Here is a 72,089-nt window from a genome sequence, read left to right as displayed (position 1 = left end):
TTTTGTTGTCTGATTGCTGATGCTAGAACTTCCAACACTATGTTAAACCACAGCAGTGAGAGTGGACATCCCTGTCGTGTTCCTGATCTCAGGGAAAAAGCTCTCAGTTTTTCCCATTGAGGATGATAATTGCTGCGGGCTTCTCATAAATGGCTTTGATGATGTTTAAGTATGTTCCTCCTATTCAAACTTTCTTGAGGGTTTTTATTAAGAAGGGATGCTGCATTTTGTGAAATGCTTTTTCTGAATCAATTGACGGGATCATATGGTTCTTACCTTTTCTTTTATTAATGTGATGAATCACATTGATTGATTTGCGAATGTTGAACCAACCCTACATCCCAGGAATGAATCCCACTTGATCATGGTGAATACTTCTTTTTATATGCTGTTGAATTCAATTTGGTAGTATCTTGTTGAGAATTTTGCATCCATATTCATCAGGGATATTGGCCTGTAGTTCTCTTTTTTTACTGGGTCTCTGTCTGGTTTAGGAATCAAAGTAATGCTGGCTTCATAGAATGAGTCTGGAAGTTTTCCTTCCCTTTCTATATTTTGGAATAGCTTGAGAAGGATAGGTATTATCTCTGCTTTAAATGTCTGGTAGAAATTCCCAGGGAAGCCATCTGGTCCTGAACTCTTATTTGTTGGGAGATTTTTGATAACTGATTCAATTTCTTCACTGGTTATGGGTCTGTTCAAGTTTTGGGTCTTCAAGTTATGGGTCTATTTATTCCTGTTTGAGTTTTGGGAGTGTTTGGGTGCTTAGGAATTTGTTTATGTCTTCCAGGTTGTCCAGTTAGTTGGCATATAATTGTTCATAGTATTCCCTGATAATTGCTTGTATTTCTGAGGGACTGGTTGTCATAATTCCGTTTTCGTTCATGGTTTTATCTATTTGGGTCATCTCACTTTTCTTTTTGAGAAGCCTGGCTAGAGGTTTATCAATTTTATTTATTTTTTCAAAAAACCAACTCTTGGTTTCATTGATCTGCTCTACAGTTTTTTTTAGATTCTGTATTGTTTATTTCTGCTCTGATCTGTATTATTTCTTTTCTTCTGCTGGGTTTGGGGTGTCTTTGCTGTTCTGATTCTATATCCTTTAGGTGTGCTGTTAGATTTTGTATTTGGGATTTTTCTTGTTTCTTGAGATAGGCCTGGATTGCAATGTATTTTCCTCTCAGGACTGCCTTAGCCACATCTCAAAGCATTTAGATTGTTGTATTTTCATTTTCATTTGTTTCCATATATTTTTAAATTTATTCTCTGCTTGCCTGGTTGACCCACTCATTCTTTAGTAGGGTGTTCTTTAACCTCCATGCTTTTATAGTTTTCCAGACTTTTTTCTGTGGTTGATTTCAAGTTTCATAGCATTGTGGCCTGAAAGTGTGCATGGTATGATCTCAATTGTTTAAACTTCTTAAGGGCTGTTTTGTGACCCAGTATGTGATCTATCTTGGAGAATGTTCCATGTGCACTCTAGAAGAAAATATATTCTGTTGCTTTGGGATGCAGAGTTCTAAATACATCTGTCAAGTCCATCTGATCCAATGTATAATTCAAGGCCCTTGTTTCTTTATTGATGCCGTGTCTAGATGATCTATCTATTGTTGTAAATGGAGTATTAAAGTCCCTTGCAACTACCACATTCTTATCAATAAGGTCGCTTATATTTGTGACTAATTGTTTTATATGTTTGGGGGCTCCCATATTCGGCGCATAGACATATATAATTGTTAGCTCTTCCTGATGGATAGACCCTGTAATTATCATATAATGCCCTTCTTCATCTCTTCTTACAGCCTTTAATTTAAAGTATAGTTTGTCTGATATAAGTATGGCTACTCCAGTTTTCTTTTGACTTCCCGTAGCATGATAGATGGTTCTCCATCCCCTCACTTTCAATCTGAAGGTGTCCTCAGGTCTAAAATGAGTGTCTTGTAGACAGCAAATAGATGGGTCTTGTTTTTTTATCCATTCTTATACCCTATGTCTTTTGGTTGGAGCATTTAGTCCATTTACATTCAGTGTTATTATAGAAAGCTATGGGTTTAGAGTCATTGTGATGTCTGTATGTTTTATGCTTGTAGTGATGTCTCTGTTACATTGTCTCACAGGGTCCCCCTGAGGATCTCTTGTAAGGCTCGTTCAGTGGTGACGAATTTCTTCAGTTTTTGTTTGTTTGGGAAGACCTTTATCTCTCCTTCTATTGTGAATGACAGACTTGCTGGATAAAGGATTCTTGGCTGTATATTTGTCTGTTCATCACATTGAAGATTTCCTGCCTTTCCTTTCTGGCCTGCCAAGTTTCAGTAGATAAATCTGTCACTAATCGTATTGGTCTCCCTTTATATTAGAGCATGTTTATCCCTAGCTGCTTACAGAATTTTCTCCTTGTATTTTGCCAGTTTGACTGTAATATGTTGTGCAGAAGATCGATTCAAGTTCCCTCTGAAGGGAGTTCTCTGTGCCTCTTGGATTTCAATGTCTTTTTCCTTCCCCAGATCAGGGAAGTTCTCAGCTATGATTTGTTCAAGTACACCTTCAGCCCCTTTCTCTCTCTCTTCCTCTTCTGGAATTCCTATTTTACAGATATTGTTCCATTTCATTGAATCACTTAGTTCTCTAATTCTCCCCTCAAACTCCTGGATTTTTTTTATCTCTTTTTCTCAGCTTCTTCTTTTTCCATAATTTTATCTTCTAATTCACCTATTCTCTCCTCTGCTTCTTCAATCTGAGCTGTGGTCACCTCCATTTTATTTTGCACCTCATTATAGCATTTTTAGCTCCTCCTGACTATTTCTTATTCCCTTGATCTCTATAGCAATAGATTCTCTGCTGTCCTCTATACTTTTTTCAAGCCCAGCAATTAATTTTAGACTATTAATCTAAATTCTTGTTCTGTTATATTGCTTAAATCGTTTTTGATCAATTCAGTAGCTGTCACTACTTCCTGGAGTTTCTTTTGAGGAGAGTTCTTCCGTTTCATCATTGTGGGTAGGCCCTGGGGTGGCTCCCAACTGCAGGGCACTTCCCCTGTGCTGTCTGGAGTAACTTGTATTGGTGGGCAGGTCCACAGTCAGACCTGCTGTCTGTCCCCAGCCCACGGCTGGGGCCACAGTCAGACTGGTGTGTACCTTGTCTTCCTCTCTCCCAGGGGCAGGACTTGCTGTGGAGTGGTGTGGCCCCTCTCTGGGCTACTTGCACACTGCCAGGCTTGTGGTTCTGCTTCGATGGGATCTGGCATATTAGCTGTGGTGGATCTGCAAGGTGCATAGTGGCAGAGGGGCAGGCTTAGCTGGCTACCATCAGTGGTCCCCTGCAGGAGGGGCCCTGTGGCACCGGGAGGGAGGCAGACCCGTGGGAGGGATGGACCCACAGAAGCACAGTATTGGGTGTTTGTGCTATGCAAGCACTTTCGGTGACAGGAACTGGTTCCCTTTGGGATTTAGGCTTGGGGATGGGACATGGAAATGGTGCTTGCCAGTGACTTTATTCCCTGTTGAGCTGAGCTCTGTCTTCCAGGGCTCAACAACTCTCCCTCCAGGTGTCCTCTTGCCCTCCTGCTCTCCGAGAGTGAGCAGACCTGTTGAATTTTAACATTCTAGATGTTATGTCCCCCTGACTGTCAGAACTCACACAGCCCGGCGGCTCCGCTTTTGCAAGCCAGAGTCAGGGATTCTGCCTCGCCAGGCAGGCTGCCCCTCCACCGCCTCGGCTCCCTCCCCAGCCCTGGCTCCCTCCCACCAGTCCGTGTAGTGCACATCACCTCTCCACCCTTCCTACCCTCTTCTGTGGGCCTCCTGTCTACGCTTGGCTCCAGAGAGTTCGTGCTGCTAGTCTTCTGGCGGTTTTCTGGGTTATTTAGGCAGATGTGGGTAGAATCTAAGTGATCAGCAGGATGAGATGAGCCCAGCATCCCCCTATGCCACCATCTTCCCAGAATTCTATTCCTGCCTCTCCTACTTTTGATGCTGCCCTTTCATCTGTTGTTGTGGAGGTTCTGTTCATCTAGTTTTCAAGTTTTTTCCAGAAGAACTTACTTCCATAGGCAGTTTTTTTTTTTAATTTCCTTTTGGGACAGATGGAGAGGGGGAGGGACAGATTGAGACACAGAATCTGAAGCAGGCTCCAGGCTCTGAGCTGTGAGCACAGTTCATGGGAGAAAGTGAGTTCAGGATCTTCCTATGTTGCCATCTTGAACCCCTCCCAGTCACTAAACTCATGTCTTAAAAATTTTGGGAAATTAGTAAAACGTCAAGAAATGGAACCAAATTAGTTTCATTTCACAATTATTTTCTCTACAATATACTTGAGCACAAAGTTCAAAGTGATTAGACTTTAATGATTTTCTATTTGGCCCTATCAGATTTTAAATTAAGAGAATCTGTGACTGATGATCATGTATAAAAAAAAACACATTAACAAGGGGCACCTGCGTGGCTCAGTTGGTTAAGCATCCAACTTCAGCTCAGATCATGATCTCATGGCTTGTGAGTTTGAGCCCTGTGTTGGGCTCTGGGCTGACAGCTTGGAGCCTGGAGCCTGCTTTGGATTCTTTCTCTCTCTCTCTCTCTCTCTCTCTCTCTCTCTCTCTCTCTCTCAAATATAAATAAACAGTAAAAAAATTTTTTTGAAACATTAACAAGAAGTCTATTGGTCACTTTAGTTTTCTAAGATCTACATTAATAATAGAAATTTATATTTAGAACAGAAAAAACATATTTGCAATCCTTCATTCTAAAACAATATAAACCTGTTATTGAGCCTTAGAAAAAAAAGGAAAAATAAAGAAATATATATTAGGGATATTGTTAATTTGCATAAATTTATAAATAATTGGATTTAGCCATTGATAAAAGGGGATGTCAAGATATGGTTAATGTTTAATAATAACAAACAGAAAATGGAGATACATATGAGAACTCATTTTGTATAAATTTTACTTGCTGGATTGATGGATTAAAATGCTAACATTAAATTTATGCAAGAATGGGTTATTTAGATTACCACTGTAAATAGTGCCCATTCCAATTTGCCATGTTAAGCAATTCTATGAAATATTCTAAGCAGACAATTAATTTCTGCTAACCTCATTATTATCACCAGATAAATCTCCTTTTTTGACCATTTCACAGACTGTGATTTCACAGACTTGTTATCATTGTCTCCTATTGCAAATGAATATCTCAAAATGAATTACAGTCACTAGTGAGCTTGAACTGGCGCATACTTGCTCAGATGTGTGGATTGCTAATATTTTTAAGAACTTTGCAAGCTGATTTTTGAAGTTAGTCATTGTCAAAAACTAGACTATAAAGAGATAATTAATTACATTAAAACAGAACAAATATTCAAAAATTCCAATTATCTTACTACATTTTACCAGTTATATTCTTGAGGGTGTATACATATATATTTGTGTTGGAAATGCTATATAATGGTGAGCTACTTAACATTTCTTCTCAACTCTGCATTCAGTGACCTCTTGTTAGTATCTTGAAATAAACTATAGTGAGAATATTTATACTACTGAAATTGACAAGTGTTAGAGGTTGAAATTATGAGCGATTTTTGTTCTCAGGATAACTAATTGTTAAACATTTACCAGCATGCCACTAACCATAGGTAGAATGACTTAATGTTGTCAAGTTATGCCTACATAGCATCTCTGCATTTTAAAAGGAAATTTAGAAATGCATGCATAACTTCAAGTAGAATTGTCTGCATTGAAATTGTTTGATTAAGTATTTGCTTTTGGGGTAAATGTTTCTGTACCTCATAAATCACACTCACTATTCAGTCAGACTTTTTGTCTACTCAAAATGTTGTCTCATAACTCATGGGTCTTCTCATCTTTTCTTTTTTGTAATGTACTCAAGTCACAGGAAAAATCCATTAATTAATGCCTGTGCATTTACATCTTTGAGTTGTGAAACATATAATTTGAGCTCTATCTTAGAAAATGCAAGCATATCATTAGAAATATGTTTATCCTTTTAAGTATATACTCATTAATTAAAGAAAAATATAAAGCAGAACACTTAAATATAGAAGTATTTAGTTTATTGGGGTTCTGGGTAAAATGAATTTATTATCTGTGAGATAGTAAGACGGATTAAGGACACTTGGGTGGCTCAGTTGGTTGAGAGTTCAACTCAGTCAGGTAATGATCTCACAGTTTGTGAGTTTGAGCCCCAGATCGGTCTCTGTACTGACAGCTCAGAGCCTGCAGCCTGCTTTGGATTCTGTCTCCCTCTATCTGCCCCTTCCCAACTTGTGCTCTCTCTCTCTCTCTCTAAAAAAAATAATAATAAACATAAAAAATAATTGAAAAAAAGACAAATATACATAGGCTCTTCTTGTAATTGAATTAATCTAAAATTTTAAACATTATTTTTCTCAAGACCATAATTTTGATAAAAAATTATGGTAATTGAGAAACATTGCAAAGCAAAATGATATAAGATATGGAAACAGTTTATAAATTATACTTACTAATTACTACACATTAGAATAGAATTTAAGATAAACTTATTTCTCGATTTATTATTGCTAAACTTTTTCTATTTTTAAACCAAATATCCTTGTTTCAACAATATTACAAAACTCTTTGTGACTTCATTTTGTTTTTCAAACTGCCTGCACTGGTTTATAATTAAAAAGTAAAGTTCAATCCTGGAAATTGCAAAACTTAAATGTAAAACAACATTTTAGACCTAAGAAAACTCCATCCAACAGTTTTTAAATTTTTTTTTAATTCCAATTAACATACAGTGTAATATTAGTATCAGGTGTACAATATAGTGATTCAACACTTTCATAGAGCACCCGGTGGTCATCACAAGTGCCCTCCTTAATCCCCATTACCTGTTTAACCCATCCCTCCCACCCCCGACTTTCCCTCTGGTAACCATCAGTCTGTTCTATAACATTAAAAGTCTATTTCTTGATTTGCCATTCTCTCTCTCTCTCTCTCTCTCTTTTTTTACCACATGCTCATTTATTTTATTTTATTTTTTTAAATTCCACATATGAGTGAAGTCATATGGCATTTGTTTTTCTCTGGCTGACTTAGTTTGCTTAGAAGTTTGCCTTCTACTCCATCCCTGTTGTTGCAAATGGCAAGATTTAATTCTTTTTATGGCTGAGTAATATCCCATTGTGTGTGTGTGTGTGTGTGTGTGTGTGTGTGTGTGTATACACATACCTCCTCTTCTTTATCCATTCATCAGTCAATGGACACTTGGGCTATTTCTGTAATTTGGCTATTGTTGATAATGCTGCTTTAGACATCAGGGTGCCTATATCCCTTCATTTTTTTTTTTTTATTTATTTAGTAGATTTATTTTATTTTATTTTATTTATTTTTTTTATTTATATATGAAATTTATTGTCAAATTGGTTTCCATACAACACCCAGTGCTCATCCCAAAAGGTGCCCTCCTCAATACCCATCACCCATCCTCTCCTCCCTCCCACCCCCCATCAACCCTCAGTTTGCTTTCAGTTCTCAACAGTCTCTTATGCTTTGGCTCTCTCCCACTCTAACCTCTTTTTTTTTTTTTTTCCTTCCCCTCAAATCAGTATTTTTGTATCCTTTGTGTAAATACTTAGTAGTGTGATTCTGGATCTTAGGGTAGTTCTATTTTTAACATTTTGAGGACCTTTTATACTGTTTTCCAGAGTGGCTATACCAGATTGCATTCCCACCAACAGTATAAGAGGGTTCCCCTTTCTCTGCATCCTTGCCAACATCTGTTGTTTCCTGTATTGTTGATTTTAGCCATTCTGACAGATGTGAGGTGATATCTTATTATAATTTTGAAATGTTTTTCCCTGATTATCAGTGATGTTGAGCATCTTTTCATGTATCTTTTGGCCATCTGCATGTGTTCCTGAAGAAATGTCCATTCATGTCTTCTGCCCATTTTTTCATTGGATTATTCATTCTGGGGGGATTGAGTTTTGTAAACTCTTTATCAGATATGTCATTTTAAAATATTTTCTCCCATTTTGTAGGTTGCCTTTTAGTTTTGTTGATTGTTTTTCTTCACTATGCGGAAGCCTTTTATTTTGATGAAGTCCTAATAGATTATTTTTGCTTTTGTTTCCCCTGCCTCAGGAGGCATACCTAGAAAGAAATTGCTAAGACCAATGTCAAAGAAGTTTCTGCCTGTTTTCTCCTCTAGGATTTTGATGGTTTCCTGTCTTAAATTTAAGTCTTTCATCCACTCTGAGTTTATTTTTTATGTTTGGTGTAAGAAAGTGGTCCAGTTTCATTCTTCTGCATGTTGCTGTCCAGTTTTCCTAACACCATTTGTTGAAGAAACTGTCTTTTTCCCACTGGATATTCTTTCCTGCTTTGTCAAAGATCAGTGAAACAGAATACAAAACCCATACATTGAACCCACCCAACATTATGAACTAAAATTTGGTTTTCATTGTATTTTTTTATATTGTAATGTATCTCTTCCTTTTTTGCAGAAAAATTTGGTAGGCAGACTCTTCAGATGAAAATTGTCTGCTGGAAATTCCAAAATGTAAACATGAAGCAAATTTTTGGATCTGATGAGGACTTAATTCTCTTTATTATTCATGCTTATTTGTAGTTATTTCTTCTCTTCCTCCTCCTCTTCTTTCTCCTTTTATTTAATCACATCCTTTTCCTCAACTGGCCCACTGTTATATACGTAACAGGTACTCTGCAAATACTTCTTGAAAGGTTTTACGTTTCAGAACATGTGAAATCCCCTCTTCTTGAATGTGAGCTGGACATTTCAACATGCTTCTAATGAATATAATATGGTAAAAGTGGTGGGAATGTTTTTTCCCCTCTGAAATTAGATCATATAAAGACTGGCTTCCTCCTACATTAGTCACTCTATTCATCTCTTAAGTTGCTTCTACTGGAAGAAGTCAGGTGCTTTATCTTGCAACAGCCCTTTGGAGAGGTCCATGTGTGTATACTCATAGGCAGATATCATGACCTATAAGTGAATATTTCCCATGAATTCTTGAGATGACTGCTGTCCTGGATAACTAGTTAATTGAAGCCTGATGAAAGATTATGAGCCAGAGAGCCCAGCTAAGGTAGTCCCAGATCCCTAAACCCACAGAAACCGTGATATAACAGATATTTATGTTTTTTAAGCTGCTTCCTTTAAGAATAATTTGATATGTAGCATTAGATAACTAATTCACAGAGGCTTCCTCTTTATCAAACCTGTTTCCTTGTTTCATAACAATGAAGGGTCAGTATGTGTAATGTACAACACTTCTAAATCTGGCTTAAAATCTTTCATTCTATCTCTTAAACCCATTTGCCATCTGGATGTCAACATCCAGACTTACAGTGGAAACCACCTGTCGAAGAGTTCAAAGCTTTCTTTAACCTGGGTTTTTGAATGGCTTGAATAAGCAGGGCACCTCAAAGGTGTTCATTTGACTATTTGGGAAAAAATGAACATATTATGTTATGTGTGGTAGCCAATAGGATTTTAGAGTAAATTTGAAAATGGTCTTTTCTGGTTTACCTGGAAATTACCATCTAAGGAAAGGAGTTCCCACCCCAGCAGGAGTAGCTACCTTAAAATCAATTTTCCACAGGAAAAGTGGTTTATCTTCTCACCAAAGGAATGGCTGTTCATAATTGCAGCTTGATCCCATGTTCTGTTTCCAAATATGCCCTGATTCCATCGGGAGGAGATACAGAAGCTCCTTATTTGGAACCCTTACAAAACATGCCCTTTATACTCTTCATTTGCCAGCTCCTGATTTGTATCCTTTATAATAAAAATATGGTCATTAATATAGTGCTTTCCTGAGTTTGGTATCTTTCTATCAGATTGTTGAAACTGAGGAGATGGAAACACCCCGAGTTGTTTAGAAGAGCAGGTGACCTGGGGACTCTCAAATCTTTAGCTGACATTCTAAGTGAGGGCAGTCTTTTGGGGGATTATGCCTTTAACTTGTGGGTTCCACTTAACTCCAGGTAGTTAGTGTCAGAATTGCTTGGAAGTTTTACAGCTTCAATATGTTAATAAACTTAAGGCTAGAATATTGAAACATGGAAATAAAAGTAGAAGTATAAAGTGTAATATAGATAAGTTTTCAGAAATAAGTTTCTGACCAAATAAGAAAATAAGCTTTAATTGGGATATTGTTTTCAAAAAATGAAGACAGTTTTTTTTTAAAAACATTTATTGAGACCATTTTTAAGAATGTAAGATGCATCAAATCTTTTCACCATTATTATTGATTTTTTTTTTTTTTTTTTTTTTTTTTTTTTAGGTTTCAGCTACTAGGTTAATTTGGATAAGAAGTACCAGATAGTTTTTCTCCTTTCCCAAATCAGTTTGGTCCTTTCTCAAACTAATATTTTAATTTATTTGTTAAAATAAATTCTAATGTACCTCAGGGGCTATAGGCAAAAAAGCATTTGGTGAATGCTAACATCTGTTTAAGGTCACACCTCTGTTTTCTTAGAGCTTCTGCATGGTTTCCTCAGAATTTCCCAAAGCCTCAGCTGTTCATTATCATCCTCTTTCTTTCAGATAACGGATGCAGATTATATTTATTCTTGAAAATAAAATGAGTTACACACATAAGATTTATTTTTTTTTCTCCTTTATATGTGGTCAGAAGGAAAGATCCTCAAGGGTCATAGGGAAACTGGAGTCGTTTCTGTAGTCTGTGTCCTAGGGAAACAAAAACAAAGCCAGGAAGACTACATGATCTTTAGGGATATTTCTATGTATAAAGTATAGTCTCTAAAATGTCTCCTTTGAATCTCTTTCTATAATTTACATACTTGAAAGAAAATATTGCATATTTTAATGTGAAAGACAATGGGAAAAGATGAAAGTTGTTCAAGGCATAAAAGAAAGTTATATATTTACAAATGTGTGATTAAATCAGAGAACACTGTAAAAGATGTTAAATATCAAATAATTGAACATTTAAAAGAAGGCTGCTAGTATTTTCTTCTCCTATTCTTTTATCCTATACCACCTCAAAATTTATGAAACAATAAATTAAACATGAAGACTCCTTCTATTTTTTTTCTAGATGACTTTTTTTCTCCTCCTCCACCCCAGCATTAGTGAATGTCTATATAATCCAATGTAAAAGAAATCAATAATTTCAGTTTGCTCATTTTTAAAGTGGAGTAAGTTTTACAAACTAATCAAGGAAGTAAATCATCAAGGAATAAATATTTAACAACCATTCATTCCATTCATTACAATAAAAATTTAAAGTATAAGATAATAGCCTTACAATTTCTATATCACCAAATTGATTCCTTATATGCAATGTCTAGCTTGTTTTAAGGGTGCTATGAATAAAACATTGAAAAAGTCTTACCACATCAATATTAATTTATTTTTTTCATTGATTAGTTGTCCCTATTTAGTCCTGGAACCAAATTAACATGTGCAGGGTAAAATACTTTACATTAAAAAAAATCTAAATTATTTTTTTAAAGTACAGTAGGAATTGCTTTCATAACTTTGAGGAAAATTTTTATTTTTTCATAGTCATAATTAATAATAGCTTTTATTTCTAATATCCCAATGAATATTTAAAGTATCAAATATGCCACAGTGATTCTATTGAATTCATTCTATTCAATTTTAATCTACTTCCCTAATTCCGTGCATAATCATATGGTAGGATAAAATAAACTTTTTATAGTCACTAATATTTTACCATCCTCAGAATGAAAAATATTTCCATAAGCAACACAGTTTAAGGTATCATTGGCTGGGGTGCCTGGCTGGTTCAGTTGGTTAAGTGTCTTACTTTAGCTCAGGTCATGATCTCACAGTTCATGGGTTCGAACCCCATGTTGGGTTCTGGCAACTCAGAGCCTGAAACCTGCTTCGATTCTGTGTCTCCCTCTCTCTCTGCCCCTCCCCTGCTTGTGCTCTGCATCTCTCACTCTCAAAAATAAGTAAACATTAAAAAAAAATTTTTAAAAATTAAAAATAAAAGATTACCATTGGCTGTACTGTTCTCTATTGACATAAGAATTTCCAATATATATGTTACATGTATATAGAACCTCCCTCTCAATATTGGTGTCTTCTATTCCTCTCTTTTTCTGAGAAGAAAGAGGAAGATTGTTAAAAGATTTATTTTGGCTAAAACGATTTTTCTTTTCCAGAGATTTTCATTTGACTCCCAATTTTCTTTGTATAAAAATACCACACAATTTTAACTCTCCTCAGTCACTCTATCACTAGATCAGAAAATAGACATACATTGTGTACCCATCGCAACCTTGACAACCTTTTCTTGACCCTAGTTGAAAGTTGGACTATATAGCTCAGGAGAATCAGGGAGAAATTCTATAACTAAATTTATTATTATGTTCTGTGTTGGAGAGGAGATTTCATTCTGAGTACCCTAGTTGCATAATCTTTCACTATGTATTTATGTAAATCTGGAATACAAGATGAAACTTCTTAGAATACTTTTATGACTATCTTAAGACAAAATTTCAAGTATACCAAATATTTACTTCTTTCAGTGGATCCTGAATATATGAACTCACTTAATTCTAAAAAGTGTGTAAGAGGCTATATATAACTCCAGTCTTTGATTCAAGGTTAGGCTTCTGTTAATAGGGGTGGAATAATTTTAGTGATACCAGTTAAAAGAATATCAAGTGAGCGGCCCATTTATTTTAGTCCAGGAACTCTGTGCACAATTAAGCAACATAAAAGATTCTTTCTGACATAATCCTTCTGATTAACCAACACTACCTCTTTTGCAGTCTACTGCTTCTAGCATTATAGTACAAGTATGTGATCTTTTTTGTCCCAGGGCATATTTTCTTACTAAAATCTGGGAACAAATTTCAATTACACCATCTCCAACAGGATAATAAACCCTATCATCATTAACTTCTATATATAGAAGCTAGTGTTCTCCTTAGGAATATGTTCCTCAAGACTGATGAGCTCTGAGCTCTCTCCACAAACATAGCTTGGGCACAGGTGACAGTATCCCCCAAATCTTTGCTTTCTTTAATTTTCTCACTTTAGTCTGTAAGACCACGTTCCAGGTGACTAATCAAGTAAATAATGGAGCAACTGAAACCAGTCTTGTGTTTCATGTAGTCCACTGAATCTAGTTGGTTCGAAAAGGCCCTCATTTTTAAAAATTAACCTCGGGATAAAATTATAATAGTCTCTCTTTTTTTCTAGCATCCATAAAGTTTAGGTACACAGAACTTTCTTAAAGTTTGGTTTTCTTTTTTTTTTAGCTTCCTCTGTTCATACCTCTCCAGAAACAGGCATATATCAGATTGTAAGGAGGATCCTAGAAGCAGTGAGGAGTAGAGCATGAGGAGAATCAACTTTACACTGCAAAGAAGCTTCCTTAGGTGAGAGAATTATGAATTATTAAAGCCAGGAAATCTTCATCTTTCAAGGGAAGCACTGCTGCTGCTTTTTGCAAAATAAGCTCAGTGGAGATGGAAGCTGGGGAATTTAAAGACTCTGAGGAACCCAAATTCTCTTACGTAGTAAATGCTTGGAACTGTATGCTTCCTAATCAATACAATAAATCAATTTCACAGATGCAAATGGGTGAGATCATCAACTCACTTAATATTCTGAATTCAGAAGGATCACATGAATGAGTTTTTTTTATTTAGCTATCAAGGTCTTCTGGGGGTCATAAAACTCATATTCTACTTTGCAAGTTGAACTAATAATTTAGTTATTTGCATTTGTGATTAATCCAACTAATGTCATTAAAGCCAACTATACTATCTTTAGTTACTAAACTCATCATGTATTCATATTGTTTTAACTGCATAATTTAGTAAATTCTAAAATTTCCTTTCTTTTAAACACTTCTTCATTGTAATTGACTAAAGATTTTTTTGGTTTGATTTGGTTTGGTTTTTCATGTTTTATTTCCAGCCCTTCCAAAAGTTGGGAGATATCTGGAGCGGTTTCTGCTTTTCTGATAATTGTAAATATGGTAGATTTGTCTGGTTCATCATTTTAATATGACCCTCTCCCAATATTTCAATGTATAATATACTTCTGAGATGGCTTAGAATGATATAATTTTACATGTTATTACCTGTAAGAAATCGGTGGCTGTGTTACATGGCTTCTATAAGATTTGTACAAACACAAGGTCTTTAAAAACATTTGTCCCTCCAGTATCCTAACCTTATTTGGCTCAAAACACAGGCATACCTTAAGGCTTAATTATGTTATTTTTGTTATGTTCAACTCATTTTAAAAAGGACAACATGTAGAGGTATCTTTCATCACTTTATTCAGAAATATTTTTGATTTGCCGTTTTGAAAATAAAAGTGATGTATAAATTTTAAAAAAGTGATAAAGTTCTAGGATATTTTCATGTTTATGTGTTTTGAGAAGTAATGCTTATTATCCAAATTTTTTTTTTGTTTTAAGCAACAGTACAGCTGATTAATCAAGCATCATTAATGAAATATTTTTAGAAATGAACAATAAAATTTATTCTAAAACAGACATATATCTATTACTCAACTTGACAACTGACTGATATTCCCCTCACAGATTAACATAGTTTACTTAAATTTGACACATTATTTCTATTTTATATGAGAGAATTTAGTTATCTTATCCACCAATATTTACTCTCAACCTTTTTCTAAACACTGCACTTTATTCTGGATATAATACAAGATATTTCTTTAGAATTTGTAATTAAGTTCCTGTCCATTTATCATCATTAAACTGAAAGTTTCTAGTTGGCAGACATTAAATGGGCAGAATAAAACATCTTAGATTTTGAATGTGACTTGCAATTGAACCAAACATTGTTAATGTGAAGCCATATTGCTAGCAATTTAAAATCAATGTACAATATTATCCCAGAAAACTTATTATGCTTGGAGAGTATATTTTTCAAAATAAGATTTAGTTAACATGTTCCCAAAAGAAAATTTGTCAGTGCTTGCAAATAGTTTAAAGAGGTACTGCTTTTTTTTTTACTTCAAGTTTATGACTTTTTTGTTATTAAAATCTATAAGAGATCTTTCTCTGATTTCACTCATATGTGGGATTTAAGAAACAAAACAGATGAACATAAGGGAAGGAAGGGAATAGAGAAGAGAGGGGAAACAAACCACAAGAGACTCTTAACAACAGAGAACAAACTGAGGGACAGTAGAGGGAGGTGGGTGGGGGAATGGGCTAGATGGATGATGGGTATTAAGGAGGGCACTTGTGATGAGCACTGGGTGTTGTGTGTCAGTGATGAATCGCTAAATTCTATTCCTGAAACCAATATTTCACTGTATGTTAACTAAAATTCAAAAATATTAAAAGATATCTACAAGAGATAAGTAAATTACCAGTGGGATTGATGTGAAATTTGTTTACTTATTTTTAAAGTATATTTATTTAGCTAGAGAGAGAGAGAGCGAAAGGGAGGAGCAGAGAGAGTAGGAGACAGAAAATCCCAAGCAGACTCCTCACTGTCAGCACAGAGCCTGATGTGGGGCTCCATCTCATGAACCTGGAGATACTGAGCAGGGCTGAGATCAAGAATCAGCCGCTTAACTGACTGAGAAATGTGAAATTGAGATAAGCTAACCCATTATTAAACAAGAATTACAAAACTGAAATAGACCCAATTCCTAATCTTATAATAAGTAATGTGTTGCAACAACAACAACAAAAAAGCAAACAAGCAAATAAGCAAAACTACAAGTTGACTTCCAAATCATTCTGGTACCGTGTTCAAAGAGGATATTTGTATCTCTTTTGTTTTCATTGCTTCCATATCCTTCAATTTTAAACATATAGGATAGAAATCACTTAAGAATGTGAATATTATTATCATCAAGGAAATAGATGAAATAACTTCAGATATTTAAGGAACTTCTTTTTTTTTCCAGGGATGAACTAGAGAAATTTTACCTTAATCATTATAAAATACAAGCTCAGATTGATTAAACAATTGTACTTCCCACTTTAAAAACACACATGAGGGGTGCCTGGGTGGCTCAGTCAGTTGAGCATCTGCCTTTGGCTCAGGTCATGATCTCGCGGTCTGTGAGTTGAAGCCCCGCGTTGGGCTCCGTGCTGAAAGCTCAGAGCCTGGAGCTTGCTTTGGATTCTGTGTCTCCCTCTCTCTCTGCCCCTCCCCCACTCATACTCTGTCTCTCTGTCAAAAATAAATAAACATTAAAAAAATTAAAAACACACACGAATACAATATTATCATAAGTATGAATTCTTAAATAGTTCTGGATAGGTACAATTTACAGTATGTTTACAAATTGGGTATAGACTTTTTCTTGTCCATCAACTTGGCAAGCTCTCACCCAAGCAATTTTCACTCTACTCCACTGTGAGACAGAGTATACTAACAAGTCATATAATGATTTCCTGACAGAATCTCTTTATGTTCATTCATACCTGTGTTTGTAAGGCATGGCATGATGGTCACATTGAAGGACACAGACATAGTCATAGATTATAAATCTGCTGGTGCCATTGAGATACTTTTGCACATTTGGATATATTTTCCTTTCTATTTGTAATCTATTAGCATCACTGAAAACCATAACTGAATGGAATGATATTTTATTAAATGTTTGTTTTAAATCAATTCTCAAATACAATGTACAAAACACAAAATTACCTTAGAAGAAATACAGGAGGTTTTCATGCAAATATCAATTATTATATTGTTATATACAGATATCCTTCCACTTATAATGTGGTTACATCCAGATAAACTCATCATAAGTTGAGAATGTTGTGGAGCACCAGGTTCTCAGTTAAGTGTCTGACTCTTGATTTGAACTCAGGTCATGATCTCATCCTGGGGCTCTGTGCTGACAGCATTGAACCTTCTTGGGATTCTCTCCCTCTCTCTGTCCCTCCCGCACTTGCATGAGCACATGCATGCTCTCTCTCTCTCTCTCTCAAAATAAATAAATAAATAAAAATTTAAAAATAAGTTGAGAATGCCATTAGTCAAAAATTCTTTTAAGGTGCCTGGGAGGCTCAGTTGGTTGTGTCCAACTCTTGATTTCAGCTCAGGTCATGATCTCACGGTACACAGGTTTGAACCCCAGGCTCAGTGCTGACAGTGTGAAGCCTGCTTGGGATTCTTTCCCTCGCTGTCTCTTTGCCCCTCCCCTGCTAGCTCTCTTGCTCTCTCTCTCTTTCTCTCTCCCTATTTCACAAATAAATAAAAACATGAAAAGAATTTAATGCATTTAATACCCTAACTTATCAAACATCATAGCTTAGCCTAGCCTACTTTAAATGTGCTCAGAGCGCATACATGGCACATACTTGGGCAAAATTTTCTAACATAAAAGACTAATTTATAATGAAGTGTTGAATATCTTATGTAATTTACTGAATATTGTTCTGAAAGTGAAAAAAATGGAATGGTTGTGTGGGTACAGAATTATCATAAGCATAGCAGTTGATCACCCTCATTATCATGTGGCTGACTGGGAGCTGCATCTTGCTGCCATTGCTCCACATCATGAGAGTGTTCTACTACCTATCACTAGCTTGAGAAAAGATCAAAATTCAAAATTTGAAGTACAGTTTCTACTAAATGCTTATCACTTTCACACCATCGTAAAGTAAATAAAAATAAAATCAGTCAAATGATTGTAAATTGACAACATCTGCATTTCCTTAAAGTTTCATAGTCTTGGAGTATTTTAAAACCATTGTAGGCAGATCCTAATTTATGAATATTCAGTTAAAATCTGTGATTCATAAGTAACAATTCTGTGAGTAATGATTTCACAGGTAACACTGCATTTACTCTTAGAAACTAGGTTGAAGGTGTCAGAAGGTGCGGGGCTATCTCAAAAACATACTGCTTTTTAATGCTTTAATGAGCATGACATACGTTATACCCCTAAGAGCATTTTCATTAAAATTTTTCTCAATTTAACAATGTCCATTATTTTTCATATTGATTTTAATAAATAAATGTTAAAGCCAAAAATACTTTGAGTTGAATCTCAGAATGCTACTGTATGTTGCAGTATGTATGTAGATTCTCTCTTAGAGACTTAATGAACTTTTGTGTGAGTTTGCAGGTTTGGTCTGTCTGTATCTATGGAGTAGCATTTTAATGTTCTTGTTTGTATTTCTACAGTGTTATTAGGTGACTGATATAGAACAGGACCTGAGAAAATGTGTAGTTGTTGTTGTTTATAAATGAAATAATGAAAAAAATATTAGTGAATTATTTAATCAAGTTTATATTAGGTGGTTTATCCCCAAATTTATGCAGATGGCTTCACAATCTACACTTTAGTTTTCATCTTGTATTTTAATATGTTCTTTAAACATAAGATATTTAGTAATGTGCTATTACCCACAAAGTACCTCTCTCTCCCTTCTTTTGGTGACTAATAGTACCATTGTACATTAGTACAACATACATTAGTATATTGACTAGTCTTTCTGGTTAAATATTTTATATATCAAAGACTTTGTTTCTCTGTAATCACCACATTGAAGTAGTAACCAAATTAAGCTTCATTATACATGAACATGTCTCTTGCACACTTTGTCAGTTTCCATTCTGGCTGCTGCCTTTGTTAATTATCCACTGAAATATTTAAGTCATCTTATATCCACCCTTGACCATTACCACAAAAAATACATATTTTCTCATAGTTCTGGTTAGACTTTTTGACTTTTAAACATTTTGTCATTCTTTCTTATAACATTATTTCCATTTTTCAGGGGAGGAGGGAGAGGGCTACATCAAGCATATTTTATTCCTTTGTGTAAAGGAGAAGGAAGAAATGAAAGAGGAAGAAAAAAAGAAAAGGAGGAGGAGGAAGGGGAGGAGGAGGAAGCACTGTTCTTTGGGTATATTAGATAAGTGTCCTTCTTTGGGCAGAGCTGATTATAGAAAGGCCTCTTCCTCAGGACTGATGCAGCCCCACACTTGTTTGAGAAGCTACCCTCATCCAAGTGACCCTTTGCAGGGTACAACCTTGCAACCACACGGTGGTTGTGGTTAACATGGCTCCATTCCACCTCCACTGACATTCTCCACTGACATTTAGCTTTTTAAATATATTTTCTCATGCATGGGAATAGCATGATCTCCAACCTTCTGGGCTATCATTTTACTACACTTCCTTCCTTCCTTGCAAGATTTGTGATGCTTTGATTAACATTATATACAGTTTCTCATTCAACATTCTACATGTCTGTTTCCATTTTTCCTGTTGTTAGTGTATTTTTCTTCCCTTACCCTATGTTTGATCAATTTTAGTCACGCTCTACCTTCAAATTTCTTTTTTACTTTCAAACACATACATTTCAAATATTATATAGACACTTCCCCAACTTGCTTTGACAAATTCTAAGGTAGTCCTGGTACCTCTAACTTGGTTGGACAACTTTCCAATTGTCTTCGGTAGGAACTGGATGGGACATGATGGGTAGCATGTAATATTATCAAGCTGAAAGGACTTGTTCTTCACTCCCTGAGTTAAGTCTCTGGGACACACCTCACAAAGTCCATACATGTTTTTAATTGCATTGTGTAAAAACTTTATCAAGCGATGTTTTTAATGCTATCACTTTTACTGCTTTTATTACGACACTTTATAGATGATTCATGAGCTATCTGAAGAACTGGCCTTTAAACAATGATTTGTTATTTTCTGTAGAAGTGAGTTTATTATTGATTCATGACTTCCCAGGAGAAAGATGATGGAAAATTGATCTGTTCTCATTACAATACAATTCTGAATATCACCAAGCAGCCTCTTTATAGTTTAGAACTTTATAAAATCACATACTTCATTTATGCTTGGGGAGAAGAGGAGGACGTCCAAACGGTTGGTAGAGAGAGATTTTGAAAGTTTCGATTGAGTTTGGTCAATATAAATTATCATTTTTTTTTACTTTTCTTTAAATGTGCTGGATTACTTCAAATGATAATGTCATCCATTGACATAGCAGTTTTTAGCAATTTACATTGATTTTTTATAATAGAATATGCACACTTAATACACAAATTTTTATAGACTTTATCCATTTTCTGATGAGTTCAATATAATTCATCTCATTTTATTGTGCTATGAAACAATATGTGGTATAATTATCATTATTATACTTACATGGAGACTGAAGTTTATACTGTTTAGAGTTGAACACTCTATATCCAATGCAGAAGAGTCATAAATTAAACATAAGATCTTTTACTTCATCTTGCTCTCTACTAGGTGTATTACTTCAAGAATTTAGTTTACACTTGCTTATAAACAATATACAAAAGTTAAAACATTTTTCTTGGGTTACCACAAAAGTATCTGCAAAATAGAAGTGTTTTTTTTTCTAATATCCATTACCATTAAAGCCAGGAGATACAAATCAATCTTCTTCATAATATTTAACATAACTTATTATATAATCATTCATTCATTCAAGAAAGTAGATATCTATTATTTTCCAAGATTGTACTAAGCATTACTAATAATGTTTACTAATTTGAAAAAAAAAGATAAATAAAACCCTTAAGTGTTTATCATATTAAACAACCTGATTTTTTTTTTTTTTTTGATGTGGGTTAGGTCTATGGATTTCAGAAGATGCTTCAATTACAGATTTCTTTTAAAAACTGAAGTAGCACAGATTTTGACAAAGAGGAAATATCTCATTCAAATGATACATAGAATGTATCATTTAGAAACAATAGGAGAACTGTTTTAAGATGGTGTGCAGGATAATGCCCACTTTTCCATCATAGACATTTATATCAGGATGTTTTCAATTAAACTTACAAAAGAAAATTACTTATAATTACATCAATAATGACACTGGAAATTATAATACATATAAGAAGTCCCAGTATATGATAAGCCTATGGTTAGTTAATTCAGTGGCTTAGTGATGTCATTAAATACTCAGCTTATCACTTTTACTTCTTTGTCAACTTTATTAGATAAATTTATCTTCATGTTAGAAAACCTCTACATCTTAGACATCACATCAAAAACTAACGAGGGGACAAAAGATTATCAGCCCTGTATGTCTTTCCCAGAAAAAAAAAAATCATTGCCCTGAAGACTCTTAACAGATTCTCTTCATTTATTAATGTGCCTTTGTTTCAATAACAAACTCAGTTTCTGGTAAGTTAATATTTCTACTGTGATTGAGTTAAATCCATTTGTACCCACCCTATGGGGGTTGGAGCTGAGGCCAGCCTCCCTAAAGTATATGGTCCTGGTAAAGAAGGTAGACACTTTAATAAAGTTAACTTTATGTTCAAAAGAAAGAAAAAAATTTTAAAGGGTGTTTTGTGGCCCATTCGTAAGTTTTCTATAAAGCTATTTACAGACTGTGCTAATATTCACCACAATAAGGAATGCAGGTTGTTGGACAAGTCTAAAGGTGAGGATGATAACTTAAGATTTGAGAGGGTAGATATGAAACTTTCTAATAGTTTACAAGGGAAAATAAAATGGACCTAGGAAGTGGGATGACCTAACTGTGGGATTTTAGATGAAGCTATAATTATGGATTATGTCACTCAAGGAGAGTATGAAAGAACCTGAGAAGAAGATTGAAAGTAGTGGTTTAGGAATATGAACACTTGTATAAAAAAAAAAGTCATGGAAGAATTCTGGAAAGCACTGAAAGAGTAGAAATGGAATCAACCTTGGAATTGTTTTTAGTTTATAAGAATTTGGAGAATTTGATGAAGAAGCACTTTAGTAATATGCTACCATTAATTTTTTAATACTTACCTGGGAAATTATAAACCAGTATACTATATTTTACTATTCAAAGTGAACTAAGTAGAATAATAAAATGGACAAACTTGTTTTCTCTTATTATAAATGATGATATTAAATGCTAGTTTCTTACCACAGTGAGAAGACAATTTGAGTTTCATTTATACTATTTTTATTCTATACATATTGTCTCTTCTATTTACTTATATTTGCTTCACTTTTGGAATGTTTTATATTAACAGTCCATAAATTATAATCTTGACTCTTCCTTCTTCCATGTAGAGAAAAAAGAAATGTTGTCATTAACCCTTAAATTACACATTGTTAAATTATTTAATAATATGGAGTATCATTATAGAAGATATAGGAAAATATCTAGAAATTAGTTGAAAAGGCAAAATAATCTAAAAAACTAACTCATTTATGCAAATTTACGTATACACTACCAGTCTTCAAAGAGATTGTCATTGATATTGGTCATGTCCTAGATGTATCGATTCAATGGCCATAGACTTGCCTGGTTAGCAGGGAAGTAGTACAATTCGCATGAGTTTATGTTGTTAAACCATTATTTCTTTTATCTTTATGTTTATGTGGGACATGTATAGAGTATAGGTTCAGATATATTTTAAATAAAAATATTTACATTAAATCAATTTGAATCTTTATGTGAATATATTTCTGTTAGCTGGAATTCATGGTTAGACATGACTTTTTTTCTCCCACGTTTTCCTTGCTTTTGAAATTTTATCATATTTGACCAACTGTACCACCATCATTAAGCTCTTTTCCAATTTAGGGGTGTTGATGTTTACTACATACTCAGTTATTTAACTATACAAATTGTGAGGACCATGTGTACCAATATTTGCAAAAAGACATTTTGATGGCAAGTCTATCCATCAAAAGTGATTGAAAGGAATTTTCATATATAATATTGACAAAAAATTTCCCATTTGTATTTATTTTGAAAAATGAATCTATTACGGTCAGCAACTTATTACTATTGCCCCATTGCAAGAAAGATGGGTACAGTCCAACTGCTATCTGATTAATAGGAGAATTCAAAGCTACTATATAGACATGAAGTTAAAATGGAAAACCATGATAAGAACCTAGCTTGTATAATCCTAAAATCAGTGGTTATTGGTTATATTCCAATGAAGACAACAGTATATAAAAGAAACTATTTTGGACAAATTATTGTATAACTACCACACAATTCTAGTATAGATGTAACAAAAATGGACTCATTACAAGTGGACTTCAATATCCGTAATATTATTAAGGCAAATAACTTGGAAACTTTCTTAGCCCAGAGCATTTACATATTACATATTGTACATCATATATTGTACATATTACATATTGTACATATATTGTACATATTACATATTGTAAATTACATATTGTACATTACAATTACATTGTACATATTACATTACAATATGTACATATTACAATTACAATGTACATATTACATATTGTACATTACATATTGTACAATTACATATTACATATTGTACATATATTGTACATATTACATATTGTACACATATTGTACACATATTGTACATATTACATATTGTACACATATTGTACATATATGTACATATTACATATTATACATATTACATATTACATATTACATATTACATATAACTGGAAATACTTAAATACATCAGAAACTTGTTTCTGCACTTAATTTAGGCCAGTAGTCTCTCATCAGCACCACATGTGTTGGCTTATCTGTTTGTTTATCAATGAATAATATAGAGATCCCGATTAATAACATCTTACCAGAGCCTTAAATTTTTTGTGAAACTCCAGCATTTCCCCCACTCTTTCTAGTTTCTTTGTCTCCACATTCATCCCACCCAATTTAGTATCCCTGCGTTTTTTGTTTTTTCTTCTACTTAGTCTACTATCTGGATACCAACAGCAGAGAAGATTCTGAAAAAAAATATTGTCTTTCCATTCCTTTTTTTTAATACTTATTCTTCTGATTTTGAAGCTTAAAATGTGTTAGGAGCAAACCTGGAACAGTTTTACACACTCCCCTAGCCCAACACACTTCTCTCAATTATACTGAGGAGAATGCAATTTCTCTCAGAAGACTTGGAAGGATTTTCCAGACTCATTCTTCTTTTAGGATACCAGTATCCAAGGAAATATACTTCTTCTAATCTTGAGTTGCTGAGGATAGGTAAAAATTGGTATACGATGTTACAATTTGCATCTCTGGTAATTCCAGGAATATGACCAGCCCTTTTTTCCTCAGTGTTGTTTTCTTTTCCCTTGCTGTGAAAATTAGCACAAATATTACTTACTAAAACAAGTGGGAGATTCTCCCTAGTTTCCTAGGTTTAAAACAATGCTTTGATATACGTAGCTAAAATATTAGCTTGATAATCAATTTTGACCTGCTGGAAATTAAGTAATAGTTCCAACTGCCAAACTGAGAAAGAGGTTGTATTGTATTGTATTGTATTGTATTGTATTGTATTGTATTGTATTGTGTTTTAGTTCATTTATTTTGAGAGAGACGGCAAGTGTGGGGGAGGGGCAGAGAGAAAGGGGGAGAGAGAGAGAGAGAGAGAGAGAGAGAGAGAGAGAGAGAGAGAGAGAGAGAGAGAGAATCCCAAGCAGGATCCATGCTGCCAGTGCAGAGCCAGATGTGGGGCTTGAAGTCACCAAAATGTGAGATCATGACCTGAGCCAAAACCAGGAGTCAATGCTCAATCAACTGAGCCACCCAGGTACCCCAAGAGATTGTATTTTAGAGACCTCTGTAAAGAAGCAAAGAAAGGTTACCACCATTCAATAGGATTTCTGAGTTCTGTCATACGAAAACCATTCCCTTCTTGGATCTGGGGTTTCGTTAATTTAGCTCTCATTTGGTGAACTCTCATAATAGTCTATTTTTATTATATTATAATGTTTTTAATTTCTGTTAGGTTGTGGCTAAATCAATCACTACTTACTACAGAACCTGGATTATCAATCACTGTTGACTATGTATCATTCATATCTGGAATTGGTCATTTCTAATTCTTGAAGCCATTGTTCTACCAATCCTGGAAGAAAAGAGTAGTTCATCTAATATGCAAATAGCATATTTTTCCTCAGTATACTGGTATTATGAATCCAGTGTATGTATTGTAGCCACTATTTTCTTTAACATTTGGTGACTTGGATTTTAAAGCAATCTTTCTTGGGATGTGTAAATCTACTTCCCAAGGATAACATTAAGTGTTAGGCCCTGTAGAATCTCACTCATATATGGCCACACTGCACTCTTTGAAAAGGTCTTCCAATAGCATATGCATTGTATGTTCTGAGTGGATAAAAGTCATTTTCTTAGGACCCTGGCATAATATCTAAAAATAATTTCTTTAGCTTCTGGTAAAATGATATCTCCAAGATTACCAAACTTTGAATCCCACAGGAACACACATTGCATCCTTGGGAAACGAAGTAAAGCAGTATGTTTCTCATAATCTATGCAAATCTGGCATACAGCTATCAGCTCTTTGAGAAACACATAATTAAATGATTGCTCGTTCTTGAATATTTGAGAGTGCTATTGAGGTAGATTCTATATAAATCATGAACTTGAGAATTGGAACTAAAAGTAATAAAAATAAAAAAATCATGCAGGACATTTTTACATGATCTTGAATAATGTTGCCCTACACATAGGGCACTAGCCCAAGATATACTGAGTGTATTCTAGAATTGAGAGTATTCTAGAAAGGTTCATATAAGGGGAATTGATTACTGTAACAGGATCTCAGTTAAGGAAGAAAATCTATCTTCTGTGGCCCAGTTCCAATGGTGCTTTGCTTCTGTGAAATGCAAGTACCCAAAGAAGCTGCTATATCACCTATGAGTGATCCCAGCATCAGCCACAGCTGCTCTTACAATGACCACAGACAATAAATCACACTGGCCTTGAGGGAAAAGAACACTGATGTCTAATGTGCAACTTTATTCCATGTGTGGAAAGATACTTTCATTTTAGTTTCCCACAATCTAGGAGTGATCATCAATCTAGTTGTTTAACAGACTACATGAAGTTTCCTAGGAAAGGAAAGAAGCAATCAGAAAACTATTTCTGGAAGTAGTTTTCTTCTGAGCCTACATAGTAGGAACTTTTCACTACTACTCTCTTTTCTTCATAACACAGTTCTGCCAACCACAGAGGATGAAATGACTTCCTGTCATTTTCTATGAATGGATATATTCTGCTGATTCTACCTGGGCAATATCTCTTTCAAATGTCCCCAAATATTTTTACATAATGGCCACCTCAAAACTTTATATTTTTTAATTCTTCCTACAGTCTTCTCCTACCTAAAGTACATCTTCAATACTGAACCTAGAACCATCTTTCTAAAGAAGGTTTTTATCATCCACCTGTTCAAAACCTTCAGTGGCTCTTTATGCATTTGAAGTTATAGCTCTTAATATACCACCAAAGTGTCCAAGTTTAATATCAACTGTCTGCCCTTTATTTAAACTATGTTTCAACTCAACAAAAATTATTACTGTTTAAAATATGTAAAAGATGATTTCTTGCCTTAATAACTGATCATCTTTTGTTACCTTAAGCATGAATAACTTCCCTATGATTTTAATTTATTCATTAAAATATTAGTGCTAGATTACCACTTGGGAACTCAGACTATAATATAGTCATTCTCTCTTTTTCTGCTTAGCAAAATATCTTTCACTCACTAAATATTTGCTAATTTCATGAATAACAGTTATTTCATTAAAGTAATACATTACATCACCAACATAGTTTTTAAATTAAATTTCAAGAAAATAGTTTTAATGATTCAAATGCTTTAAAATTATCAGTAAGAAAGTGTTGTTAGATTTCATACTCTTAATTATTAGCAAAAGAAAAACAAAATAAAACAAATTAATGTCAAAATTCAAATTTAAAACAAATTTTAATATAAAAAAACAAACACAAAATACAAAATGGAACTTACATGCAACTTTTTTGACTAAAATATATATGCAGATGTTAAAATGAGGGATTACAATAAGTTCTTCCACGTTATAGGCTAGTACTACTTCTGCCATTGATAACTACATTAAGAGGCTTTCTTACTTATGAAGAATGGACACAAGATATAGAAAACTAGAACACAAAAATTTTTCCCTTGTCAACACCATGGTGTTTGTAATAAGAATGAAACATGTTAGATTCACAAAAAGAATGTCATGTGCTAGGTTTTTACCTGTATAGTCCATACCTGTTGGCTAGAGTGGGGTTAGAAACTTCCCACAACTTTGGCTTGACACTGAGGAATCAAGAACGGTGTTGAATTTTCTAGGCTTGTATAAGAAAAGCTTTGGGCCATCAAGACATTTGTAGGGAGCACTCCAAAAGTGGTACAAGGTGGAGATAATGAATTATTATTGGGAAGTAGCTAAATAGGTGAATTTAAGGAATTTTCTAGGATAATCATGGCTTTATAAACTTATATAAAGTTTCCTTTGCAATAAAAGACATGGAGTTATTTAGATTTCATGAGGCCTGGGAGAACGTATGGGATTGGGAAAATAAGACATCTGCATTTGCAATATTGAGTTTGGAGGCATATGACCAGAACTCTATGTTATAAATAAGCCACCCAAAGAGCCAGAGAATATTAGATATACCTCAACAGTGACCAGTGTCTGGAACTGAGTGCCATGCTAACTCCTTAGAAGTTGAGAGAAGATCTAGAGGTCTTGTATGGGATCTGTAGAATCAGTCTTCCTCTGCATCATATGGTTGTATAAGCCAGTTTGAATTAGAAGGGAAAGGGAGAGTGGCAGACCTGAAAGATTGATTATTTGCCTCTCTATATATATTTTGTCTCCAAAATACTGAACTAACCAAAGAAACTGGTAAAATTAAGTTAGTCTAACAAAACTAGACTAGATTTAATTAACCCCTCGGTGTGCCCCTCCATAAACAAGAGACATCATTAATCGAAGGAAACAAAAGTATTTGTACATCTCTATCAGCTTATAACATCATTAAAATAATGCTTTTCATTAAGGTAAGGCTAGACAATCCTCACCAGCCCAACTTCCCTAAACTAGTTACGACTTCATAGTTGTGGTACACTGCATAATATCCCTCAAATATATCCAGGTCATAACCCTCAAAACCCTGTGATTATATTGTCTTATATGGCAAAAAAAAAAAAAAAAAAAAAAAAAAGCCTTTATAAAAGTGATTAAGTTAAGGTCCTTAAGATGGAAAAATTATCCTGCATTATCCCATTGGGCCTGATGTAATCACAATGATCCTTATAAGAGAGAGCAGGAGGTCAAATGTTGGGAAGAGTGTGGGGAGAGTGAAAAGATATAAACTGCTATCTTGGATGTTAGAGGGAGGCAGGCTTTAGAAGCTGGAAAAGACAAGAAATAGGTTTGTTTTTGTTTTTGTTTTGTTTTGTTTTTCTTCTAGAGGCTCCAAAAAGAATGCAGCTCTGAGAGCACATTTAGGCTTCTGATCTCTAAAACATGAAATAATACATTTGCATTGTTTTAGGTCACTGAGTTTGTGGTGATTTGTTATAGCAGCAATCCAAAATGAACACAATGGGTCTAGAAATAGTTTTCAATGTTTTCAGAAAAGAGTTTGGTATCTGGTTCCCATTTCAGCCACACAAAAGAGCACAGGTGGGGAAAAGTCATAATTCTTCAGCAACAAGCAGAACCATATTTTTATAGCATAACTATACAGATCAGTTTCTGTGCCAAGCAGTATCATTTTTTAACAACTATTGGGAGAAATAGTAATGGAACAGGGATAAAATACAAGAAAGCTAGATAAATGTATAAACAGCAATGAACCATTGGGATGCAAAGTAAAATGCTCACAAATTTTAAACAATTCCAGCACATTAAATAGATTAAGGATATTTCATATGGTCATATTTCAAAATAACTATATTTGACCACAAACAGTGATGTTGGTTATCTATAAATTATCATAAGACTTCAAAAATATTTATTTATTTTTGACAGAGAGAGAGAGAGAGGAGAGAGAGAGAGAGAGAGAGTATGTGAACAGGGGAGGAGCAGAGACAGAGAGGGAAAGAGAACTTAATCAGGTTCCATGCCCAGCGCAAAGCCCATTGAGGAACTCAATCTCATGACTATGTGATCATGACCTGAGCTGAAATCAAGAATCAAATGCTTAACTCACTGAGCCACTCAGGTCCCCACCCCCACCAAAATATTTCTTAACACATTGCCAATGATTTTAGCTATTTCCATATCCATCAATGTCAAAGCACATTAACTTCAGAGAAAGATAAGGCTGCAGATTATTTTAAATAGGAAAAAAACCTATTTTTAGTAAAATAAGAATTTGGATTTTGTGGAGCAAACAGATAAATTATTTGCCACAAAAATAAAAGTAAACAAAAAGCAAGAATGTGTCATTAAAGGGAGATTATGCTATTGTAATGTGTTCAGCTGTTGGATTTGTATTTCAGATGTTGCCATGCAGACTTTGGAATCATACTGGGTGAACATCTATTATTATGAATTTTTGATTAAAACTGAATTTGACTCTCTCTTATGAAAAGCAGAAAAAGATGTATTGCTAATTGGGGTAGCATGCTTTAAGTCACTCCATGGGTAGGATTACATGGATACAACTGGCTTCTACTTTGGACTCTGGATGTATAGGAATAGCGAATTGTACCTGACATGCAGTCTTATAAGAGTAAACGGCTGGGGTAGATTTTGGGTTGAATTCAACCACTTATGAGTACCAGCTGATCTCATTATAAAGTGCCTGTCACTGTGTTCCCAACAGTAAGCCTTCTGTCAGATTTAAAGCAAATTATTGAAAATTGTTCTATTAAGGGAGATACTGGCATTATAGTTTGGCAGGTGTTATTTGTCACCCACTGCAGGATATGGTTCAAGTCTTATTTTGCTGTTGTGAATTATGTTTACTGGAAAGAGTATAACCCATGGAGTATCACAAAATAGGTTTAATCCCAGCAGTATATGAATATTTTACTGGTCTACTGGATGAATAATCACTTTCACTCATGAGAGTATATACCAAAGAAGTGTGTGTGTGTGTTTAAAACTCAAATATTCACTTTTTGCGTCTATTCAATAAAACATAAATCTGTTCAGTGTTGTGAGGACATTATAACCTTGTGATCAGAAAAAATAAGGAACTATAGTGGAAATATCCACAGTGCTTCAACAGTCTAACCCTTGTAAGAATCCTTGAAATGGTTAGTTATCTCCATTTTATAGAAGAGAAATATAGTTGGGTGATTGTCTAGCCATCTAAGTAAGTGTGAAATCAGGATCTTCAGCATGTTTTTCCCCTTTATTAGAAGACTTAAAATGATAAATCAAAAGACAGAGTGTTATGGGATTAATTGTAGAGGAAATCACTCTGCAATAGAAAGCAGAAGTAAACCTTAAAGGTGAACAAGAAAAGGCTTCTCACGAATGATTACATTTCAGCCTCACCATAAAGAAGGGATAGAATTCTGTTGGTGCCTCTCAACTTCTGGATATTTAACATCATCACCATTGCCATTGCATACTGCGAGAATCATTCACTATGTTTTTTATTTCCTTAAATTCTTCTTTCAGTCAATGAATTTTTGTTAATCATCTATTCTTATTATCTACACATTTCCTTCTGGCTTTATTGGTATTCTTTCAAAAATATTTACTTCAAGATTGTTTTCAGAAAGGATCTCCTCAGGTCTTACAAGTGAAGTTTTCTTGGACAGAGCATTATATTTTAGTGGTATATTTAGCAAAATACATATTTTTGATGTTTGATACATTTATTTGAAAGAGTAAAATTAAAATATTACTGACAAAACTACTGATGGTAAGGACATGGGGAAACTACAAATATACATACACCTACCAGGCAACCCAGGCATTGTGCCCCTAAGTGTTTATTCAAATTAAACAAAAACATGCCCAAGCATTTTATATTAGTGTATATAAAAACTGAATTTACAAAAACCCTAACTTGAAAACAAATCAAATGTCAACAAATGAATGGAAAACTTGTTCTATGCATTTGATGGTGCACTACTTGGCAATAAAATGAGTGAATTATTGATGCAGAAAATAATATGTAAGGATTTTGAAATAACTATGCTAAATATAAGAACCTAGACAAAAGAATATATAAAATTAATTTAATTGAATAAAATTCAGTTGTGAAAGAAACCAGATCAGTGACTGCCTGAGAATCGGAGGTGGAACAGGGGTGATTATAATGGGGCACAAAGAAAGTTTTGGAGCCAATAGAAATGTATGTTGTCTTCATCATGGTGATGGTTCCAGGATGTATTAATGTGTCAAAAATGACTAAACTGTACACTTTAAATATGCAATTTATTGTACTGCATTTATACCTCATAAAGTTGTAGTTCTTTTATTTTATTTTTCAAATTTTGATTTGAATTCTAGTTAATTAACAAAGTGTAATATTGATTTCAGAAGAATTTAGTGATTCATCATTAATTACCATTCATTATAGCATCCAGTGCTCAACACAGAAAGTGCCCTCCTTAATATGCATCACCCATTTTAACCCATCTCCAGCCCACCTCCCCTCCGTCAACCCTCAGTTTGTTCTCTACAGTTAAGTGTTTCTTACGATTTGCTTCCCTCTTTTTTTACCCTTCCCTCATGTTTGTCTCTTTTGTTTCTTAAATTCCACATGTGTGAAAACATAAGATATTTGTCTTTCTATGGCTTATTTCACTTAGCATAATACACACTGGCTCCATCCATGTCATTGCAAATGGCAAGATTTCATTCTTTATATGGCTGAGTGTTCTTTGTTTTTAAGATTGCTTTGGCTATTTATGGTACCTTGTGGTCCCATATAAATTTTAGGATTGTTTGTCCTAGCTCTGTGAAAATGCTAGGGATTGCATTAAATATGTATATTGCTTTGGGTAGTATAATCATTTTAACAATATTTTTATATTATGGTTTTGGGTACAATTGTAAATGGAATCAATTCTTTGATTTCTCTATTTCTTCATTATTGGTGTACAGAAATACAACAGATTTCTGTACATTGATTTTACATGCTGTAACTTGCCTGAATTCATGTATCCGTTCTAGTAAATTTTTGTGGAATCTTTCAGGTTTTCTACATAGAGTATCATGCTGTCTGCAAATAGTGAAAGATTGACTTCTTCCTTGCCGATTTAGATGCCTTTTATTTCTTTTCGTTGTCTGCTTGCTGGGGCTAATACTTCCAGTACTATATAACTAATAATGGTGAGGGTAGATATCCCTGTCTTGTTCCTGACTGTAGAGGAAAAGCTGTCAGTTTTTCCCTATTGAGGATGATACTAGCCTTTGAATATGGCTAGTTATTATGTTATTAAGGTATGTTCCATTTTTATCCCCACTTTATTGAGTGTTTTTACCAAGAATGATGCTATATTTTGTCAAATGCTTTTTCTGCATCTATCAAGGAGATCATATGATTCTTATATTTTATTTTATTAATGTGGTGTAACACGATTGATTTGTGAATATTGAACCACCCCTGCAGATCACTTGTTCCTATTGAAGAATTTTTTTTAATGTACAGTTGGATTCAATTTGTAGCATTTTGTTGAGGAGTTTTGCATCCATGTTCATCAGGGATATTGGTCTGTAATTTTCCTTTTTGGTGGGGTCTTTTGTTTTGGAATCAAGGTAATGCTGGTCTTGTAGAATGAGATTGGAAATTTTCCTTCCATTTCTATTTTTTGGAACAGTTTGAGAAAGAATAGGTATTAACTTTTCTTTTTTTTTTTAATGTTTTATTTATTTTTGAGAGAGAGACAGAGACAGAGACAGAGTACAAGCGGGAAAGGGGCAGAGAGAGAGGGAGAAACATAATCAGAAGCAGGCTCCAGGCTCTGAGCTGTCAGCACAGAGCCCGACGCGGGGCTCAAACTCACAAACTACGAGATCATGACCTGAGCTGAAGTCAGATGCTTAACCCACTGAGCCACCCAGGTGCCCCTAACTTTTCTTTAAATATCTGGTAGAATTCTTCTGGGAAGACATCCAGCCCAGGATCCTTATTTGTTGGGAGAGTTTTGGTTACTGGATTCAATTTCTTCACTGGTTATGGGTCTGTTCAAATTTTCTGTTTTGTCCTGTTTGAGTTTTGGTAGTTTCTATGTTTCTAAGAACTTATTTATTCCTTCCAGATTGCCCAACTGGTTGGCATATAATTTTTTGTAATATTCTCTTATAATTACTTGTATTTCTATAGTATTGGTTGTGATACGTCCTTTCATTTGTGATTCTATCTATTTGAGTCCTTTCTCTTTTCTTTTTTACAAGTCTGGCTAGGGGTTTATCAATTTTGTTAATTCTTTCAAAGAACCAGCTCTAGTTTCACTGATCTTTTCTGTTCTTTTTGTTTGATTCCACATCATTTATTTCTGCTCTAATCTTTTTTATTTACCTTCTTCTGATGCCTTTAGGTTTTATATCCTTTTCCTTTTCCAGCTCCTTTAGATATAAGGTTCAGTGGTGTATTTGAGATCCTTCTTGCTTCTTGAGACAGGTCTGTATTGCTGCTTTATACTTCCCTCTGATGACTGCCTGGGGTGCATCCCAAAGGTTCTGGACTGTCGTGTTTTCATTTTCATTTACTTCCATGTATTTTTTTTTATTTCTACTTTAATTTTCTGGTTAAGCCATTCATTCTTTAGTAGGATGTCCTTTGACTTCCTTGTGTTTGTGGTCTTTGCAAATTTTTTCTTGTGCTTGACTTCAAGTTTCATAGTGTTGTGGTCTGAAAATATGCATGCTATGATATCAGTCTTTTTGTACTTGCTGAGGTCTGATTTGTGATCCAGTATGTGATCTATTCTGGAGAATGTTCCAGGTGCACTTGAAAAGAATGTGTATTTGCTGCTTTAGGGTGAAATGTTCTGAATATGTCTGTTAAGTCCATCTGGTCCAGTGTGTCATTCAGAGCCATTGTTTCCTTGTTGATTTTTTGCTTAGGTGATCTGTCCATTGTTGTACGTGGGGTCTTAAAGTCCCCTACTATTATTGTATTTTTATTGGTGAGTTTCTTTACGTTTGTTTTTAATTGATTTATATAATTGGTGGCTACCAACTTGGGGGCAAGAATGTTTACAATTGTTAGATCTTCTTGATGGATAGAATGCTTAATTATGAAATAATGCCCTTCTTCATCTCTTATTACAGTCTTTGGTTTAAAATCTAGTTTGTCTAATGTAAGTATGGCTTATCCATCTTCCTTTTGACATCTACTAGCATGATGGTTGTCCATCCCTTCCCTTTTGATCTGAAAGTGTCTTTAGGTTATTTTATACATATATATATTTTTAGGTGAGCATGGACATTTATTTTTTCCCATGTAAATGTATAATGTTTATACAACGTTTATTGTAAAAGCTATCTCATTCATACAATTAAGTACTTTGATTCTTTGTACAAAAATCAATCAAATATATATTTGGCTGATAAGTGAAATATACAATATTGACAAAAATAAAAATTAAACTATTAATTTCTCCAATCTGAACATTCATCTCCTAGTGACTCAATGTCTTGATGGTTGTAATTCAAAGCTATGCAACTTGCCTGCCTACAACTTGGCTGTGGCAGTTGCCAATACATTGCAAGATGTGAGGGTATGACAAGAATATTGGAGCTTTTGAGGGAAGTGGAATTAAGGAAATATAGCAGGCATAATGGGTCTAAAATGGTATTTATAGTAAACTTCTTCTTAAAGAGAACGTTATATAATGCTTCAGATATTCTGGACAAAAAATAATCTATATGTTCAAAGAAACCACTTTAGATAAATTTTTTGTTGTATTTTAAAACTGTACTCAGTTATACATTTAATTCATTTAAATAAAATTATTTAAGTTTACCTTTAGAGCAGGTTAAAAAAAAGAAAGAAAAAAAGAGGAAATTCTGTTTTGCTTCTTTGATCATGCAACTTTCATACTAAAAGGACAGAAATTCTCAACCGTTACTTATCTGGAAAGTATAGGAAAATTGTATCTAGCAACTACTTTCTATCATCTGAGTAGTCTTGTATTCAAAGGAAAAGTGAATAATATGAAAATAATTTGTTGGCAGGTAGATCCCATAGAGATATTGTGAGCTTAGGGACCAACCAGCCAACATTTATATGATTTCCAATGTATTCATTTATTCTTCTGTAAATTGGAACACTCAGCATAATCTTTCTAATTTTCTCAGCTATACAGTACAAATCATAATACCTGTTGCTGCAACAATTTGAAAATAAAAGACAATGTATAAAGTGCTTGGCACACTTTGTACATAATAGGTGCTCATTAAATGGTAATTCATATTAAGCATGATTACCAATCCTGTTCTATGATCTGATCTGTTCTATGATTACATTTAAATATTCATAGAATGGAAATTGATTGTTTTAAGAAATATCAAAGTTTAAATAGAAAATATATTTTCTGGTTAACTTTGGGTTTTCTTTTTGTGTGATAATATTCAGGATGCATTTAATACCTTTGTAAGACAGCAAATATAATATAGACTGTTAGAGTAAACTTCTTTCTATGGAGAATTTAATATTAGTTTCTTGCATTTAGAAGGGCTACAGTGAACTGTAATTCTCTAATTGAGTCTTTTGCTAAATTATTGGCAAATTCAATAATTTACATATCAGAGTACTGTGAAAACCATATAACATTAAACAATATAAGCAGTTATTAAGATTTATTAATACTTCTCAGCTGTGATTCTAATTTAAATAAAAACACATATATGAAGTTTTGTTTTAATGGAACATACCATGCTTTAATTAATCAAGCAAACCCTGGATGAGAATGTTTCATTGCTTTTTATTTGCCCTTTAATTTTCAACTAGATCAATAGAGTCAGATGCAACTGCTATAGGTATTAAAACTGCAAAGTCTAGGGGAAATGGAGGTTAAATTGTAAACAAAATATTTCACTTGCATTGATCTCACAGTCATGCTGGCAGGTTTTTTTTTTTTTTAATTTTAATTTATCAGCATCAGTGAATAAATTGCATCAAAATGACAAAATAGATGGAGGTGATTATTTTTCTTTGAAAGGTACTTTCTGTTAATCTTGAAAGTGTTCTCCAATTTAAAAAAAAATAAGTGAACTGAAGTTAATTTTTAATTAGTATTATAGCCATTTGGGGTAATTATCCAAGATTAATCAGGTTATATGAGTGACGGGTTATTTCACTGCCTAGGTAACTTGAAATCCATAGAATCCATTTCATATTTTGAAGCACTGTAGATATAAGATTAATAGCAACTCAAGTGTACTGAATTCAGTAAGACTATAGATTTAATCATTCTTTATAATAGCAACCCATCTGCTGAACAAAATATGAACAAAATAAGCCCTTGAATAAAATTATGAATAAATTTAATAAGCTACTGCTAATATTTGATTACATTTATATTATATAAATAAATACAATATAGGCAAGTATCTAGACTAAAATTACTTAATTCTAAACATCCATATTTTGGAAGTATGTTATTTGTTTTCGATTTTCACATAAATATTTTAAAACTTCAACTTCTTTTTGTATGAGTATTCCAAAAAGTTCTTTAGTGATTTTTCTAGTGTGAAAGGTAATGTCTGATATAAAACATACATTCAAGAGGGGCACCTGGGTGGCGCAGTCAGTTAAGCGTCCGACTTCAGCCAGGACACGATCCACGTCTGTGAGTTCGAGCCCCGCGTCAGGCTCTGGGCTGATGGCTCGGAGCCTGGAGCCTGTTTCTGATTCTGTGTCTCCCTCTCTCTCTGCCCCTCCCCCGTTCATGCTCTGTCTCTCTCTGTCCCAAAAAATAAATAAACGTTGAAAAAAAAAATTTAAAACATACATTCAAGAAAAGGAAAAATAAGTCACCTTACATGTTAATATACATCTTTTATTTTTTACGTTGGCAGGGATGTAAGAACACATTCAAATTGTCACCATAGGAATATAGAAATCTGTACAAAAAGTTTAAATTTAAGCTTAATAACTTAAAAAGCAATTGAAAAATAACAATTGACATAGTGATATAGATGAAAATGATATTACTTTGTAGTATAACTTTAGTTTAAAAATATGATAGATATCTTCTGATCTCTCAATCTTTCTTTAAAAAATTTTTTAATGTTTATTTATTATTGATAGAGACAGCAGGTGAACAGGGGAGGGGCAGAGAGAGAGGGAGACCTAGAATCTGAAGCAGGCTCCAGGCTCTGAACTGTCACCACAGAGCCCGACACGGGGCTCAAACTCGTGCACCATGAGATCATGACCTGAGCTGAAGTCAGACGCTTAATCTACTGATCCACCTAGGCACCCCACTCGTTCTTTTTTTTTAATCACTCTACAATGTAGGGCATATCAATTAATACTTTATAGAGTAAAAATGTAAATTATACCTGTAATGTTACAAAATAGTGATTTGGCCTTAATATTAAAAATGTCCTTCCATGGGAATAAAATCACACAAATTTATTATAAAATATATTTAAAAACGTTGAAAACATTAGAAGTCACACACTAATGTGTATGTGCATGTATACATATGGGTAAAAATGCCTACATTTTGGAAAAAATAAATTTCCTAGATACACCTCAGAGAGCTAGTTTTACTCTGAAATAGTAACATCAGTGAGCTTTTGACTATTTTACAGTACCAAAGATGGACATGTTTAGATATCATTCAGACATGTACAACATAGAGAAAGTTAAATAATCAATTTCAAATATTGTGTTAACAGCATCGTCAGCCCCTACCTTTTATCTCAATTATTGTCATTACAAAATAAAGCAAATTACTGTCCATGAAACATAATTTGATTTCTATACTTGAAACTTAATTTCATTACCAGAGGACTAATTCCTTTTTAAAACATTTAAAAATAAATATTTTATATTTTTGAAATGGGTTTATTTACCATCTGGTTTAGATTGTCCAACGCTCAAGTTCCTTTTTCACCCAATTAAATGTCTTCTCTTAATCAGAATCATCAAATGTTATGAGTCAACCCTGATGCAATTTATTGGGATCACTGACTCAGTATGTATGTTTTATGTTTAGATGCTTATTAAAAATGTTTGCTAGAATTAAGAATCTAAAAAGAGGATCATAACTACTGTTAATCATATTTCAGTTATAACAAAGTCATTCTGAGGTAAAAACTCTCTGTAACACAGGTAAAACAACAGTAAAAGTACTAGAAACCTGAATGATTGGCATATGTCACTTGTAGAAAAATGTGTGAGATATAATTTTTCTGACAGATTTTCCCTTTGGGATCATTTTTTTCCTGAGAAAATTAAAACTTAGAGCAGTTACTAGATTAAAATCAAGAAAATATATTCCCATTAACTTTTGAGGTTATGTACTCTTTTTTAACATTGAAATAAAATTATTTGAGGCCTAAAAAAGTAATAGTTCCAAAATATCAATTAGATTTTAAATAAAATTAAATAAATATTTAAATGTTTAAAAATATCATCTTGCAAAGGGGCGCCTGGGTGGCTCAGTCAGTTAAGCATATGACTTTGGCTCAGGTCATGATCTCACAGTCCATGAGTTCCAGTCCCATGTTGGGCTCTGTGCTGACAGCTCAGAGCCTGAAGCCTGCTTCAAATTCTGTGTCTCCCTCTCTCTCTGCTCCTCTCCCACTCATACTCTTGTGTCTCTCTCTCAAAAATAAATAAACATTAAAAAATATATCATCTTGCACATAAAAAATTTTTATTATATTCTCAAAAATATGGAATTTAGATTTATAGTCATATTATTTTTCAAATTAGATGTTAAAATATTTTTAAATATTGCATCAAATATTTAAACTTAATATGTGATATAGATACATTCACTTAAACATTCCAGGAAGGATGTTTCAAGAATGCGTAGGGCAATAGTAAAATAGAAGATGGCAGCCTAGGAGGACGCTGGGCTCACCTCGTCCTGCTGATCACTTACATTTCACCTACATCTGCCTAAATAACCCAGAAAACCGCCAGAAGACTAGCAGAGCCAAGTACTCTGGAGCACTTGCAGAGAAGACTCTGGAGCCAAGAGTAGACAAGAGGCCCAGGGAAGAGGGTAGAAAGGGCGGAGAGGCGGTGTGCGCTACACGGATTGGCGGGAGGGAGCCGTGGCAGTGGAGGGCAGCCCTCCAGGGAAGGCAGAGACCCTGAAGTCTGGCTTGCAAAAGCGGAGGGGCCAGACTGCATGAGTTCTGACAGCCAGCAGGACTTAACATCTGGAATGTTATAAGTCAACAGCTCCCCTCAGAGAGCTGGAGGGCAAGAGGACACCTGGAGGGAGAAGTGTTGAGCCCTGGAAGACAGAGCTCAGCTCAGCAGGGAACAAAGGGGCTGGCCAGCACCATCTCCCTCTCCCATCCCCCAGCAGAAACCCCAAAAGGGAACCAATTCACCAAACCTGCTTGTAGTAGACAAATACCCAATGCTGTGCTTCTGTGGATGCATCCCTCCAACTGGCCTGCCTCCCTCCCAGTGCTGCAGGGCCCCTCCTGCAGGGAACCACCAATGGCTAATGGAGCTGAGCCTGCACCTCCTGCCCCTGTGCACTTTGCGGATCCACCCTGGGTAATATGCCACATACCATAGAAGCAGCACCACAAGCCTGGAAGTGTGCAAGTAGCCCAGACAGGGGCCACACCAATCCACAGTGAGTCACGACTCTGGGAGAGGGGAACATAAGGTACACAAAGTCTGACTATGGCCCCAGAGGTGGGCTGGGAACAGACAGCAGGTCTGGCTGTGGCCCCACCCACCAACACAAGTTACTCCAGACAGCACAGGGGAAGTGCCCTGCAGTTCTGCGACCCCCAGTGACTTTCCAAAATGACGAAATGGAAGAATTCTCCTCAAAAGAAACTCCAGGAAGTAGTGACAGCTAATGAATTGATCAAAAACGATTTAAGCAATATAATGGAACAAGAATTTAGAATAATAGTCATAAAATTAATTGCTGGGCTTGAAAGAAGTATAGACAACAGCAGAGAATCTATTGCTATAGAGATCAAGGGACTAAGAAATAGTCAGGAGGAGCTAAAAAATGCTATAAATGAGGTGCAAAATAAAATGGAGGTGACCAGAGTTCAGATTGAAGATGCAGAGGAGAGAATAGGTGAATTAGAAGATAAAATTATGGAAAAAGAGGAAGCTGGGGCGCATGGGTGGCTTGGTCGGTTAAGCGTCCGACTTCGGCTCAGGTCATGATCTCACAGTCCGTGAGTTTGAGCCCCGCGTCGGGCTCTGTGCTGACAGCTCAGAGCCTGGAGCCTGTTTCAGATTCTGTATCTCCCTCTCTCTCTGCTCCTCCCCTGTTCATGCTCTGTCTCTCTCTATCTCAAAAAATAAATAAATAAATGTTAAAAAAAAATTAAAAAAAAAAAGAAAAAGAGGAAGCTGAGAAAAAAGATAAAAAAATCCAGGAGTATGAGAGGAGAATTAGAGAACTAAGTGATGCAATCAAATGGAACAATATCCATATAACAGGAATTCCAGAAGAGGAAGAGAGAGAGAAAGGGGCTGAAGGTGCACTTGAACGAATCATAGCTGAGATCTGGGAAAGGAAAAAGGCATTGAAATCCAAGAGGCATAGAGAACTCCCTTCAGACATAACTTGAATTGATCTTCGGCACCACATATCATAGTCAAACTGGCAAAATACAAGGATAAAGAGAAAATTCTGAAAGCTAGGGATAAACATGCCCTAACATATAAAGGGAGACCGATAAGTCTAGTGACAGATTTATCTACTGAAACTTGGCAGGCCAGAAAGGAATGATAGGAAATCTTCAATGTGATGAACAGAAAAAATATGCAGCCAAGAATCTTTTATCCAGCAAGTCTGTCATTCAGAATAGAAGGAGAGATAAAGGTCTTCCCAAACAAACTAAAACTGAAGGAATTCATCACCACTAAACCAGCCCTACAAGAGATCCTAAGAGGGATCCTGTGAGATAAAGTACCAGAGACATCACTGCAAGCATGAAACCAACAGACATCACAATGACTCTAAACCCATAGCTTTCTATAATAACACTGAATGTAAATGGAATAAATGCTCCAACCAAAAGACATAGGGTATCAGAATGGATAAAAAAAACAAGACCCATCTATTTGCTGTCTACAAGAGACTCATTTTAGACCTGAGGACACTTTCCAATCGAAAGTGAGGGATAGAGAACTATCTATCATGCTCCTGGAAGTCAAAACAAAGTTGGAGTAGCCATACTTATATCAGGCAAACTAGACTTTAAATTAAAGCCTGTAACAAGAGATGAAGAAGGCCATTATATAATAATTACAGGGTCTATTCATCAGAAAGAGCTAACAATTATAAATGTCTATGTGTTGAATATGGGAGCCCCCAAATATACAAAACAATTACAAACATAAGCAACTTTATTGATAAGAATATGGTAGTTGCACGGACTTTAATACTCCATTTACAGTAATGGATAGATAATCTAGACACAGGAACAATGAAGAGACAAGGTCCCTGAATGATACAGTGGATCAGATGGACTTGACAGATACATTTAGAACTCTGCATCCCAAAGCAACAGAATATATTTTCTTCTAGAGTGCACATGGAACATTCTCCAAGATAGATCACATACTGGGTCACAAAACAGCCCTTCATAACTATAAAAGAATTGAGATCATACCATGCACACCCTCAGACCACAATGCTATGAAGCTTGAAATCAACCACAGGAAAAAGTCTGGAAAACCACCAAAAGCAGGGAGGTTAAAGAATACCCTACTAAAGAATGAATGGATCAACCAGGCAAGTAGAGAAGAAATTAAAAAACATACGGAAACAAATGAAAATGAAAATACAAGCATCCAAATGCTTTGGAATGCAGCCAAGGCATTCCTGAGAGGAAAATACATTGCAATCCAGGCCTATCTCCAGAAACAAGAAAAATCCCAAATACAAAATCTGACAGCACACCTAAAGGAAATAAAAGCAGAACAGCAAAGGCACCCAAACCCAGCAGAAGAAGATAAATAATAAAGATCAGAGCAGAAATAAACAATATAGAATCTAAAAAAAACTGTACAGCAGATCAACGAAACCCAGAGTTAGATTTTTGAAAAAATAAACAAAATTGATAAACCTCTAGCCAGGCTTCTCAAAAAGAAAAAGGAGATGACCCAAATAGATAAAATCATGAATGAAAACAGAATTATGACAACTAATCCCTCAGAAATACAAGCAATTATCAGGGAATACTATGAAAAATTATATGCCAACAAACTGGACAACCTGGAAGAAATGGACAAATTCCTAAACACCCCACACACTCCCAAAACTCAAACAGGAAGAGTAGAAAAATTAAACAGATCCATAACCTGCAAAGAAATTGAATCACTTATCAAAAATCTCCCAACTAATAAGAGTCCAGGACCAGATGACTTCCCTGGGGAATTCTCCAAGACATTTAAAGCAGAGATAATACCTATCCTTCTGAATCTGTTCCAAAAAATAGAAAGGGAAGAAAAACTTCCAGACTCATTCTGTGAAGCCAGAATTACTTTGATTCCTAAACCAGACAGAGACCCAGAAAAAAAGAACTACAGGCCAATATCGCTGATGAATATGGATGCAAAAATTCTCAACAGAATACTAGCAAATTGAACTCAACAGCATATAAAAATAATTATTCACCATGGTAAAGTGGGATTCATTCCTGGGATGCAGGGCTGGTTCAACATTCGCAAATCAATCAATGCGATTCATCACACTAATAAAAGATAAGAAACATATGATCCTGTCAATCGATGCAGAAAAAGCTTTGATAAAATTCAGCATCCTTTCTTAATAAAAACCCTCAAGAAAGTCAGGATAGAAGGAACATACTTAAACATCATAAAAGCCATTTATGAAAAGCCTGCAGCAATTATCATCCTCAATGGGAAAAACTGAGAGCTTTTTCCCTGAGATCAGGAACACAACAGGGATGTCCACTCTCACTGCTGTGGTTTAACATAGTGTTGGGAGTTCTAGCATCAGCAATCAGACAACAAAAGGAAATCAAAGGCATCAAAATTGGCAAAGATGAAGTCAAGCTTTCACTTTTTGCAGATAACATTATATTATATATGGAAAACTTGATAGACTCCACCAAAAGTCTGCTAGAACTGATACATGAATTCAGCAAAGTCGCAGGATACAAAATCAATGTATAGAAATCAGTTGCATTCTTAAACACTAATAATGAAGCAACAGAAAGACAAATAAAGAAACTGATCCCATTCACAATTGCACCAAGAAGCATAAAATACCTAGGGATAAATCTAACCAAAGATGTAAAAGCTCTGTATGCTGAAAGCTATAGAAAGCTTATGAAGGAAATTGAAGAAGATATAAAGAAATGGAAAAACATTCCCTGCTCATGGATTGGAAGAATAAATATTGTTAAAATGTCAATACTACCCAAAGCTATCTACACTGTCAATGCAATCCCAATCAAAATTGCACCAACATTCTTCTCAAAGCTAGAACAAGCAATCCTAAAATTTGTATGGAACCACAAATGGTCCCGAAAAGCCAAAGTAATTTCGAAGAAGACCAAAGCAGGAAGCGTCACAACCCCAGACTTTAGCCTCTACTACAAAGCTGTCATCATCAAGACAGCATGGTATTGGCACAAAAACAGACACAGAGACCAATGGAATAGAATAGGAACCCCAGAACTAGACCCACAAACATATGGCCAACTAATCTTTGACAAAGCAGGAAAGAATATCCAATGGAAAAAAGATAGTCTGTTTAACAAATGGAGCTGGGATAACTGGACACCAAAATGCAGAAGAATGGAATTAGACCACTTTCCTAAACCATTCATAAAAATAAACTCAAAATAGATAAAGGACCTGAATGTGAATCAGGAAACCATCAAAACATAGAGGAGAAAGCAGGAAAAGACCTCTCTGACCTCATCCATAGCAATTTCTTACTTGACACATCCCCAAAGGCAAGGGAATTAGAAGCAAAAATGAACTATTGGGACCTCATGAAGGTTAAAAGCTTCTGCTCTGCAAAGGAAAGAATCAAAAAAACTAAAAGGCAACCAATAGAATGGGAAAGGATATTTGCAAATGACATATCAGACAAAGGGCTAGTATCCAAAATCTATAAAAAACTCACCAAACTCCACACCCGAAAAACAAATAATCCAGTGAAGAAATGGGCAGAAGACATGAATAGACACTTCTCTAAAGATGACATCCAGGTGGCCAACAGCACATGAAAAGATGCTCAATGTCGCTCCTCATCAGGGAAATACAAATCAAAACCACACTCAGATATCACCTCACGCCAGTCAGAGTGGCCAAAATGAACAAATCAGGAGACTATAGATGCTGGAGAGGATGTGGAAAAACGGGAACCCTCTTGCAGTGTTGGTGGGAATGCAAAATGGTGCAGCCGCTCTGTAAAATAGTGTGGAGGTTCCTCAAAAAATTAAAAATAGATCTACCCTATGACCCAGCAAGAGCACTGCTAGGAATTTCCCCAAGGGATACAGGAGCGCTGATGATTAGGGGCACTTGTACCCCAATATTTATAGCAGCACTTTCAACATACCCAAATTATGGAAAGAGCCTAAATGTCTATCAACTGATGAATGGATAAAGAAATTTTGGTTTATATATACAATGGAATACTACTTGGCATTGAGAAAGAATGAACTATGGCCTTTTGTAGCAACGTGGATGGAATTGAAGAGTGTTATGCTAAGTGATATTAGTCATACAGAGAAAGACAGATATTATATGTTTTTACTCTTATGTGGATCCTGAGAAACTTACCAGAAGACCATGGGGGAGGGGAAGGAAAAAAAAAAGAAAAGGAAGGTTAGAGAGGGAGGGAGCCAAAACATAAGAGACTCTTAGAAACTGAGAACAATTGAGGGTTGATGGGGAGGTGGGAGGGACTGGAGGGTGGGTGATAGGTGTTGTAGAGGGCACCTGTTGGGATGAGCACTGGGTGTTGAATGGAAACCAATTTGACAATAAATTTCATGTTTTTTTTTTTTTTTAAATAATACTTAGGGCACACATTATAATTACAACACCTGTCAAGTTCTGGGGTGGGGTATACTTTGTTTATTATCAGAAAATTAATGTTCAAATTTACTTGGGTCATAATACAGAGAGGAAAATTAATCCTAGAAGCAATCATTTAATTTATATTTTTCAAGTTCCTAAAATTGTTATTTACACTACACGAATGCAGTTATCTTGATAAATAACTTGTTTTGATTAAAAATTAAATCTTTTATTGTATTTGCCAATCAGTATCTAAAATGTAAATCCTCCAAATTTTGTTTTCTAAATTTATTCTTATTAGTTTTGAGATGTATTTTTATAAGATCATCAAATGTGAATAATTTTGAAAAGTCATCTAATCAAAGGATTTAATATTTTGGTAATAGTTAAGAAATTTGGACTAACTACTAATGAAAACAGCAAGAAAGCCTATAGAGAGAATAAAAGGAACGATGGATAAATGATAGGAAGGAGGAAAGAATGGAAGGAAGGATGGACAGATGGAAGGAAGGAAGGAAGGAAGGAAGGTAGAAAGGAAGGAAATTTGAGACCTACTAATGTAGCAAACATTTGCAGGACCAAATTTTAAGAGACAGAACAAATAGAGTTGTGAATCCTGCATTTAGAATCTTTCTTTTCCTGGGGTAGTCTGCTAATTCAAAAAGATTAGCTGAGTGACAGAAACCAAGCACTAGCAATATTTTTCAAAACTTCCTAAAGTGAAGAGGAAAAAAAAAATCTGGAGTCTAGAGCCAATATGGAATGGCTTTCTCAGTAAAACTCCAAGTTTTAGATTAGGACCCTAAACGCTTGTGTTGAGCACTATTTGTTATACGTAAGTGATGAATCAATGAATTCTATTCCTGAAACCAATATTACAATATATGTTAACTAACTAAAATTAAATCGAAACAAAACAAAACAGCAAACAAAGAAAGATGGCCCAAATGGCATACTAGGACCAAGGATGAAATGAAACAACATGGGTCATGCCAGAAATAAAACATATAAATCTTTGAAATTGTACTAAGATGATCTGGGACGGTTATTATACCTAGATGTTGACAGAACCATCATAAGTTTTCTGTAGAGGAAGAAAATACCATCCTATATCTCAAAGTGTTTATATATATATATATATATATATGTATATGTATACATATATATGTATTAAATATACATTAAATATACATTAAATATTTCAAACAGTTAAAGGAAAATGACATTGAACATCACTTTTTAAAATAACTACAACTTGGGAGTTAAAATGGCAGAGTAGGGTCTTATGCTTGCCTCGTCCCTCAAACATGGCTAGATAATTATCAAACCATTTTGAACACCGAGGAAATCGATCTGAGGACTGAGAACAAACTGCACAACTAGAGGGAGAAAAGAGGCCACATCATGGAAGGTAGGAGGTGCGGTGATGTCATTTCAGGGAGAAAAGAATCTCAGGTGCTGCAAAGGGGAGGGAGCCCTGATCATGGCCAGAGAACAGAGAGGAGAGATAGAAAGAGAGTGCTATGGGGAGAGAGAGAAAGCAGCATTCAGGAAATTGCAGGAGAAAAACATTTCCCTAAAACCGTTTATTGGGAAAACCAGAATGGCTGATTATCTCAAGTTTTTATAAGCAGCAGAACAGAAAGTCTGAAGTTTTAGAAGTCGGTACCATAACCAGGGTGGAGTCTGGCAGGCATAGTGGTGCTCCTGAGGAGAAAGAGAGCAGAGGCACCAGAGGAGACACCATGATCTGAGGATCACCTGGGTGGCACTGGGAGAGACACTTCCCCATCTTGGAATACATTTGGAAGAGGTGGCACTGCTCCAGGGGACAAAAGAGCCTGTAGTCACCATTGAATTGTGTTAATTAGCATTCCAGCACAGACACCTGCTGAGGGCAGCTAACCAAGACTAGGGCATTTTGCTAACCTTTACCATAAAATCCAAGCCTCTACTTGGTTGTACTACTGCTTTTCTGGGACAAACCAGTACCAGCCACAGCACGGCAAGACACTCCCTCAGAGGATCACTGCAGGTCCATGAAGTACTAGGTCCCTAATATTTGAAGTTTTGAATGAAGCCATGCACCTGAGATAAAACACAGGAGCACTGCACCACCGCCACAGGTGCAGAGGGCTCAGACTCAGACAGGGTGAAGGCAGGCATCTGATGGAAGCCTGGGACACAAGAGGGGAGATCATTCCCTCTTCCTTGAGGGCTTCCTGAACAACAGCAGGTGAAAACTCCTCCCTTCAAGGAAGAGACTGGGCCAAAACCATTTTTCGCCCCTTCCATCAGCACCAATGTACTTCAGTGAGCAGCACAACACACACAATGTAAGCCTGAGCTTACACTGTGTGATGCCCCCTTCACTCTGCAGGTGCCTTTTTAAATAGGGCAAGTGTGACTGACAGCCAGAGCAGCATCAGGATCCTGTCCTAAAGACCAGCACAACACCCCACCCCTGTATGCACCAGGTCTGCTGACCACAGAATGCTTTCTTGGAAAAGCACCAGGCATAGGCTTTCCTAACACACAAAAGACAGAGACCTAGACAAAATGCCCAGATGGAGGAATTCATCCTAAAATAAAGAACAAAAAGAGGTCATGGCCAAGGAGCCAATCAAAATAAATAGAAGTAATGTGCCTGAACCAGAATTTATTTATTTTTTTAATATGAAATTTATTGTCACATTGGTTTCCATACAACACCCAGTGCTCATCCCAACAGGTGCCCTCCTCAATGCCCATCACTCACTTTACCCTCCCTCCCACCCCCATCAACCCTCAGTTTATTCTCAGTTTTTAAGGGTCTCTTATGGTTTGCCTCCTTCACTCTCTGTAACTTTTCTTTTCCCCTCCCCCTCCCCCATGGTCTTCTGTTAAGTTTTTCAGGACCCACATAAGAGTGAAAACATATGGTATCTGTCTTTCTCTGTATAACTTATTTCACTTAGCATAACCTTCTCCAATTCCATCCACGTTGCTACAAAAGGCCACATTTCATTCTTTCTCATCACCAAATATTATTCCATTGAATATATAAACCACAAATTCTTTGTCCATTCATCAGTTGATGGACATTTAGGCTCCTTCCATAATTTGGCTATTGTTGAAAGTGCTGCTATAAACATTGGGGTACAAATGCCCCTATGCATCAGCACTCCTTTATCCCTTGGGGAAATTCCTAGCAGTGCTATTGCTGGGTCATAGGGTAGATCTACTTTTAATTTTTTGAGGAACCTCCACATTGTTTTGCAGAGCAGCTGCACCAGAATTTAAAACAGCAATCATAAGGATACTAGCTGGATGATGCAGAGGAAATGAATAAATGATACAGAAGATAAAATTATGGAAAATAATGAAGCTGAAAAGAAGTGGGAAAGAAAAATATTGGATCACAAATGTAGACTTAGGGAACTCAGCAACTCCATGAAGTATAACAACATTTGTGTCATAGGAGTTCCAGAAGAAGAAGAGATGGAAAAAGGGGCACAAGGTTTATTTGAACAAATGTTATCTGAAAACTGCCCTAATCTGGGGAAAGAAACAGACATCCAAATCCAAGAGCCACAGAGAACTCCCATAAAACTCAAAAAAAGCTGGCCAACACCAAGACATATCATAGTAAACTTTGCAAAGTACAGAGATAACAAAAGAATCCTGAAAGCTGCAAGGGAAAATAAATTCCTAACGTACAAAGTGAGATAAATGAGGTCAGCAGCAGATCTTTTCAAAGAATCCTGGCAGCACAGGAGGGAGTAACATGATATATTTAACGCAGTGAAAAGGAAAAATATGCAGCCAAGAGTACTTTAACCAGTAAAGCTGTTGTTAGGAATAGGAGAGTTTAAGAGTTCCCCAGACAAACTAAAACTAAAGGAGTTCATGACCACTAAACCAACCCTGCAAGGAATACCAAAGGGGACTCTTTGTGTGGGAAAGAAAGACAAAAAACAAGAAAGAATAGAAAGAAACAGTTATTCTCCAAAAACAATGAATTCACAGGTAATACAATGACACTAAATTCATATCTATCAGTAATCATTCTGAATGTCAGTGGACCTAATACTCCAATCAGAAGACACAGGGTATCAGAATGGATGAAAAAGCAAAGAACAAAAAACAAACAAACAAAAAACAAAAACAAAAACCAAGATCTGCATGCTACTTACAAGAGATTCAATTTAGACCTAAAGATAACCCCAGATTGAAAGTGAGAGGATGAAGAACCATCATGCTAATGGATGTCAAAAGGAAGATGGAGTAGTCATACTTAATATCAGATAAACTAGATTTTAAACCAAAGACTGTACCAGAGATTAAAAAAGGTATTATATCAAAATTAAGGGGTCCATTCACTAGGGAAAAAAAATCTGACAATTGAAAACATTCTAGCCCCCAACTTGATCAATTATATAAATCAATTAAAAAAATATAAAGAAACCCACCAATAAAAATACAATAATAGTAGGGGACTTTAACACCCCACTTACGACAATGGACAGATCACCTAAGCAGAAAATCAATAAGGAACCAATGGCTCTGAATGACACATTGGACCAGATGGACTTAACAGACATATTCAGAACATTTTACCCTAAAGCAGCAAACACACATTCTTTTCAAGTGCACCTGGAACATTCTCCAGAATAGATCACATACTGGATCACAAATCAGACCTCAACAAGTACAAAAAAGACTGATATCACACTATGCATATTTTCAGACCACAACACTATGAAACTTGAAGTCAAGCACAAGAAAAAATTTGCAAAGACCACAAACACAAGGAGGTCAAAGGACATCCTACTAAAAAGAATGAATGGGTTAACCAGAAAATTAAAGTAGAAATAAAAAAAAAATACATGGAAGCAAATGAAAATGAAAACACAGCAGTCCAGAACATTTGGGATGCACCCCAGGCAGTCATCAAAGGGAAGTATATAGCAACAATGCAGGCCTATCTCAAGAAGCAAGAAAATTCCCAAATACACAACCTAACCTTACATCTAAAGGAACAGCAAATAAAGTCTAAAGCCATCAGAAGAAGGTAAATAATAAAGATTAGAGCAGAAATAAATGGTATGGAAATAAACAAAAAGAATAGAAACGATCAGCAAAACTAAGAGCTGGTTCTTTGAAAGAATTAACAAAATTGATAAACACCTATACAGACTTATCAAAAAGGAAAGGGAAGGACCCAAATAGATAAAATCATGAATAAAAGAGGAGAGATCACAACCAACATCACAGAAATACACACAATTATAATAAAATACTGTGATAAATTTTATTCCAAAAAATTGGGGAATCTGGAATGAGTGGATAAGTTCCTAGAAACTTGCAAACTACCAAAACTGAAACAGAACAAAACAGAAAATATGAACAGCAAAGAAATTGAATTAGTACTCAAAACTAACAGTAGTGCTGGGCCAGATGGCTTTCCAGTTGAATTCTATCAGACGTTTAAGAATAATTAATACCTAATTCTCTCAAACTGTGCCAAAATATAGAAATGGAAGGAAACTTCCCAAGCTCATTGTACAAGGCCAGCATCACCTTGATTCCCGAAAGCAGACAAAGATCTGACTTAAAAGAATTACAGGCCGATATCTTGGATGAACATGGATGCAAAAAATTTCGAGAAGATATTAGAAAATTGAATCCAACAGTGCATAAAAAGAATTATTTGCCACAATCAAGTGGGATTTATACCTGGTTTGCAGGGGTGGCTCAAGATTCAGAAATCAGGAGAGGGAAGATGGTGGCATAGGAGGACGCTGGGCTCACCACGCATCCTGCTGATCACTTAGATTCCACCTACACCTGCCTAAATAACCCAGAAAACCACCAGAGGATTAGCAGAACGGAGTCGCTGGAGCCAAGCGCAGACTAGAGGCCCACAGAAGAGGGTAGGAAGGGCGGCGAGGCGGTACACGCTCCACGGACTGGCGGGAGGGAGCCGGGGCAGAGGGGCGGCTCGCCGGCCAAGCAGAGCCCCCAAGTCTGGCTTGCAAAAAGCGGAGGGGCCTGACGGACTGTGTTCTGACAGTAAGCCCGACTTAGCGTCTGGGAGGTCATAAGTTAACAGCTCTGCTCAGAAAGCGGGAAGGCTGGAGGACAAAGGGAAGGAGAGCTGCTGAGCCCCCTAACGACAGAGCTCAGTTTGGTGGGGAACAAAGGCACTCACCAGCGCCATCTCCTCCGCCCACCCCCAAGCCAAAATCCCAAAGAGAACCAGTTCCTGCCAGGGAACTTGCTCGCTCTGCAAACACCCAAGTCTGCGCTTCTGCGGAGCCAAACCTCCGGCAGCAGATCTGACTCCATCCTGCTGCCACAGGGCCCCTCCTGAAGTGGATCACCTAAGGAGAAGCAAGCTAAGCCTGCCCCCCCTGCCCCTGTGCACCTTGCCTACCCACCCCAGCTAAGACGCCAGATCTCCAGCATCACAAGCCTGGCAGTGTGCAAGTAGCCCAGATGGGCCACCCCACCCCACAGTGAATCCTGCCCCTAGGAGAGGGGAAGAGAAGGCACCCACCAGTCTGACTGTGGCCCCAGCGGTGGGCTGGGGGCAGACATCAGGTCTGACTGCGGCTCCGCCCACCAACTCCAGTTATACACCACAGCACAGGGGAAGTGCCCTGCAGGTCCTCACCACGCCAGGGACTATCCAAAATGACCAAGCGGAAGAATTCCCCTCAGAAGAATCTCCAGGAAATAACAACAGCTAATGAGCTGATCAAAAAGGATTTAAATAATATAACAGAAAGTGAATTTAGAATAATAGTCATAAAATTAATCGCTGGGCTTGAAAACAGTATAGCTGACAGCAGAGAATCTCTTGCTGCAGAGATCAAGGGACTAAGGAACAGTCACGAGGAGCTGAAAAACGCTTTAAACGAAATGCATAACAAAATGGAAACCACCACGGCTCGGATTGAAGAGGCAGAGGAGAGAATAGGTGAACTAGCAGATAAAGTTATGGAAAAAGAGGAAGCTGAGAAAAAGAGAGAGAAAAAAATCCAGGAATATGAGGGGAAAATTAGAGAACTAAGTGATACACTAAAAAGAAATAATATACGCATAATTGGTATCCCAGAGGAGGAAGAGAGAGGGAAAGGTGCTGAAGGGGTACTTGAAGAAATAATAGCTGAGAACTTCCCTGAAGTGGGGAAGGAAAAAGGCATTGAAATCCAAGAGGCACAGAGAACTCCCTTCAGACGTAACTTGAATCGATCTTCTGCACGACATATCATAGTGAAACTGGCAAAATACAAGGATAAAGAGAAAATTCTGAAAGCAGCAAGGGGTAAACGTGCCCTCACATATAAAGGGAGACCTATAAGACGCGTGACTGATCTCTCTTTTGAAACTTGGCAGGCCAGAAAGAATTGGCACGAGATTTTCAGTGTGCTAGACAGAAAAAATATGCAGCCGAGAATCCTTTATCCAGCAAGTCTGTCATTTAGAATAGAAGGAGAGATAAAGGTCTTCCCAAACAAACAAAAACTGAAGGAATTTGTCACCACTCAACCAGCCCTACAAGAGATCCTAAGGGGGACCCTGTGAGACAAAGTACCAGAGACATCACTACAAGCATAAAACATACAGACATCACAATGACTCTAAACCCATATCTTTCTATAATAACACTGAATGTAAATGGATTAAATGCGCCAACCAAAAGACATAGGGTATCAGAATGGATAAAAAAACAAGACCCATCTATTTGCTGTCTACAAGAGACTCATTTTAGACCTGAGGACACCTTTAGTTTGAGAGTGAGGGGATGGAGAACTATTTATCATGCTACTGGAAGCCAAAAGAAAGCTGGAGTAGCCATACTTATATCAGACAAACTAGACTTTAAATTAAAGGCTGTAACAAGAGATGAAGAAGGACATTATATAATAGTGACAGGGTCTATCCATCAGGAAGAGCTAACAATTATAAATGGCTATGTGCCGAATACCGGAGCGCCCAAATATATAAAACAATTACTCATAAACACAAGCAACCTTATTGATAAGAATGTGGTCATTGCAGGGGACTTTAACACCCCACTTACAGAAATGGATAGATCATCTAGACACACGGTCAATAAAGAAACAAGGGCCCTGAATGAGACATTGGATCAGATGGACTTGACAGATATATTTAGAACTCTGCATCCCAAAGCAACAGAGTACACTTTCTTCTCGAGTGCACATGGAACATTCTCCAAGATAGATCATATACTGGGTCACAAAACAGCCCTTCATAAGTTTACAAGAATTGAAATCATACCATGCATCCTTTCAGACCACAATGCTATGAAGCTTGAAATCAACCACAGAAAAAAGTCTGGAAAACCTCCCAAAGCATGGAGGTTAAAGAACACCCTACTAACGAATGAGTGGGTCAACCAGGCAATTCGAGAAGAAATTAAAAAATATATGGAAACAAACGAAAATGAAAATACAACAATCCAAACGCTTTGGGACGCAGTGAAGGCAGTCCTGAGAGGAAAATACATTGCAATCCAGGCCTATCTCAAGAAACAAGAAAAATCCCAAATACAAAATCTAACAGCACACCTAAAGGAAATAGAAGCAGAACAGCAAAGGCAGCCTAAACCCAGCAGAAGAAGAGAAATAATAAAGATCAGAGCAGAAATAAACAATATAGAATCTAAAAAAACTGTAGAGCAGATCAACAAAACCAAGAGTTGGTTTTTTGAAAAAATAAACAAAATTGACAAACCTCTAGCCAGGCTTCTCAAAAAGAAAAGGGAGATGACCCAAATAGATAAAATCATGAATGAAAATGGAATTATTACAAACAAACCCTCAGAGATACAAACAATTATCAGGGAATACTATGAAAAATTATATGCCAACAAATTGGACAACCTGGAAGAAATGGACAAATTCCTGAACACCCACACTCTTCCAAAACTCAATCAGGAGGAAATAGAAAGCTTGAACAGACCCATCACCAGCGAAGAAATTGAATCGGTTATCAAAAATCTCCCAACAAATAAGAGTCTAGGACCAGATGGCTTCCCAGGGGAGTTCTACCAGACGTTTAAAGCAGAGATAATACCTATCCTTCTCAAGATATTCCAAGAAATAGAAAGGGAAGGAAAACTTCCAGACTCATTCTATGAAGCCAGTATTACTTTGATTCCTAAACCAGACAGAGACCCAGTAAAAAAAGAGAACTACAGGCCAATATCCCTGATGAATATGGATGCCAAAATTCTCAATAAGATACTAGCAAATCGAATTCAACGGCATATAGAAGGAATTATTCACCATGATCAAGTGGGATTCATTCCTGGGATGCAGGGCTGGTTCAACATTCGCAAATCAATCAACGTGATACATCACATGAACAAAAAAAAAAGAGAAAAACCATATGATCCTGTCAATCGATGCAGAAAAGGCCTTTGACAAAATTCAGCACCCTTTCTTAATAAAACCCTTGAGAAAGTCGGGATAGAAGGAACATACTTAAAGATCATAAAAGCCATTTATGAAAAGCCCACAGCTAACATCATCCTCAATGGGGAAAAACTGAGAGCTTTTTCCCTGAGATCAGGAACACGACAGGGATGCCCACTCTCACCGCTGTTGTTTAACATAGTGCTGGAAGTTCTAGCATCAGCAATCAGACAACAAAAGGAAATCAAAGGCATCAAAATTGGCAAAAATGAAGTCAAGCTTTCGCTTTTTGCAGATGACATGATATTATACATGGAAAATATGATAGACTCCACCAAAAGTCTGCTAGAACTGATACATGAATTCAGCAAAGTTGCAGGATACAAAATCAATGTACAGAAATCAGTTGCATTCTTATACACTAACAATGAAGCAACAGAAAGACAAATAAAGAATCTGATCCCATTCACAATTGCACCAAGAAGCATAAAATACCTAGGAATAAATCTAACCAAAGATGTAAAGGATCTGTATGCTGAAAACTATCGAAAGCTTATGAAGGTAATTGAAGAAGATTTAAAGAAATGGAAAGACATTCCCTGCTCATGGATTGGAAGAATAAATATTGTCAAAATGTCAATACTACCCAAAGCTATCTACACATTCAATGCAATCCCAATCAAAATTGCACCAGCATTCTTCTCGAAACTAGAACCAGCAATCCTCAAATTCATATGGAACCACAAAAGGCCCCGAATAGCCAAAGGAATTTTGAAGAAGAAGACCAAAGCAGGAGGCATCACAATCCCAGACTTTAGCCTCTACTGCAAAGCTGTCATCATCAAGACAGCATGGTATTGGCACAAACACAGACACATAGACCAATGGAATAGAATAGAAACCCCAGAACTAGACCCATAAACGTATGGCCAACTCATCTTTGACAAAGCAGGAAAGAGCATCCAATGGAAAAAAGACAGTCTCTTTAACAAAAGGTGCTGGGAGAACTGGACAGCAACATGCAGAAGGTTGAAACTAGACCACTTTCTCACACCATTCACAAAAATAAACTCCAAATGGATCAAGGACCTGAATGTGAGACAGGAAACCATCAAAACCTTAGAGGAGAAAGCAGGAAAAGACCTCTCTGACCTCAGCCGTAGCAATCTCTTACTCGACACGTCCCCAAAGGCAAGGGAATTAAAAGCAAAAGTGAATTACTGGGACCTTATGAAGATAAAAAGCTTCTGCACAGCAAAGGAAACAACCAACAAAACTAAAAGGCAACCTACGGAATGGGAAAAGATATTTGCAAATGACATATCGGACAAAGGGCTAGTATCCAAAATCTATAAAGAGCTCACCAAACTCCACACCCGAAAAGCAAATAACCCAGTGAAGAAATGGGCAGAAAACATGAATAGACACTTCTCTAAAGAAGACATCCGGATGGCCAACAGGCACATGAAAAGATGTTCAGCGTCGCTCCTTATCAGGGAAATACAAATCAAAACCACACTCAGGTATCACCTCACGCCAGTCAGAGTGGCCAAAATGAACAAATCAGGAGACTATAGATGCTGGAGAGGATGTGGAGAAACGGGAACCCTCTTGCACTGTTGGTGGGAATGCAAATTGTTGCAGCCGCTCTGGAAAGCAGTGTGGAGGTTCCTCAGAAAATTAAAAATAGACCTACCCTATGACCCAGAAATAGCACTGCTAGGAATTTATCCAAGGGATACAGGAGTACTGATGCATGGGGGCACTTGTACCCCAATGTTCATAGCAGCACTCTCAACAATAGCCAAATTATGGAAAGAGCCTAAATGTCCATCAACTGATGAATGGATAAAGAAATTGTGGTTTAGGGGCGCCTGGGTGGCGCAGTCGGTTAAGCGTCCGACTTCAGCCAGGTCACGATCTCAAGGTCCGTGATTTCGAGCCCTGCGTCAGGCTCTGGGCTGATGGCTCGGAGCCTGGAGCCTGTTTCCGATTCTGTGTCTCCCTCTCTCTCTGCCCCTCCCCCGTTCATGCTCTGTCTCTCTCTGTCCCAAAAATAAATAAACGTTGAAAAAAAATTAAAAAAAATGGCTTAATTAAAAAAAAAAAGAAATTGTGGTTTATATACACAATGGATACTACGTGGCAATGAGAAAAAATGAAATATGGCCTTTTGTAGCAACGTGGATGGAACTGGAGAGTGTGATGCTAAGTGAAATAAGCCATACAGAGAAAGACAGATACCATATGGTTTCACTCTATGTGGATCCTGAGAAACTTAACAGGAACCCATGAGGGAGGGGAAGGAAAAAAAAAAAAAAGAGGCTAGAGTGGGAGGGAGCCAAAGCATAAGAGACTGTTGAGAACTGAGAACAAACTAAGGGTTGATGGGGGTGGGAGGGAGGAGAGGGTGGGTGATGGGTATTGAGGAGGGCACCTTTTGGGATGAGCACTGGGTGTTGTATGGAAACCAATTTGACAATAAATTTCATATATAAAAAAAAAAGATTCAGAAATCAGTCAACGTCATATACCACTTTAATAAAAGAAAGAATAGGAAACACATGATCCTGTCAATAGATGCAGAAAAATAATTTGACACAATACAGTATCCATTCTTGGTAAAAACCCTCATCATAGTAGGGACAGATGGAACATAACTCAACATCATAAAGGCCATACATAGAAAGACCCACAGCTAGTATCATCCTCAATGGGGGAAAACTTAGAGGCTTTCCTCTACAGTCAGGGTAAGATGCGGATGCCCCCCCCCCACCATTATTATTCAATATAGTAATGAAAGTGTTAGCCTTGGCAAGCAGACAACAACAAGAAATAAAAGGCAATCCAAATCATCAAGGAAGAAGTCAAACTTTCAATATTTGCAGTATGGCATGATACTCTATCTAGAAAATCTGAAAGACTCCAACAAAGTATTGCTGGAAATAATACATGAATTCAGCAAAGTTGCAGGTTATAAAATGTATTTGTGGAATTCTGTTGCATTTCTATTGATCAATAACAAAGCAACAGAAAAAGATATCAGGGCATCGATCCCATTTGCAATTGTACCATTAACAATAAGATACCTATTAGTAAACCTAACTAAAGAGGAAAAAGATCTATACTTTGAAAACTATAGAACACTCATGAAAGAAATTGAAGAGGACACAAAGAAATAGAAAAGCATTCCATGCTCATGGATTGAAAGAAAAAAATCATTGTTAAATGTCTATACTGTACAAAGCAATCTACCCATTTAATGCAATCCCTATAAAAATACCACCAGCATTTTTCACAGAGCTAGAACAAACAATCCTAAAATTTGTATGGAACCACAAAAGACCCTAAATAGCCAAAGTAATCTTGAAAAAGAAAAGCAAAATTGGAGGCATCTTGCTTCTAGAATTCAAAATATACTACAAAGCTGTAGTCATGAAGACAGTATGGTACTGGCACAAAAACTGACACATAGATCAATGGAACAGAATAGAAACCCCAGAAATAGACCACAACGATATGGTCAACTCATCTTCAACAAAGCAGGAAAGAATACCCAATGGAAAAAAAGGCAGTCTTTTCAACAAATGATGTTGGGAAAACTGGATGGTGACATGAAGAAGAATGAAACTGGACCACTTTCTTTCAACAGACACAAAACTACATGCAAAATGGATGACAGACCTAAATATGAGAGAGGAAATTATCAAAATCCTAGAGATGAACACAGACAGCAACCTTTTGACCTCAGCCACAGCAACTTCTTATTAGACACATTGCCAAAAGCAAGGGAAACAAAAGCAATCATTTCTTTTCAAAATGGTAGAAAGAATAAATATAATCTACAACTATTTACGGTGGGAGTATAAAATGTTGCAATCATTTTGGACAACAGTTTGGCTAAATAATTTCCAAAAAAATCAAATATTAACTTTATACAATATAGAAATTCCACTTGTGATATTTACAAACAAAACCCCCAACTATTTCTGATAAATGACTATTAATTGAATCTCATTGTATCTGTATTTGTGGAGGCAAAACAAATAACAAAAAACAAACTGGAAACAAATAGGTAAGTAGAGTCATCAAGTAATCCAGCAATTCCAATTCTAGATATGTACCCAAAAGAAGTAAAAACACACGTCTACAAAATAAACTTATACATAAATGTTTGTAAGAGTGTTATTCATAAAAGTTAAAAAGTGGATAGAATCCTAAAGTCCATCAACTGATGAAAGGATAAATAAAATATATTTATACACTTGACAATGAAAATAAATAAAGTACTGATATGCGCTACAACATGGATGAACCTTAGAAATCTCATACTAAATGAAAGAAGCCAATCACACATGAAAAGATGCTCAACATCATTCACCATCGGGGAAATACAAATCAAAACCACAATAAGACATCATCTCACGTGTGACAGAATGGCTAAATTTAACCACACAGGAAACAACAGGTGTTGGCGAAGATGTAGAGAAAGGCGAGCGCTCTTACACTGTTGGTGGGGAAACAAACTGGTGCAGCCACTCTGGAAAACAGTATGGAGGTTTCTCAAAAAGTTAAAAATAGAAGTAACCTATGACCCAGAAATTGTACTACTAGATATTGACCCAAAAGGATACAAAAACGCTTTGAAGGGACACATTCACCCAGGTGTTTATAGCAGCATTGTCAACAGTAGCCAAACCATGGAAAGAGCATAAATGTCCATTGACTGATGAATAGATAAAGAAGTGGTATTGGTGGTGGTGGTGTGTGTGTTTATACATATATTCTATTCTTTACTGTATTCTATAATATTCTATTCTATATATATAGAATATATTATAAACATTTCATTCTTTTTGATGGCTGAGTAATAGAATAGAATAGCCATCAAAAAGAATGAAATCTTGCCATTTGCAATGATGTGGATGGAGCTTGAGTGTATTATGCTAAGCAAAATAAGTCAGTCAGAGAAAGACAAACACCATATGATTTCACTCACATGTGGAATTTCAGAAACAAAACACATAGGGGAAAGTAAAAAAGAAAAAAAGAGAGGAAGACACGCCATAAAGAGCCTCTTAACTATATAGAACAAACTGAGGGTTGGGTAGGAGATAGACTAAATGGGTGATAGACATTTAAGAGGGCACTTTTAAAAAAATTTAATGTTTATTTATTTTTGAAAGAGAAAGACAGAGATGGAGCGTGAGCAGGGGAAAGGCAGAGAGAGAGGGATACACAGAATCTGAAGTAGGCTCCAGGCTCTGAGCTGTTATCACAGAGCCCAATGTGGGGCTCAAACTCACGAACCATGAGATGGGAGGGCACTTATGATGAGCACTAGGTGTTATATGTGAGTGCTGAATCACTATTTTTTACTCCTGAAACCAATATTAAACTATATATTAACCAGCTATTTAAAAAAAACCTGAAACATTAAAAAAGAAACAAAAGACTACATACTGTGTGGCTCTATTTATATAAAATGTGAATAATGGGCAAATTTATAAAGATAGGAAATAGATTGGCAGTTGCTGAAGATGGGCTAGTTTGAAAGGGGGATGGAGGTGATTGCTTAAAAATGAGGGATTTCTTTTTGGGCTAATTAAATATTTTAAGGGGTGCCTGGGTGGCTCAGTTGGTTAAGCATCCCATTCTTGACTTTAGCTCAGGTCATGATCTCACAGTCCAGAGCTTGAGCCCTGCTTAGAGCTCCAAGCTGGACGTGGAGCCTGCTGAAAATTCTCTCTTCCCACCTCTGCCCCTTCCCTGCTCATTGTGAATGTGTGCATGCACATGCTCATCCTCTCTCTCTCTCAAAAAAAATAAAATAATAAAGTAAAATAAAATAAAATAATAAAATAAAATGTGGTGACATAGTTCTGTGAATATACTAAAAGTCATTGAAACAGGTGGATTTTATGGTATGTAAAGTATCTCTCAATGAAACTGTTAAAAAACCTGAAAATGACTGAATTATCTATCAACTGTTAAGTGGATGAACAAATTTTGGTTTATATATATTTGGTTTAATGTAAATTATTGTTCAGAAATAAAAGAAACTTTTGCTGATATACACAGTGTTATAGATACATTTGCAAAAGAAGCCCGACATAAAATATTTCATACTGTATGACTTTATTTATTTTAAATTCTACAAAAGTCAAAACTACAGAGGGGAAAAACAAATCAGTGGTCAGGGTCTGGGTGGTGATGTGATAGCACAGTGGCAGGGGAATAATTAAGGGGTTGATGGAAATGTTATATAGCTTGAATGTGGTGATGTTCACACATCTATAATATTTTTTAACACTTATCTAATTGTATACTTAAAAAATGGTGGATTTTACTTTGTTTAAATTAAGCCTGAAAAAGCCTGATTTTAAAATACCATTTAAATAATAATAAGATAAATAGCCACATATTCATTTTCGTACTCAGTATCAATGTTTAATTTTGTGCTGTCTTTAATAAGGTTCCTACTCTGCTAAGGCTTCTAAAGCCTTCCTTAGCTAGGAGGACTGCTAACAATTGGACAAGTTTTTTTTGTGTGTGTGAGAGGCTCTTGATAAATCCTAACATGCAAACATTAGAATTGACAGGAAAGATTAGAGATTAGCATGTTGGAGAATACATGTGACTTATTTCCATTTCCTATTTGGACAAATCTGTTATTTAAGATTTTTAATTTAATTTCTCCTTTAGTTACAGGTTGTTGATGATTACCTTCTCTTGAAGGTCAATTTGTAGGCCTGTTTGTGACCGAGATTCAGCACCTAATTACCAGTCTTTCAAATCATTCACACATTATCTTTCCTCCCTCTGACCTCTTATAAAACATTGACAATTTTCATACCAATGGAAGGAAGTACATCAAACTGAGTTAAGAATAAAACAAGCAGATACCTCTGATCTTTGGCTCAATTCACCTAAGCAAAGGCAGTAAATTCATGCTTCATCTTTTGCATGTCAGTGAGGCAGTAATGTGGGAGAATTAAGCATTTTAATCAAATATCAGAGACATAAAAAGAATCTGTAGATTTGAGTTGAGAAAATATGGTATCAGTGTTATGTTACAGAAGAACCAGTGAGATTCAGAGGTAAAGGGTCTTCTTTAGTCATTAGGCAAGAAAGTACTGAAATCAAACTTTGGGCCAAGATCTATCTTCTAATCCATTCTTATTTTTAATTTATCACATTGCCAAATATTTACTTAAAAATAAAATATATCCTTGGGGCGCCTGGGTGGCTCAGTCGGTTAAGCGTCCGACTTCAGCTCAGGTCACGATCTCACGGTCTGTGAGTTCAAGCCCCGCATCGGGCTCTGTGCTGATGGCTCAGAGCCTGGAGCCTGTTTCCAATTCTGTGTCTCCCTCTCTCTCTGCCCCTCCCCCGTTCATGCTCTGTCTCTCTCTGTCTCAAAAATAAATAAACGTTAAAAAAAAAATTAAAAAAATAAAATATATCCTTAATGAGATAGTACACTCCACTTTTTTCATAAATAACCTTTTTGTCCTCTACACACTATTTTGAAAACCTGTAAATAACTAAGTCAAGCCTAAAGTAAAAATTGTTAAGGTACAAAATTTTATTGTTCTATTTGATACAAGTCAATTGCTAAAAGAAAATATATATCCAAGGATATACTTATAATAGTCAGAAATGATATTCTTTCCTATATCTTTGTGCATTACTGTACATGGTATATTTTTACTTTCCCTTGAACTATAAAATATGAGCACCAGCAAGAAGCAATATTCCTTAGAATATGAATCTGTTATTTAATCTACGCTGTCATAAAATATGTTTATTCTTCATTTTCTCTATCTTTAAAGGAAATGGTTATACTTACTTCTTAACAGATGTAAAAGGATACTAAGGCATAATATTGGAAAACTATTCTTAGCAAAATTGAAAGTGCTAGAGAAAAACACAGAAATACTGACAGAGAACATGGCTGCTCTTCATGAAGGCTGTACATTCTCTCTTGACTTCAAATGTTGTTTGTGAATTGAAACTGACACATTTACTTATATAAAAAGGAGACTGAGCAAGGCATAAGGCATTTGGCATTTCAGTATCTGCTTTCTGATAACACTTTCTTATTCAAATGCCACATCGAATTTTTCATTTATACTACTAATTTTTTCTTTTGTCTGGTATCAGAATGAAATACTAGTGTATAACAACAACAAATTACCTAAAGTAGAATATAAAGAAAAAAAAATTTTAATGCAAAAAAAGGCAGTTAACCATTTTATTTTGTTTTGTTTTGTTTTTAGTTAATTTTAGCAAGATAGCAAAATAAATGAAAGTGATGTTTCCAGTTTCCTCATGATTTTTCTTCCTCTGTTCCTATCCCAATGATCTTGCTTTCACTCTAATCTTAGGTTTTATGGCATTTTGCACAAGACAATTACATTTTATACAACAGTTTCCTTTTCAACAAAATGAATAAGCGACTAACAGGTGGAAAAATGATAACAGAATCATTAGGAAATAAGCAATATAAATTGTTTTCTAAGAAGCCTCAAGAAGCCAAGTTACTTTAATATATTCAACAGTTTTTGTCAGTGTTTATACCCATACAGCCCTTGGAGTGTCTTACCAAATGTCCGCTTTCCTGAGGACTTTCCATCTTCCATAACTCAGACCATGCCTCCCTCTGAGACACTTGGCTTTTGCAATACTTATTTGTATAAAATCGGGTCATCTGCAACTCCCCTCCAACACCACCCTCCTAGCCACACATGAAGTCTCAGGGACAAGTATGTGACCTAATACAACCAAACAGGTGCCATCTCACAAAAATTAGGAGTTGGAACATGAAGAAAACTGGATCTAGAGTTTCCATGTTGAAGGATTTTGGGGCCCTAATGATCAAGAAGGTAAATAGAAAAAGCTGGATTGCAAAAATGGGAAAGATAAATAAACAAATATTCCAAAGGAAATGGAGACTAGTGATTAGAAAATGGAACATATTTTTCCTGCTAGTTTTCAGGTGTTTTTGATTGTTAGACCTTGCTATGGTATTTAAGTTTCTTAAAAAAAAAAAAAAAAAAGTATCATTTTCCTTATAATAAACTTCCCTATATAAAGCTAGTTTAGACGTGTCTGTTTTTCTTAGTGATTCCAGACGTAGAAGCAAACATAAAATATTTTATATTCCTTTTCTAAAAAGTTATTTTTGGGGGCACCTGGGTGGCTCAGTCGGTTAAACATTTGACTTCGGCTCAGGTCATGATCTCACAGTTTGTGACTTCGAGCCCTGAGTCGGGCTCTGTGCTGTAGATTCAGAGCCTGGAGCCTGCTTGGGATTCTGTGTCTCCTTCTCTCTCTGCACCCCCCGCACGCCCTCCACCCCCCCCCCCCGTCTCTCACGCTCTGTCTCCCTCTGTCTCCCAAAAAATGAATAAACGTTAAAAACTTTTTAAAAGTAGTTATTTTTTGACCATTTTGTTTTCCATAATTTAGGAATTGAGCCTCCCCCCCTTTTTTAATGCTTTATTTAGTGCTAAATAATGAGCCCCATGGTTTAGCCTTGAGACTGTCTCCAGGGGATACAATGAAAGTTAAGTAAAGTATTCCCTTGCTGGAAGCTGAAGAGGGATATGCCTTGAAGTTATATAACCTTCAAAAAGGTAAATTTGATAGAGTATGAAATTGAGAATATTATGCAATCTCCAATCTTATATCTTATTCAGTATGGAGGCATGTTAAAAAATATGCAATATTATTCCATTTTTATTATTGCAAAATTGCCCTTGAAAATATGATTTTATCAAGACATTTTTATAAACTTAAAATTCAGAGAATTATATTTTCCATAAATAGGAGCATTCAAATTTGATTTATGGAAATTATAAACTATGTGCCTTGCCTGATAATGTATTATAGTGTTCATAAATTTTAAATTGACAACTATTGACTTCTGAAAAGTATGAATCCTTGCACAATATCTTTGTTGAAATAGAGAAAGTTGATGGTTCTCTCTTCTTCTTCTGTTCTTGAAAGTAGAATAAAATATATAGCTTTCTTGTCTTTATTACTTCAAACTGAAATAGAATTTTAAAGACTTTCTTTAGTTTAAATGAGTATTTCATAAAATAATTCTTATAATTCATGATAATATTTATAAAGAAACTTAATTATTTCATTTTGCTTTGAATGAAAATATATTTCTGAATTTGATAATATCTATAAAAATGTTGTAAAAAATGCTTTGGTTTTAAAATGAGCCAATTCATTTTATAGAAAAATTTGTGAGAACACTGAGTTTCCACTGTATTATCTTCAATATCTACTTATCTTAAACTCTGCATACACTAGATTAGAGATTAGTTTCTTTTTCATATAACAGTGCCCAAGTAATCTTTCCTGATATTTGAGTTCTTGATTTCAGTATATATATGTGTTGAATGAAACTTGTTTTATGTTTCTATTCTGAAAATACAGATGGAAAAGTAATTGAGAAACAGACATTTAAGGAAAACCTACTGTGATACAGCATGCTATGTAGGTTATGAATATAATCTTTGTTTATAATTTTTAAACCTCCAAATTATTTTATTTTATTTTATTTTAACTTTATTTTATTTTTTAATGTTTATTTATTTTTGAGAGAGAGAGAGAGAGAGAGAGAGAGAGAGAGAGAGAGAGAGATTGTGAGCAGGAAGAGAGGGCAGAGAGGGAGAGAGACTCCCAAGTAGGTTCTGCACTGTCAGCACACAGCCCCATGTGAGGCTTGCACCCATGAACCGTGAGATTATGACCTGAGCTGAAACCAAGAGTCAAACACTTAACTGACTGAGCCCCCCAGGAGCCCCCTTCAAATTCATTAACCACTTTAAGATAAAACACCTGAAATGTATCAGTTAAATGAGTTGTCCCAGATACGTTAAGTCCTGACTAGAATTTTAACTGATGACCCATTCTATATATGCCCTTTCTGTTGGACTTTTGTCTTACCTCATTAAAATTATTCTTATATTTTCAATAATATTTTAGTTTTCTAGCTCTTAATGTATAGTCGATTCTGGGTGTTGTATGGAAAACAATTTGACAATAAATTTTATATATTAAAAATAAATAAATGAATAAATAAATAAATAAATAAAATCAGCTAATCAGAGGACTAAAAAAAAAAAAAAAGAAAAAAATCTACAGTTGATTATTTGAGTTTAAAAATATTTGTGTTGGCCCAAACATAAAAAAAATCAAACTTTAAGGACAACTTCCTCAGGAACCTATCTATGACATTCCACTCTAGCCATGAGCTAAAATATATTCAGATATGAATAATGTATTGATTTAAAACACATTTAAATCCCAAAATGGAATTCTTTTGTCTTATTCCCTCTTCCCTTGTATTGTTTTGACATTGTCTCTTATTGTCATCCATTCATTTTCACTTCTTTTTAAAATTTTTTTAAAATATGTATTTATTTTTGAGAGAGAGACAGACAGAGAGAGACAGAGACAGCGTGAGTGGGAGGAGGGACAGATGGTGATGGAGACACTGAATCTGAAGTAGGCTCCAGGCTCTGAGCTGTTAGCACAGAGCCCTACACACGGCTCAAACTCATGAGCCGGGATATCATGACCTGAGCCTAAGTCAGAGCTTAACAGACTGGGTCATCCAGGTGCCCTTTATTCATTTTCACTTCTTAATTTATCTTGTGTCCCTTTATTAGTATAGTTTTATTCTCTTTCTTCTCTTCTACATTTATTTTTCAAAAGTATGGTAACTTTCAACTAAATGTATCTAGTGATTGTGAAACTTCATGAAAATAGTTGTATAGTTACTGGTTTTGTGAGGCTTGTAGATTTTTAAGATTATGAAAAATTTTTCTTAGAGCTGTTTCACTCAGGTTTGTAGTGAGTCCTATCTAGATTCCAATCCAAGCCCTATGTCACCCTCTAAACTTTATTAACTCTCCCTGCACCATATCTGTCAAACAGGATTTTTTTTAAGTTTATTCAATGCAAATTTATTCAATTAAAATTAAAGTAGATAATGAACATGATACTGCTCAGAACTCCATCTAAATTATAACTACTCCTTTGTCTTGCTTTATATTTATGTGCATATATGCTTAATTTTTACATTTGTACACATAGCTGCATCTAAGTTTTTCAGACCGTATCTTATGTGTATGATGCCCAAGATAATAGCAGCCTTGAAAAATACTGGTATTGTGATGTCAACTGATATGACAAATATAACTTCCAAAACACACACACACCACACACACACAAAAACCTCTAAATAGAATAGGTTTTGTGATTTAATATGTCTTGGTAAAATAAAGTTGAAAAATCCAATTATAAATATTTATGGCATATTTTGATCAGTAATATTTCCTATTAGCCTTAATTATACATCATTATATCATTACCTTTCAAAAACCAAGAAGTTGATTTTACAACTTGATGTCAAGGCTGTATAGGAAACAACTTTATTTTCAGTAAGCCATAGTTGATATTCCATATCACTAGCTTGTTTTCTTTCATCAAATATAAACCAAATAATCTCAGCATTTTTCCATCTCTGAAAGCCACTAGAAATTTTTTCTAGAAGCTAGAGAGAAATAAAGTGTATAATTAATTTATAACACACATATCATAGATATATTTGGTCCTCAGAATAATTCATCTACTATATTTAAAAATTATTAATAGTTAACAGAAATCTCTTAAGAATAACTATATATGATTCACTATAATATCTTAATGTGATATACAATGGTGAAAATGTTATAAAGTTCCACATTACTTCAGTAAGTTTATGTATAAAACTATATTGTATATATCCTTATATTTGTTCTAATTAAAATCTTACATACAAAATATATTTTGCATTTTTTTAAAATTTTTTTAACGTTTTTATTTATTTTTGAGACAGAGAGAGAGAGAGCATGAACGGGGAGGGTCAGAGAGAGAGGGAGACACAGAATCGGAAGCAGGCTCCGGGCTCTGAGCAGTCAGCACAGAGCCCGAAGCGGGGCTCGAACTCCCGGGCCGCTAGATCGTGACCTGGGCCGAAGTGGGACGCTTAACCGACTGAGCCACCCAGGCACCCCTATTTTGCATTTTATATACAGTTTTAGGAATAATAACCAAATAACATCTGAATATCCACCATGCAATTTCTGAATGTTACCAGTACCTTGACTGTTACTGTGTGCTTTTCAACTTCATATTTCCCTCACTCTCAAGAACTCAATAACCTAAAATTACTGTTATATGTTGCCAATTTTTATAGTTTTATATTTATTTGTGTCTATTCTTGAACTCTAAGTAGCATCTTAGGGGATATAAATATGTGGCTTTTTTTAACACTGTGATTATAAAATCAACATTACTATCAATATAAAATCAATATCAACATTAAGATTTAATTCACTGCATTTACATCTAAAAAGTAATCCACTTTTTAATATATGTGAGTATATTACAATGCATTTATACATTACACTATTGAATGATAAAGGGGTTATGATTCTTTATTTCTTATTACAGGAAATGATGCTTTGAGTACTCTTGAACGTTCATCCTGAAGCACATGGAAAAGAGCATTACACAGGTATGTTCTGGGGAATAGGTCAACTAGTACACATATCTTCAAAATCAGTAGTTAGTGCAAAAGTATTTTCTAAAGTACTTATAACAATTTTCATTCCTAGAGCATACTGATGAACCTTTCTATCACAGACTTTATATTTTTCTGTCAATTTGCTGGGAGTGAAATGTTACCTCATTATGTTTGTCTTTAACTTGCAGTCTCTAATTACAAATAAGGTTGAACAATTTTTCCATACATTATTGATCATTTGTGTTTCTTCTTCTGTGTAATGCCTGCTAATGCATTTTTGCTCATTTTCCTAATGTGTTGCTGTCTTTTATTGATTCTTAGGAGTTTTACATATTGCGTAACAATCATTTGCCTTGTACAAATATTGTAGATGTCTTCTAGTTCTGGTTTGTCATTTCAATACCTTCAAGTTATATTTTGAAAAGAAATTCTTAATTTTATGTAGTTTTAGTATAAATTTTGTCTTTCTTTGCCCTAATATTTTCATTCTGCAATATCATAACAATAGTATAGTACTTCTATAGGTTTCTTAAACCATGGCATTCACTGTGAAATTAGTTATCTGTCTTGAATTGATTTTTGTGAATGGCATAAAATATGAAATTTCATTTATTTTATACGGTTAGATGTTGCTAAAAACATTCATGGCTTTAGAAGTACTTTCTGTACTAAACTCTGACACTCAGACATTCATGTGAAAAAAAAAAATCTTACTCAGTGACTGTTTAGTGACGTCAACTAACAACTCATAATTCCGAATTCAGGACATGTGATGTGGTGGGCATATATTATGTAGAAAGATTTTTTCCCTACAACTGTCTACACAACTATAATAGGAAAATCAAGTCCAGGTCATATAAGCATTCCAAGAAACTGGATTCTTTGCTTCTAGCTTGAAGTATTGGTACCATCACTTAGATTTCTTCAGAAAGAGGGCATCTGAATGGGAACACAAATTTTTGTTGATTTATTGCTATGGAATAACCAGGACAGATGATTTTCTGTTTTAAAGAGAAGCCACATAATTTAAGGACGGTTGCTCTTCCCAAAGGTACAGAAAAAAGACACTAACTTTTGTATATTTTAGATGCACTACCTTACAACCAGGGTAGTTCAAATCTTGTAATCATTTAAATTACTCCTGCCAGTTTCCACCATTATACATTAAACTTGTATTCTTTCCTTTTTTACATAGCATTGACGCTGCATTATTCACTGTGGCTCAAGTCACATTTTTTTTTCTGGACATAGTTATAAACCATCAATTGCACATTAAGAAATATATGTCCCTCCATATTTCCCCAAAACTATATTTACTTACTACTTAGCTTTGGTTGCTATCTGCCCTAATTTTTATGCTTTGTAAATACCCCTTATATGGGAACTAAATAACAACTGTTTCTTAAAAATATTTGTATCTCTTAAAATAAATTTGTTTTAGGTAAAAGATCTTATATTGTTTACTATTCTATCCCAGAAATGAGTACAACTCTAGATGTATAATAATACGTCAAAAATGATGTTAAAAAGAGCACAAGATTTTAAAAGGAAATAGAAAATGAAAAGCAAAATGAAATAAAAAAAATTCTTAGGATCATAAAAAGGACCCCTAATAAACACATTCTTCTTTCATGCTTTCATCTTTTAAAAATTGGTTGATGAAATACAGAACAAAAATGGAAATCAAAATATCACCTATAATCCTGGCATACTACATTAGATGCTGTTACTTGATTGGAGGTCCTTATGTTTCCCAGGCTAATCATCTAGTCACAGACAGCACTGGAATCTGTATCTACTTCCATGTGGAATGGGAAGTATATCTACTTCTGAAATTCATATGGATTAAGTTATTATTAAATGCTAAGGAGGACTTAAACCCCAGACGAAGTGCAGAGAAAACAGGTGGAGCTGAGCTATGCATTTTGACTTCAAAATATTTGCTCATCAGACAAATCATTCCATCTATCCATGGATTGAGTAAATGAGGGGAGAAAACAACTCAGAATATATTCAAGGACATTCTGACTTTATGGAGACAAAGAATGCATAAGGTGTGGAGAAATGGGAAAGAAAGAGACCCATAAAAGAGATTAAGTCATGACTAAATTACCAAATAAGCTTCCTAAGCATTAATTTAAGGAATCATAAAAGCCAGGGTGTAGTTATGATAAAACTAATATTTTATTTCATAATATTATTAAAGTAGAATTTTGGTGACTTTCCCTTTTTTATGATTAGTTATGCATTGGTTTGAATTATATATGAGAAGCACCATAAAATCTTTAGTTCATGCCTCTAAATGTTTTCATCTGGCTCTGATGTAGATGACTGAAGTTAGATGGAATTTAACAGAGGGGAAGTTAGAAAGCAGGAGACAAGAGGAGTTACACAATTTATGAATTTGAGATAAAACTAATCAGAATCCAAAATTCACCTGATGATTAGGGGCCTAGGGGAATTGTGAATGAAGAAAGCAAGGAAAATTAGGAATACATATTAATATACAGGGAGAGGATAATGCTGTCAGCAACTGTAGAAATATTTTTGAATATGCACAGTCTAATACCTTTGTAGATCATAGTGGGAAAACTACGCGTTGAACGTTTATTTTTAAAATTCTCATGTAGATTTTTATTGTCAAACACGATTATATGTGTTCTGTATATTGACTCTTAATCATTATAAAATCTCTATAAGTACTGTTGTCACCCTGTTACAAAACAGAAAGCACTCTAAGTGGTGGACCAGGGATTCAAGCCCAGAAAGCCTGGTTCTAAAGAATGTGCTATGCTATGCTGGGAAGACTCTCACAACTGTATGTGGTTTGAAACCCTACAGGAAACTGATAATATATCTTCAATTAGATTACTTGCATAAGCCAAGAAAGCTACTACTCTGTCAAGGAGAGAATTCTGACACATCCATAGTGTCAAAATTTTGAGCGGAAATAAATAGATACCCAGAGTGGGTAGGAAATAGGATTAAATTCCAATTTAAAATATCTTAAAAGGGTCACCTGGGTGGATCAATCCATTAAGTGCCCAACTTTGGCCCAGGTCATGATCTCGCGGTTCGTGGGTTTGAGCCCCACATTTCTGTGGCTGACAGCTCAAAGCCTGGAGCCTGCTTTGAATTCTGTGTCTCCCGCTTTCTCTGCTCCTTCTCCATTCGTGCTCTGTCTCTCTCTCTCTCTCTCTCTCTCTCTTTCTCTCTCTCAAAAATAAACATTAAAAAAAATTTTAAAAATAAAATATCTTAAAAGGGGCACCTGGGTAACTCAGTGGGTTAAGTGTCCAACTTCAGTTCAGGTCATGATCTCAGGATTCACGGGTTTGAGCTCTGAGTCAGGCTCTGTGCTGACAGCTCAGAGCCTGGAGCCTGCTTTGGATTCCGTGTCTTCCTCTTTCTCTGCTCCTTCCCCGCTCATGCTTTCTCTCTCTCTCTCTCTCAAAAATAAATAAATGTTAAATATCTTACAAATAAGATTTCTCATTGAACTCAATATCTGGCAGTCTGTCTCACATAGCACTTCTAAAACCACTGTTGAATTTCTAATGTAGATACCACTCTCATATTTTAAAGGCTAAGGTGGACCAATGGCCAATGTCTAGTGAAAATTTACAATAATTGCTACATTGTTAAAGATAATATATCTCAATTTTTCTGTCTTTGTTATTTATTTAAACATGTAGAGTATCTCTAAATTAAAAAATAAAATAAAGCAGAAATAAACAAAGTATTACCCAAGTGCTATGGACTGAATTGTCCCCCCCCCCAAAAAAAAATAGTTCGTATCTTGAAATCCCAACATCCAGCATTTCAAAATATAACCATATTGGGAGATAGGGCCTTCGACAAGATGATTAACTTAAATGAGGCTGTTAGGGTAAGCTCTTACCCAGTGTGACTGGTGTCCTTGTAAGAAGAGAAAATTTAGACACAGGTAGGCACCAAGAATGCACACAAACATAGAGGAAAGACCATGTGCGGACACATTAAAAACGTGGCTATTTGCAAGTCAAAGTAAGAAGCCTCATAAAAATGAGAACTGCCAACACCTTGATTTTGAACTTGTAGCCTGCAGAACTATGAGAAAAAAAATTAATAATGTTTCAGTTATACAGTCTGTGGTATTT

The sequence above is a fragment of the Herpailurus yagouaroundi genome, unplaced genomic scaffold (genome assembly GCF_014898765.1).
Source record: "Herpailurus yagouaroundi ecotype Mexico unplaced genomic scaffold, PumYag 28, whole genome shotgun sequence".
Lineage (NCBI taxonomy): Eukaryota > Metazoa > Chordata > Mammalia > Carnivora > Felidae > Herpailurus > Herpailurus yagouaroundi.
Note: the sequence above shows the minus strand (reverse complement) of the source record.